This window comes from Alexandromys fortis, unplaced genomic scaffold (genome assembly GCF_014885135.2).
Source record: "Alexandromys fortis isolate MF-2015 unplaced genomic scaffold, M_Fortis_MF-2015_v1.1 scaffold_160, whole genome shotgun sequence".
Taxonomy (NCBI): Eukaryota; Metazoa; Chordata; class Mammalia; order Rodentia; family Cricetidae; genus Alexandromys; species Alexandromys fortis.
This window is the reverse complement of record NW_026068035.1, coordinates 1426567-1498276: the sequence shown is the minus strand read 5'-3', so window position 1 is coordinate 1498276 and position 71710 is coordinate 1426567. Positions and strand designations below refer to the sequence as shown.

The following is a 71710-nucleotide window of genomic DNA, read 5'->3' as shown; positions in this document are numbered from 1 at the left end:
AGATGCACCACTCACAGGCTCCATTCGGGTGTGTCTTTTTGGCGGCTTTGTTGTCCCCTTTAACTCCGATCAGTGACCTATTCACAGCGGCACAGGTTAAGAATCTCGCAGAGTGTGGTGACTCACCTTTAATCCCAACAGTTGGAAGGCTAAGACAGCAAGATGGAAAAGTGTAAAGTTGAAGCCTACCCGGGCTATCTGGTAAGTTCCAGGCTTAAGTGAGACCTTCTGTCAAAATATAAATAAATAAATAATAAAGAAAGAATGATCAGAGAAAGGAATGACCATTTTGTGTTATATGATCTCAGAATTGATCTTCAGGCAAGCTTTATTCGTTAAAACACAAAACAAAATATCAATACATGCCATGTTTACTGAGACATACCAAAAGTCTACAAGCTGAGTGATTGGCGCCTAGGTGATGGAACAATAAAGACACAAGATCTGGCGATGGTGGTGAACACCTTTAATCCCATCAGTCGGAAGGTAGAGGCAGGCGGATCTCTGTGAGTTCGAGGTCAGCCTGATCTACACAGCTAGTTCCAGGACAGAATCCAAAGCTATAGAGAAATCCTATCTCAAAAAACAAAACAAAAAAGATACAAAACTAGAATAAATGTTTAAAAAGTCAAACGATTTGTAAGATCTGAAGAAAGCTAGATAACTAATCAAATGTTAAAATAGGAGTTCAAAAATCTTAGACTAAGGAGACGGCTTCCGGGGGGGACAGAATTCCTCAGGAAAGCCTAGCAACCAAGTTCCCAAACCCCAGGTGAAACTGACTTTCAGAGCTGCCCTCTCACCGCACCCACGCCCCACACAACAATATATTCTTTTAAAACAATGTACCAGAGTAATTTTTGAAAACAAGATTGGTTACGACTAGTAAAGTTGGAAAGAGTCTTTTGAAGTGCACGCCTTTAATCCCAGCACTCTGGAGGCAGAGGCAGGCAGATCTCTGTGAGTTTGAGACTAGCCTGATCTACACAGCTAGTTCCAGAATAGCCAGAGTTACACAGAAAAACCCTGTCGCAAAATAAATAAATAGATAGATAGATAAAACACCTAACAAGTTTTTAAGTAAATCAGTAGTCCTTCACAGAAAATGCCTCTAGTCTTTCCAGTTCTTACAGGGGACCAAATTCAGTTCCCAGCACACATTCTTACTTGGGTTACAACCACCTATAACTTCAGCTCCAAGGAATCTAACAGCCTCTATTGGCTTCTGAAGGCAGTGCACTCATGTACAAATCCACATAGACATAAATATAAGTTAATTTTTTATTTTAAGATTTTTTTTGGCATTTATGAATTGTACATATATATGAATGTATATCCTGTTTGATTGTAAGAAAGCTTTGAAACAATTTTGTAAGAAATTTATGTAAGGTGAAGAAATAAATGAATTATGATAAAGGGGGGAAGGAAGGAGTCAGAGACAGTAAGTATGATACTAACCCAATAAGTCATACAGTAATACAAGTGAATTAAAAGTTGGGCTCCAGGCTCCTTAGTCCAAGCAGAAAAGATGCGCTCACAGTCACAATCACACCAACCTGTGGTTTGGATGATACGTCGTCTCTCTAATGGAGCTGAACTGGGCTTTTCCAGTTACTCCTCTGTGTAGTTACTACAGTTCACATAGTAAAGTTGCCGTGCTGGGTGCGTTATCAGGCAGCAGGATCCCTACCATTGTTCTCTACAGCTGATTCTTCATTGCATCTCTCCTAGAAAACGGTTACCTCGTGTCAGGAAAACTTAGGGGAAGCAAGGGTCTCAACAACACATAGTGGACGACTTTCTCATGGTCTTACCATGACATGTAGAACCCACAGTGACTTAACAGTCACTTAAAGATGGGATGGTCCTTCAGGATTCCTGCTTCATGGAAGAGTCTTCCAGACATTCTGTGAGGCCAGATATCTCTGCCGTTTCTAGATTTTTGGAAGTTGCTTACAGTGCATTTCCTGTTTACTTAGGTTATATTATATACCTCTAGGGTCTTTGATGGAGTTGAAGTCTAGATAGTTATAATTATAGTTTTCCTCAGTTATGATAAAAGGTAAATTATATATGAAACATTTAGATTGTCAAAGATAGGTGATAAAGTATTTTCTTTAACTTTGCCAAATATAAATAGGCTAAATATTGTAATTATAATTCTTGCTTATTACCTGCTTTGTTATATGTAATTTTTTTTTTCGAGACAGGGTTTCTCTGTAGCTTTGGTTCCTGTCCCGGAACTAGCTCTTGTAGACCAGGCTGGCCTTGAACTCCCAGAGATCCGCCTGCCTCTGCCTCCCTAGTGCTGGGATTAAAGGCATGCGCCACCACCACCTGGCTGTTATATGTAATTTACAATGTTAAAGTTAAAACTTTCCCTTTTAATTAGACAGAAAAGGGGAGATGATGTAGGATATCTTTCTGTATGCTGTGAATATGTGTCTCATTGGTTGGTGAATAAAGCTGTTTGAGAAAGGTGGGAAATCCAAGCAAAGATACAGATAGTAAAAAATCGGAGTTAGGAAGATGCCATGTAGCTGCTGAATGAGTAACATCCTGGAGCATCACAGTAAACCATAACCTCTGGACAATGTACAGATTAATAGAAATGGATTAATTTAATTGTGAGAGCTAGTCAGTAATATTCCTGAGTCATTGCCCAAACAGTTATAACTGATATTGAGGCTCTGAGTGGTTATTTTATAAGTGGCTACGGGGACCCACGAGCAGGAAAGAAAAACATTCAACTACACCCCTCCCCTGAAATATTTTGTCTTTGCTCTTTATTAATTGTAATGGATACAGTGTTCTGTTTGCTTATATGTCTGCAGACCAGAAGAGGGCACCAGATCTCATTATAGGTGGTTGTGAGCCACCACGTGGTTGCTGGAAATTGAGCTCAAGAGGTCTGAAAGAGCAGTCAGTGCCCTTCACCTCTGAGCCATCACTCCAGGGTTTCAACAACCAATGCTGTTCCACTCTTCTGGCTGGGTATCCAACAGGCTCAGTAGGAGCAGCTGCCCCCTGCTTGTACCTGCCTCTGGAAAGACATGGATGACCACCTCCAAATGCCCTAGTTCCCTGAATGTCTCTCCTCCTCTCTGACTGCTGTGTGTGGTGTCTCGCAGACACATGATGGGGTCCCTGTGTGTGTATCTCTCTGCTTACATTCCCAGAAATTCTTTAGTCTCAGGAATTGATTTTAGAAATTGTTTTAATAATATGATTTCAGCCTCTTTTTAGGAATTATCCATTTTTGACAGCCTTTCTAAAATTATTTCATACCTTGTCTCTTTCACATTCCCTGTCTCTCCACTCTAGCTAAGTTCTTAATTTTTCTGCAACTAATTTTATCCTTGTAGCCAACTAGCCTACCCACTCAAACTGGTGGCTCAATTATCTTTTGTATTTTGATTATTTTTAAAACGTGCTTCTTCTGCTCCTGATTTGGACCTTGAGATTTCTGTCCGGTGCTCCAATGTGGGTCTCTGTCTCTGTCTCCTTTCATCGCCTGATGAAGGTTAATATTCAGGAGGATGCCTATATGTTTTTCTTTGGGTTCACCTTCTTATTTAGCTTCTCTAGGATCACTAATTATCGGCTCAATGTCCTTTATTTATGGTTAGAAACCAAATATGAGTGAGTATATCCCATGTTCCTTTTTTTGGGTCTGGCTTACCTCACTCAGGATAGTGTTTTCTATTTCCATCCATTTGTTTGCAAATTTCAAGAAGTCCTTGTTTTTTACTGCTGAGTAGTACTCTAATGTGTATATATTCCATACTTTCTTCATCCATTCTTCCATTGAAGGGCATCTAGGTTGTTTCCATGTTCTGGCTATTACAAACAATGCTGAGTGACTGGGCTCTCACCAGGCAGCCCAAGCTTTAAATCTACAGTAATCTTTTTGTCTCGGCCTCCCAAGTGCTGCAATAAGAGGAATAATTTCAATTTTTCCAACTTGTAATTATAAAGTTACCAAGCATACAAAAAGTTTGGAAATCAAAATAAATACCCTGATCCAACTGTTCTTGATATTTTTTCCTTATCATTTTTTCTACAGATTTTGTTGAACTGTTTGAAATAAATTGCATGCAGCATCTTAGCCATAAATAATTCCGTAGAAATTTTCTTCAGCAGTCACAGAGCCATGGTTAATTTTTTATATATTTGAAAGCAGTTAACTCCTAACATTATCTAGCCCACATTCATATTTTTCCATTTGTCCTGATAATGTCTTATTTTCTTACTTTTTAATTAGGATTGAGTGAGAGTTTGTCTAATTTAAATTTTGTTTGCTTGTTTGTTTTTTGGAAAAGGGTTTCACTATGTAGACCAACCTGAACTTAGAGATCTACCTGCCTCTGGCCTCCTGAGTACTGAAATTAAAGGCATGTACCACAACACCTAACCTCATGCTTAAAATTTTAGAATATCCTGTGAACCACCCAGTGGTTGCTGGAAATTGAAGCCAAGTCCTCCAGAAGAGCTGACAATGCTCTCTAGCCCCTCTCTAGCCACCTCTCTATCCCCCAAGTTATGATTTTTTAAAAAATAGATAAAATGGCAGCCACATCCAAATTAGAATTTGCTATGATATTTCATTCCGACTCAAGTCTTCAAGCACATGGAGGGTGAGAAAGAGGCAGGAAATGAGAATAAACCTTGTCCCCTGTGAGGGGGCCTTCAGGTATCACAGGAATGGCTGCCAGTCAACGTGAGACTCCCCTGTGCACCAAGCACCTGGTGAGACTTCAAAGGCAGAATCCCATGCTTGCAGGCCGTCACTGTTAGCCAAGGCCATGTGCCATTCTGTAAAGTTCCTCCATTAGTGTGCTTTTGTAGAACCTGCTCTCCCCGCCTTCAAAGGTTATTTTACTGTTGTAGTTTAAAAAGAAAATGGCTCCCAAAGGGAGTGGTACTATCAGGAGGTGTGGCCTTATTGGAGGAATAGTCACAGTGTCACAGTGTCGGTGAGCTTTGAGTTCTGTGCGGAAGCTACTCCCAGTGTCAGAGATAAGCTGTTGCCTACAAGATGGAGGACTGTCAGCTGCTACTCCAGTACAGTCGGCCTGCTCCCCACCATGATGATAGTGGACTGAACCTCTGAAACCGTAAGCAAGCCACCCCAATAAAATGTTTTTAAGAGTTGCCGTGCTCATGATGTCTTGTCTCTTCACAACAATAGAAACCCTAACTAAGACACATACATGCAGGCCCCAGGCTAACAGGTCCCTCCCTCTCCCTACCAGCCAGGAATCAGGGGCAGCTTGACTGCAATCATACTGTGGACTACTTATTAATCACATGACTTAGAACCTCTCCCTCTGAAACGTGAGAAGGGACCCTGCATTCTTCCTAATGTTCTGAAGCCTCCTCAGGGCCCCTATCATGCTGCTGTCCACCTGCTCATGAAGTTAATAACGATTGGATCATTTATTCAAAAACATTCTATTACAGTGTTCCCCTGGAACCCCAAACCCAAACCTTTCTGTTAGGACCAGAGAGAAGCAAGCACTCTGACGACCGCCTCTAATAGGATGTTGGGACAGAATGTGTGTCAAGCTTTGTTGGGGACTGTGGGCCCCCAGACCCTGAATTTCTTGAAACAAACAAACAAACTTGTTTTCCTCTACTCTGAGCAGCCTTCAGCTGCTCTGAGCAGGAGACCCTGATGGCAGGGGGTTGGTTCTGATGGGTCCACAGCTGAAAGCTCCAGAGAGCTGGGGCGTGGCCAGAGCCTATATAAGCTGCACCTGAGCACAATAAAGTGGGCATTCTTGGCATTCTTGCCTCAAGGATGACCCTGTGGCCCTGTCTGTCTGTCTGTCTCTGTGTTGTATGTTTTTCAATTTTCAGCCTAGTTCCTGTAGCGAGTAGAGCACTGAACAGAACCGGTGTAGTTTTACAAAGCTTCTTGTGTGAAAACTTGCAGAAATACAGTAGTAGCTTCCTTAAGATTCAAATGACAGCAGCTGCTGAAGAGATGGATCCACAGTCAAGAGCACTGGCTGCTCTTCCAGAGCACTTGGCTTCAAGCCCCAACACCCAGGGACAGGGCAGCTCGCAACTGTCTGGAACTGAACTCCAGGTCCAGGGGCTCTGATACCCTCTTCTGGCCTCATGCATCAGGCATGTATATGGTACTCAGACATACATGCAGGCAAAACATGTAAATTTTTTTTCTTCTAATTTTAAGTAAAAACAGATTTGGTCCTGGAAACAGCTAAAGAAGGGACAGGCAAAGCATTGGAATTCTGAATAAAATCATTTTGGTTTGTCCTCTTGTGTTTTTATGTAACTGTCTGTGGTGATTTAAATGAGAATGTCCCCCATAGGTTCAGAACATTTGGCTCCCATTGGTGGCACTGTTTGAGTATGTTTAGGAGATAAGGCCTTGCTGGAAGAAGTATGTGCCAGTGCTGGAGCGCAGACCCCACACCCTGCTAACACACTGCTCTGCCCCCTAAATGCTGGAGCACAGACCCCACACCCTGCTAACACACTGCTCTGCCCCCTAAATGCTGGAGCGCGGACCCCATACCCTGCTAACACACTGCTCTGCCTCCTAAAGGCTGGAGTTCAGACCCCATACCCTGCTGGCCCGGTGCTAGGAATCGAACTAAGGACTTCCTGTGTGCTAGGCAAGCACTCCACTGACTGAGCTATATCCTCAAGCCCATCTATGTTATCTTACTAACAAAAGGATACAGTGACCTGAGATTCAATTCGGAGGCATTTTGCCACGTACCCGTTGATCCTTGTGAGTCACTCGGCTTTATCCACGAGAATGCTGAGACCTACAAGTATCAAGTAACATCCTTTGTCTAGCTCATGGAAAATGTGTGGCAGAGCCATTCTTCAGATTTCCTGGCCAGTGCTTTCTCCATGTGATATGTGATATTTTCTGCTCAATCTTAATTTTCATGTTTATCTTTACCTCCAACCTGGAGCTCTCTTTAGTTCTTGACAATTTGGCTTTTTTTTTTTTTTTTTTTCTGTACCAACCTAGCCTTTAGACAAAAGTAACGAACTCTTTCCTCTCCACCCACACTGGGGATGCATAGACAATGTGCACACATTCATCACAGGTCAGCGGTCCAGTCATGCTCCCGTTTTTATCACTAAGGACTTCTCTGTGGTGGGATGCAGTACTGGGCTATAACAGAAGCACAGGGCATGTGTGTTCCCTGACCCTGCACACTTCTCAACGACTCCTGGGCAGAGGACACAAACCTTCCTCGGAAGGGACGATTACACTTGTCCCTCTGATAGGAAGACACGGCTTTCCCAGACCCCACGACTAGCCTCCCGCCTCAGGGAAATCAAATGTAGGCTTACGCGGTGTGATTGTGACATAAATCTTAGTGTTTCCATTTCTGTAAGCCGTTCTGGGCAGTGCGCATTATGAAGCTTGGCGACAGCTATCATTTTGAAAGCAGGATGGATGCGTGTGTTCCACGAGCAAACACGTGGCATGCTGGAGCATTGCATGGACCAGCCTCTGCCGCAGGTTCCTGGCTGCTCGCCCTTGCCTGGCCATGTCAGTTTGGAAAGCTACTTTGCTTTCCGGCTGTGACGGTTTGGTGATTTTTCTCCTGAACAGACATGGACATACTTTCCTGTTTGGAGGAGGCTACTCTCCTATGTGAAATTCCTCTCTCAGCCTCTCTACCATCAAGTTCGGCTCACCTGCCCAGGTAGGACAGAAAGGATGCTCCAGACCTCCATTCCCTCAAATCTCAGGAAAAAAAAAGTCAGCAGTCGGGAGTGAAGGCTGTGAAGCTGAAAAACAACATAGTTTCATGACATAAAACAGGTGTTGAGCAGGATCATCCCAGGAGATCACTTCACTTTTCCGCGTGTCAGACTACTAAGAAACCACCATCCTGTCACTCCTCAAGGACTCCACGCGCGCGCTAATGTGAGACATCCATCACTCCCTTTCTCCCAGAAGTGGGCTGGATGAGGGGGTTGAGAGTCAGCAGGCACCCTACAGGGCCGGGCCCTGCCCGCCCACCTGGCAATCACAGACAGGAGTTACTCTTCATTATAATGAAGTTTATCATCACCAGGCATCTTTGCTGCCACACCAGCTTCCTGATAGACCCTCACAGGTGAAGTGGGGCACACTAGGGCACCTTCCCACTCTCCTCTCTAAACCCTGGGTACTCAAGCCCAGCAGTGCCTTCTGCTTAGCCTGGAGCCAGGAAGGGAGGAAGCAGGAAAGATGCCCAGTGACAGACACAGGCGTACTCACCCTCTTTTGAGACAATGTAGCCCAGGCTGGCCACAAACTTGCTAAATGGCTAAGAATGACTGAGAACATGACTTGCACATGTATTTAGTGGGGTGGGGGTTAGTGATGGGTGTGTGTATGTGGGACCCAGCCATGGACAAGCTCAATAGAGGCCTGAGCCTCAGTAGCTCACCCTAAAGCAATACCTGATTCTAAGAAAGGCCACAAACAGAGACCACCCAGGACCACCCAGAAACTGACCATCCAAAGGAAATTCCTAACATTCCAACCGTCGTAGATAGAAGCATCTGCCAGCACACACCCATCGTGTTTCACTAGGACACCCCTAGATAAATGTCAGCCAACCAGGGGTTCTGAACCCTGGGAAATCCCTCACCCCAACTCCTGCTATTATAAAAACCCCACCCCAACTGAGCTCAGGGCTCTCCAGTTGCGCCAATACGTTGGACTCACAGTCTGAATTTGAGCTTGAACAAGAATAAAGGCTCTTTGCTTTTACATACAGAACTCGGTCTCCTAGCTGGTTTTTGGGATCTGTGATCTGTGCATAGCACGCCCTAGCTGATGGGAGCCCCGTGTGTACAAAGTAAGTGTAACCTCAAGATGCTGCTGCCCAGTTCTGGGCAGATACAAAGGGCCCACAGTGGGGAGAGGAGCTGAGAGTTTCACCTTCCCGGTGACCTCCCCCGCAAGAAGGATTCTCAGAGTCAAAGCTCCAGGCTTTGACTCGCCTGGGAGAGATGTCTCTGAGAATTGACTTGTTTGTGTTCATTGATGTGGGAAGATCATCTGAAAATTGTAGGTGGAACCTGATGGTGACACTGGGGACAAACCCGCATCCATTGCTCTCTTCCGACTGTGGACCCTGTAATGTAACCAGCTGCTTCAAGTTCTCCCTGGCTTCCTTCCCCAACATGAGCGGCTGTGGCTCGAACTGTGAGCCCAAATAAACCCTCTTGCCCAGAAAGAGTTGTTTACTTATTTTCTCCCGGTTGCTCTTGTCGGAGTATTTTATGGTAACAACAGGGAAAGAGACTAGATCACCTTCATCCGCTGTGTTCGAATCTCAAAGCCCTGCGGAACATCATGCGGCCCACCTCCGGTGAGCACCCAGCTGCGTACATTCGACACTTTTTTACTGTTGTGTAAATTGCATTTCACTCACATTCAGCTGCACAAGTTCAGTTTTAGATCTAGAATGTTCTCTACGGGTTTCCATTCGGAGCACTTGGTCTCCAGCTGCCGGCACCATCTTGGGTGACTGGAACCTTTCTGAGGCAGAGCCTGGCTGGAGGAAGTAGGTCACCACTAGAGGGAGGCACGCTCTGAAGTCTGTAGCCCAGCTCGGGCTCTGGTCAGACCAGCTTTCCGGGCTGCAGCCACAGGAACATCCACTGTCGCAGGTCCCTGCCGCCACAGACAGAGCTGCTCAGTCTCCCTTCCTTCCCTGTGGTGGACTTGAAATGTTGCTCCTAAAACTAGAACGAAAGAAATCTTTCTCCTTCCTTGAGTTGTTTCTATGACCAGCTGTTTTGGTCATAGTAACACAGAAGTAAGTATTCCAATAACTATAATTTTTTTCTCTTGCAAAAAAAAAAAGGCTCTTTCTAATTATCATTTTTGCTGTTTTGTTGTTCGGGCTGTTGTAAATGACGCCACCCAGCGCCCCCCCCCCCACTGTAAAAGCACGTTGCTGTGATTTCTTACCATCTCCAATGTGCTTGTTACACACAATTTTCCTGTCTCTCTGTGACATCCACGCTTTCATCACAATTCTCACCGGCGGACCTCTTAATTAGCGATAGCCTGGGAGGTTTTCCTTTCCCACTGATGTCCCTGTTTTTAATTTTGCCCCTTTAAAATTAGGTTGACGAATAATTTTTTTTTTCAAGATAGGTAGCCCAGACTGGTCTTGAACTCTCAGTATAGCAGGGGATGACTTGAACTTCTGACCCTCCTGCCTCCACACCCTGAGTCCTGGGGTTACAGGTGTGCATCTGCACAGCACACACACACACACACACACACACACACACACACACACACACAGTTGCACAGTTTCTCACCTCTACCTGGGTGCAAATGTGGAGGTCAGAGGAGAACCCTGTGGAGTCATTTTCTTTTCCCTGCAGGTGGGCTCCAAGGATGGCCCTGAGGTCACCAAGCTTTTGTGGCTAGCGTCTTACCCACCGAGCCCTCTGACTGACCCTGTCAGTGTGTTTGATGTGAGCCAATCAGAAACCGTGACTTCTACACGTGTAGGCTAGGCCGAGAATAACAGGGCTGAATCAGGCACAGTTAAGGGAAAGGATGGAAAAGGGACAGAGTGGGGGTGGGGATCAGGATAGTGCTACCTAGTGGTAACACATCACAGCCCGGAAATCTCAGAGCTGCCATTTCCTACCCAGGCCTGACCTCCAGTGGTGGGTGGATGGCAAGGCGGGAGCTTTGAATAACTCAGTCCTGATTGAGGCTTTAAAAAGGGAATAGACTTTGGTGTTTATAGTCTACCCTGCTCTCTACCACGTGCGCAAACACTGGTGGCTCTCTCCAGCCCGGAGGGTCTAGGATCAGTTCTACAGCGACACCAGAAAAGTCAGTCAGGCAGCAGGGTCCCTGTGGCGCTAAACCACTTCACTTCCCGGACACCCATTTCCTGATCTCTTCAGAGCAGGCACTGGCCATCTCTGTAGTTGTGATGGTCCTGCAATTCTAGACTTATTGAGGCTTTGCTTTGATTCACAGAAAACTGTTTCTCAGAAAACTACAAAAGCAGCAGGATTCCTCCGACGTCAGCGGCCCAGAAAGAAAGCATTTGCTCTGTCTCCATGGAGACCTGAGACAGACAAATAGTAGGTAGACCCAGAGCTGGCCCTTCAGATCACCATGACAACAAGCTGAGTACAAGTGTACTCTCATGACCAGTTGAACACACTTGTCATTGGTAACAAGTGCACACATGGTACACACAAACACACCCACAACTTACGCACATACACATGAAGAAGAGGCAAAAAAAAAAATCTGTATTTGCCTAAGCTACACAAGGCCCTGGGTTCAATCCTCACTACCACAGAGACTGGTCATGGTGGCATATACCTATAATCCCAGAACTCTGAAGGTGGAGACAGAAAGATCAAGGATTCTAGATCATTTTCAGCTACATGGTGAGTTTGAGACCAACCAGGGCAATTTGAAATCCTATCTCAAAAGGCAAGCAAACAAGCAAGTTACCTGGGAATCTCTTCTAAAGAGCATGATAGATAGTTAGTGTGTAGCTTCTACTTTTGGAGCCTTAATATGTTATAATTACATAGTCAGCCAATAGGAATTCGGAGGTTTCTTACTTAAAATGAAACACACTAATTAGCCCAGACACAATTTTTTTTTTCCTGAAAATACATGGTAGCTGTCTTAGTTTGGGTTTCTATTGCTACCTTCAATGAGAGTGGGGTGGGGTAAGGGGTAGGAGACAGGGAGGAGGCATGCCTCAAGCACACATTTATAGCTGTGACTGCTGAGGTACTGAGTCAATACTGAGCTACACACACACACACACACACATGCACGTGCACACACACACACACACACACACACACACGCAAGCACACCCTCAGTCCTCCCTCCCCTCTCCAGTGCTGGGCATTCCCTATCCCCTTTGCTTTCTTCCCAAGCCTCCACTCTAACCAGTTACCCAGGGCTAGATAACCTTCCTTGAGGTCTAGGAGAAGACTAAAAAAGAAGAGGGGACACTTCATGTTTTGTAGACTTTCAAATGGATAAGAGTCGAGCCGAACACGGTAGTATATGCCTTTAGTCCCAGTACTCGAAAGACAGGGTTCTCAGTGAGTCTCACAGTTGGAGGCCACCCAGGACTATGTAGTGAGACTCTGTCACAGAAACCTACCCTGGACGAGGATGTGCTTTCCTCTGGAGCACAACACAGAAGGATTTTCAACATCCCTCTCCCTGTTTCTTCCCAAGGTGTCTTGGGAAGACAGAGGTCAAAATGGAGGGAAGCTGAACTCTACATCCAGCAGTGTTCTTGGTCAGAAGCTTCTAGATGTGACTTGTGCTCTGGAAGAAGGAAATACTAGAGATTGCTACAGTGGCCTTGTTAGAGGCCCGGGATGCTGTAAGGAAAGAAATAGGCTAGTTCTATCCACAGAAGACTTGATGCCAAGGACAATTTTATGTTATCAGAATAATACTTGGCTGTGCATTAACAGGGAGTGAGCTCAGCTTGGGGCCTGTGGATCAAGGTCATGTGAGACTAGACCTCAGCCTGACATAACCTGCTAATAAGAGGAGGAGTCTCTGACCATCACTGCCAACGCTCAAGTGGTGCAGAGACCCAGGGGCTGTCTCTCCCAGGCCATACAAGCAGGAAGTCACAGAAGGATGGGAGCAGCCATTGGTGCTCACAGTAGAGAGCCGCAACAGGCTAGGGAAGCTGCGCCTCTGCCCTCCGCAGGGACTGGGGCTGTTGGAACAGTAATGGCCTCACAGAGCAACACAAGAGCTGCCAGGGACTGCATCCTCACCATAGGTCTAGTTTGTAATCTGTGCACCGTTCAACCACTCAGCAACTCTGTGGACTCAGGCAAAATGGCAGCTGTGTGAAAACATCTCTTGCCTTTAGAGACTGAACCTTTTTTAATTTTATTTTATTTATTATGTATATAATGTTCTGAGCACCAGATCTTATTATAGATGGGTGTGAGTCATCATGTGGTTGCTGGGAATTGAACTCGGGACCTCAGGAACAGCAGTCAGTTCTCTTAACCTCTGAGCCTGAGACTCTCCAGCCTGAGACTGAACCTTTTTAAAGGAAGATCTTTCTGTATTTTTGTTGTTGTTTGTTTGTTTGTTTGTTTTTCAAGACAGGATTTCTCTGTGTAACAGACCTGGCTGTCCTGGAATTTGATATGTAGACCAAGCTGGCCTCTAACACAGAGATTCAACTGCCTCTGCCTCCTGAGTGCCCGAATTAAAGGCATATGCCACATGCCCAGCTATTTTTTTTTATGTCTTTGAATTTTTTTTTAAAATGTGTATGAATATTTGCCTGTATATATGTCTGTGTATTATGTGTGTGTCTGGGGCCCATAGAGGTCAGAAGAGGTTGTCAGATCCCCTGGAATTAGAATTACAGATGTTTGTGAGCCTCCATGTAGGTGCTTGGATTTAGTAGGCAGACTTTTTATTACCTCTTGCCAGTTCCCAAACAACAGACATGAAAACTCAATACTAGTTATAAATGCTTGACCAATAGCTGAGGCTTATTACTAACTAGCTCTTACAAGTTAAATTAACCCATTTCTATTCATCTACATTCTGCCACATGGTGTTACCTCTCTTTCATCTTGTATCTCCTATTTCCTCTCTGTGTCTCACTGGCAACTTTTTTGATCCACCCTTCTTTTTTTCAGAGTCCTTAGTCTTGTTCTCCCACCTAACCTTATTCTGTGTAGCAATTGTCCAGTCAACTCTAGTAAACCAATCACAGCAACATATATTCACACAGTGTAATGGAATATTCTACATTTCCCCCTTTTTGTCTAATTAGAAAAAAAATTTTAATTTTAACATAGTAAAATTATATACTGAAAAAACAGTTATTACATAAGAATTACAGTTACAATAGCCAGTCCATTTGTATTTGGAAAATTTAGAGAAAATACTCTATTATTTATCTTATTTTTTTGTGATTCTAAATATTTATACTTAATTTACCTTTTATAATAACTAAAGAAAACTTTATAATTATCTAGACTTCAACTCCTTCAAAGACCCCAGGGTGAAAATATTCTCTAAGGACAGGGACATCTGACTGTCTGGACAGTTACCCAAAGTTCTTCTGTAATTTTGGGGCACCCACCTTTGTATATCTGACAGACTTTTTTGAGAGGCAGGGAATTTTGAAGAACTGCCCTTCCTAACCTAGAGTGAATCCACAGCTTCTCATATCCTGTGAAAATAAAAACATAGCCTCTCTCCCAAAGCAACACACCTTTTGACTTCCAATTTGAAGCCAAGATATTTTTAAAATACGTAGGTTGGTTTAATCTAGAAATTTCCACAATCCAATGTTTCTTAGCAGCTGTCATTTCTTTATTAGCAATCAGAAAACCTAAAGACAATAAACACAATCACATACAGAATCCAGACTCACTGTGTATTCCATCTTTATGTGACTTTTTCTTTTATATTATTTTACTCCCTTTTTAAGGACTTTATTATTTTAAAACCACACACACACACACACACACACCTAGAACTCAGAAGGATCCCCCTGCCTCTGCCTCTAGAGGGCTAGGAACATGTGTGTCGCTGTACTTTGTTTTAATCCACCCCATCTCACCCTACTGTACACCAAACAAATTATCTATGACTGAATACGACTGTACTGTTTCATATCACGTTTTCTTCCTCAGTCTTCTGCTGATGGGCACATAGGCGATTCTACAACTTAGCTACTGTGAACAGTAATAACGCAAGGATGTAATAAACATGCTGAGCTGACGTCTCTGTCTATGTTGTCACTGCTTTCCATTGGCAAAAATAATAATATGTCTCATCTCTGAATTTTGTGGACATTATATATATCTCTATAGACGCTGTCTGGTCTTTGGGGAACTGACGGAGTTCTCATCTGGATTGGCTGCAGTCCTTTTACATAGCTGAATCTGAGATAGCACCAAGCCTCATCACACCATTAATCCAGACACACAAGGAAGAGACTCACAGTGGGTTAGAAGAGCGTGCACTGCGTCCCAAGGACAATTTTCATCCCTGAGCTCATCAACCACCACTTTACAAAGCACTCCCTGTGGAGGCCAAAGGAGTGCTTATCTGTGCGTTTGTGTTTACTGACTTGTTACTTAGTAATTATGGGAAGTAATTCTTCCCCAAAGATATAAACAAGGAGGTAAATAAATGTGTCTTTTCTTTTCTAAAGGCTATCCGAAGTAAGAGGGGGGTTGTTTGGTTGGTTGGTTTGTTGTTGTTGTTGTTGTTTCCCTGACCCTAGAATGGCAGAGAGCTGTGTGGACTCAGGGAGGGAATACAGAAAAGCAAAGACAGGACTATGAGTCTATTTAATTTGCAGCCTCGTGCTTTTTGCTGAGTTTCCAGCAAAAAGTATCTTATTTTTATAACCAGAAAAACCTCAGCTGAGTGGTGGCACAGACCTATAATTCTCAGGATTTAGAAGGTGAAGGCAGGAGCATCAGGAGTTCAAGGCCGTATTTCACTAGGCAGTGATTCAAGGCCAGTTTGGATTACTTGAGATCTGGCATTTTAGAAAAGAGAAAGAAAACGTGGATCTGGGGACAAGTGCTTGCCTAGCATGCATGACGCCCTCAGCTCGATCTCCAACATCAGCTGGGCTCGATGGCGCTCACCTGAAATCCCGAGACATAGGCAGGAGGGTCCAAAGTTCAAGATCATCCTTGACTACAGAATTGAGGCTAATCCGAGCTACAGTGAGACCGTGTTCCAAAAAATAAAAAAGGAAGGGAGAAAGGGAGGGAGGGAGGGAGGGAGGGAGGGAGGGAGGGAGGGAGGGAAGTTTTCCATTACTAATGGCTGTGAGGTTGGCGAGGTGATCCTCTGCACCAGGAGAAGCATGGACTCTTATGATGCTCCATGGTACACAGACAGTGGTGTGCAGGACACACTTTCTGTTCTCCATGGTGCACAGACAATTGTGTGCAGGACAGGACACACCATTTTTTTGGTTTTGTTTTGTTTTTTTTGAAACAGGGTTTCTCTGTTGCTTTGGAGCCTATCCTGGAACTAGCTCTTGTCCATCAGGTTGGCCACAAACTCAGAGATCAGTCTGCCTCTGCCACTCAAATGCTGGGATTAAAGGCGTGCGCCACCACCACCCAGCTAAACACACCTTTTAGTTTACTTCCTAGTCGGCTTCTGTTATTGTGGGAAAATGCTGACCAAAACCAACTTGAAGAGGAAAGGGTTTCTTTCAGCTTACAGGTCAGCAAGGGAAGCCAGGACAAGAAATCAAGGCAGGACTTCCAGAGGCTGGAGCTGAAGCGGAAACCAAGGAGGAAAGCTGCTTACTGGCTTGCTTTCCAGACCCGTGGGCAGCTTCCTTTCTTAAACAGTCCATGCCCGTGTAGGCACCTCCAACAGAAAGGAAACGGTATCTGTATTCCAAGATTAAGGGGGCCTCTGACCTCGTCAATGAAGCAATGCATAGATGGGTCTGTAACTGAATCGACTTTTGGGAGGTGATGGCTCCTAAAGGAGGTGGAGTTGAAAGGAGTAGGACATAGGCATTCCTTTTCAGGGTGCAGTCTATGCATTCTCTGTCTGCCCATCTATCCATCCACCTATCTATCATCTGTCTATCTATTGATCTTTCATCTATGTCATTTATCTACATCTACCATTCATCCATCTATCTATCTATCTATCTATCTATCTATCATCTATCTATCTACCTACATACCTGTCTACCCGTCTGCTGTCTGTCTGTCTGTCTGTCTGTTTCTTGCCACCATGAGTCAGCAGCTTCACTGTTGTCCCATCACACATTTCCCACCGTCAGGTCCTGCCTTCTTTGCCACAGGGCGAGTAATGAGCCAAGAGACCATTAGCTGCAGCCACAAACCAAATTTCCTCTTTTAAATTGCTTTTCTGCTCGTTTCCTCTGTGGCGAACACCATCTATTCACACCAATAGCACATAAATTTACACATCTCCAGAGTCTTTGCAAAAACTAAGTGTTCTCACTGTGGCTGGGGTTTATCATGTTGTATGGACAAGGAAAGTTTATTTTACTACTTTGTATTTTTGTTGTTGTTTTGTGGTTCCTTGAGACAGGGTTTCTCTGTGTAGAAACTAGCTCTATAGACCAGGCTGCCCTCGAACTCAGAGATCTGCCTGCCTCTGGAGCTCCAATGCTGGGATTAAAGGCGTGCGCACCACCACACCCAGCTCTTTTGTGTTTCATTAGCCATTTGGGACATTGGGATCTCTCCTTAGTTCACTGGCCTTTTAAGCTTTCTCTTTGGAGAATACTTGATGGTTTTTTTTTTTTTTTTCATTTTTCCCCCCTTGGTACAGAATGATGGGATTGCCTCTTAAAAATTGATCCATGAGCAGTTTCATTACCAATATGATTAATCAGGAACTCATTCTAAATATGTCACTGTCTCTGACCTTGCTCCTTCGTTAGTCCCCCATTGCCCCTGAAATTCACTAGTGAATTGATCGTGTGCCTTCCTTGAACTCTGCTGCTCAGGCAGCAGTGTGGGCAGGACCTCTAGGAGAGGATAAGTTTCTGGGCAAGTGTTCTCTTCTCAGCATCCCTCTGTTCCAACTCCATCTGCCCCCTCACACAGAGAGCATTAGGACTCTCTCCGGGACTAACAGGCTGCGTGTTATGCAAATTACTTGACATTTCAGCTGCCCTCAAGTGTGAAAGGGTTCTACTGTGTTCGGATTCAAATTCATCCCGGGCATTCATAACGCCCTGCTTAGGAGCCCATGTTTCGTTTTCATCTATATATCGCGAGCGATTTCCGTTTGCAGTTTGAAGACAGCGTGTTTCAGTTGTACACCCCGGAATGAATAGTTTGTGCCTGGCAATCACATCAACCAATGATCACTCTGCCTTAAATCATGCTTAGTGCCTCCATAGAGAATCTTTAAAGATTTCTGCCCCCGAGGATTACGGAACTGGAGTCTGCATGTGTTAATAATCTCACCGGGGCTGAACACAGAGAGAGCGGTGGACGGAGCCCACTAGGACAGGAAAGAGAAGAGCACTTACGGGATTAAGTGAAGCACCTCGCCCTCCTCAGAGGTCAGCAGCGCGAGAGCCCTCTTAAAGAGAAGCCATCAATTTTCATTTCCACTCAAATTGCTTTTATAACATGCATTAGAAAGATAGTCGGTTAAAATGTTCGTTACCTCCAAAGCATATTTATCAAAAGATGATTTGCATAGCTAACGAATACCAGGAAGAAGGGACCCTCATGCTCACAACGGGAGGGAAAGCAGCAGAGGGTGTGTTTGTCTGCTTTGAGGGGTGCCTGAGTCTGCTTTGTCCGCCAGTACCAAGATAGCAAACTGTACGTCCGACTTTGATTATTTACATCTTGTAGATACGCTCACGCTATGCAGCTTTGGCTGACCTGTATGTAGCCTGAGACTCCTGCTCCTGCTGCTGTAACCTCCCAAGTGCTGGCTTTATAAGCAGGCACCACCGGCTGACTCTTCTTTTTGTAAACTTATTTTACACTATACCTAAGTGTGTTTTCCTGCATGTAAGTCTGTGCGCCACACGTATGTCTGGTTCCTAGGAAAGCCAGAAGATGAAAGGCCTCGTATGCCCTAGAACTGTTATTATAGACAGTTGTGCGACAACCTGTGGGTACTGGAAGGTGAATCCGGGTCTCCTGGAAGAGCAGTCAATATTCTTAACCACTGAGCTATCTCTCCAACCTTCTACAAGAAGAAATTCTTGTATGGACCGATTTGCCAGGAGAAAAGAAAGAAAATGTGTTTCATGTCATGCTTCATGTGTGCTAGGCAAGCACCCCCGCCCAGTATTGCATTTTCAAAAGTCCCCATGGGACCACCGGGGTCTGCTCCTGGCAAAGACGTGGGTTGGCTATTCTCAGGTCCTTTAAACATTGCCACACCAACAGCCCTCAGATGTAACTAGCTGCCTGCTAGCTCTAAACATAACATTGATTTTTTTTTTTTTTTTTTTAGTTTTTTGAGACAGCGTTTCTCTGTAGCTTTGGAGGCTGTCCTGGAACTAGCTCTTGTAGAGCAGGCTGGCCTAGAACTCACAGAGATCTTCCTACCTCTGCCTCCCAAGTGCTGGGATTAAAGGTGTGCGCCACCAGCCAGGCAAGTCAAAATCTTTTTAAAGCGCTTCCCACACTCTCTTTCGGTGCTGGGAATTGAACCCAGAGCCTGCGCAAGCAAAGCAAGTGCTCTATCACTGAACTACAGTCTCATCTCTAGAAAGATTTTCTGTTCTAATTATAATTTAGAAATGAAATGAATTTTGAAACACTTAGGGCAGGAAGGATTTGTTTTGGCTTACACTTTGAAGGTACAGTTTCTTATGTTGAGCCGGGCGGTGGTGGCGCACGCCTTTAATCCCAGCACTTGGGAGGCAGAGGCAGGCGGATCTCTGTGAGTTCGAGACCAGCCTGGTCTACAAGAGCTAGTTCCAGGACAGGCTCCAAAACTACAGAGAAACCCTGTCTCGAAAAACCAAAAAAAAAAAAAAAAAAAAAAAAAAAAAAAAAAAAAAAAAAAAAAAACAGTTTCTTATGTTGGCCTGACATAGGAGCTTGCTCACATCTGAGATGATCAGGAAGCCAAGAAAGGGGAATGCCCGTATTGGTGACTTTTGCAGTGGGTGAATGAGAGGGGTCCTCTATAGCCTCGGGCATTTGAATGCTTGGTCTAATTGGTGGTGCTGTTTAGGAAGGTGGAGGAACTCAAGAAATTGGTCATCAAAAGAACAAATAATCCAATTAAAAAAAAATGGAGTACAGACCTAAACAGAGAACTCTCAACAGAGGAATCTAAAATGGCTGAAAGACACTTAAGGAAATGATGCAACAGTGTTGGTTCCATCTTCAGTGAGGCCAGGACACCATGCCTGTAAGTATGTCCCTGGGAATGGCAGGAAGACAAGATAGTAATGCCAGGCCAACATAATCAGGAAGTAACTCCTGTTCCACGGAGCAACACATTCTTGCCTCAGCAAGGTCACCTTTGAACCTCCTACCTGTGGGATAGCTGGCATACTCCATCAGCCTCCTAACGTTCTGGAAGAAGTATTCCCTTCCCCATCTACATGGTGGGACCTACCAGTTCACCACAGAACGAGAAACTGGAAAGGCCGATTGTGTCCTGAGGCCTACAGGTGCAGCTGGGTTTGAAATCCAGGCATGAAGAAATGTCATCTCCTAACACTCCCTCCTAACTGACCCCAGACCTACAGTCCCCTCCCGGAAATTTTCACAAAGCCATCTAAGGAAAGAGCCCAGATGGCTTTAACAGCCCAGCCTCCTCCCCTGCACTGTGACTTCTGAGAGTAAAGTAACAGTAGGCACAGCCTTCACTGGCGTGCATCCAGGACCCACAACTTCTGAGTCATCGGGATCCCCCACCCTTTCCCTGGTTCTTCCCACTGCCTTCTTCTGTATGGAAGGCATTGCACTGTCAGGGAGGAAGCCAGCTCAGAGGCTAGGGTGGTGCTGGCCACCTACTCAGGCTTGAGTTGCTTGTCTTTGCTGCCTGGAATGCTGACCACACTGGACCACAGAGTGTTCCTCTCCTAGGGGTATTGCATGCCTTGGGCAGGGACTCCATGGTCTCCTGGCTATGCCCTCCTTACCGTCCCAAAATGCCTGCAATGCCTGAACAGAAATGCCAAGCCAACCAACCTCCCAGCCACCCTGTAATGTTCACGGTACCCACACAGTCTTTCCCTACAAGCTGTCCCTTGTTTCATGGCCAGTATGAAGGAGGATTGAAGGGGTTTCTGGTTTCTACCGCTGTGCACTGTACACTGTACACTGTGCACTGTGCGCTATGTACTGCTGCAGTGCTGGCTGGCAATGGTCCATTCTGTGGCCTTAAATCCAGGCCAGGACACCACTTATTGGAAGCATTATGACCCCAGGACGTGCACCACCCTCGCAGGCTAAGCTTCGGAGAAGGCCAATTCCTTTCTAGTGTTCTTACTTCCTCTCCAAATGACCCTAAGTGTCCCTTTGCTCTTTTTGATTCTGATGTCTGCCTCTTTGACATCCGCCCTTTCTTTTCAAATGTCCCAGCAATTGTGTTTTCGCTCCCATCTCCCCGGGAAAGCTTGGTTCATCTTGTCAGGGCTGCCCAGCCCTTTCATCTTCTTGTCTTCCTTTCCACTGGAGGGAGGTCTTTTTAAATAATTAATGTTTGCAGAATCTGATACATGCACGCAGCATGGTTTCATTATATTCACATCATGCTAAGCCTCTTGACTCACCTAAGATCCCGCCTCATCCTCAACACTCTTTTTTCCTTCTTTATAGCCCGCTGAATTCGCTGGGTGTGGGGCCCTTCACTGAGAGCAGTCAACTTAGAATGGGACACACCCTTAAAGAAAACCCTCTCACTTCCTCAGAGGACTTCAGCTGGCTCTAGCTGCCAGGAAAGAACTCTTAAGGCTGTTCTCCCTAGCTCGCTCTACATGAGCTCTGTTTTAGTTTTTGTCTGGATGAGCCTTCTGTTGGGGAGAGTGGGCTACTGGAGTCACACGGTCACTGTGTGAGGGTCGGCGTGTGATTTTAGCAGCAGTAGTGTTCTCTTTTATGAACGTGAGGGCCCCCGTGTTTGGTGCACAGATGTTTTGAATTGGTAGATTTTTTTTTTCCTTTGATGAGCAAGTAATTTTCTATTCTGATTAGGTTTGTTTTGAAGACTATTTTGTTGGGTTTTAAAATGGCTGCACCTGCTAGCTTCTTGAATCCATTTGCTTGAAACATCTTTCTCTACCCTTTCCCCTGAGGTGATGGCTATCCTTGATGTTAATGCGTGTGTGTTGGATGCAGTAGAGGGATGGATCCTGTCTTCTAAACCAATCTGTTAGTCGTCTTTTTCTTGGGGAACTGAGACCATTAGTGAGCGGTGCCCACTGGTTCCTGTTGCTTTGCTGTCGTGGGGTGGGTTTTCTCCCCTCCTTTGATTTACTGGGATTGCTTACTCCTGTGTCTTCTCAGATGTGGTTAATATCTTCAGACTGGGGTTTTCTTTCTAGTGCCTTCTGTGGCGCTGGATTTGTAGATCGATGCTGCTTAAATTTGGTTTTGTTGTGGAATTTTTTTTTAATATTTATTTATTTATTTATTATTTATACAATATTCTGTCTGCGTGTATTCCTGCAGGCCAGAAGAGGGCACCAGACCTCACTACAGATGGTTGTGAGCCACCATGTGGTTGCCGGGAATTGAACTCAGGACCTTTGGAAGAGCAGGCAATGCTCTTAACTGCTGAGCCATCTCTCCAGCCCTGTTGTGGAATATTTTTCTTTTTCTATTTATTGTGTTTGATAATTTTGCTTGGTACGGTGGTCTGGGCTGGCATTTGTGGTCTCCTAGAGTTTGTGGAACATCAATCTAGGTCCTTCTGAATTTTATAGTCTTCACTGAGAAGTCAGGGGTTATTCTAATGGGTCTGCCTCTATCTGTTTCAGCACATCTACCTCTGGTGGCTCCGTGACATCCAAAGGGGCTGTACCAGTTTGCATTCCCACCAGCAATGCAGAAGTGTTCCCTTTACCCCACAACCTCTCCAGCATAAGTTGTCATCAGTGTTTTTGATTTTGGCCATTCTTACAGGTATAAGATGGAATCTCAGAGTTGTTTTGATTTGCATTTCTCTGATGACTAAGGATGTTGAACATTTCCTTAAGTGTCTTTCAGCCATTTTAGATTCCTCTGTTGAGAGTTCTCTATTTAGGTCTGTACTCCATTTTTTTAAAATTGGATTATGTGATCTTTTGGTGTCCAATTTCTTGAGTTCTTTGTATATTTTGAAGGTCAGACCTCTGTCTGATGTGGGGTTAGTGAAGATCTTTTCCCATTCTGTAGGGTATCATTTTGTCTTGTTGACTGTGTCCTTTGCTTTACAGAAGCTTTTCAGTTTCAGGAGGTCCCATTTATTAATTGTTTCTCTCAGTGTCTGTGCTGCTGGGGTTCTATTTAGGAAGTGGTTCCCTGTGCCAATGTGTTCAAGTGTACTTTCCACTTTCTCTTCTATAAGGTTCAGTGTGGTTGTCTTTATGTTAAGGTCTTTGATCCATTTGGACTTGAGTTTTGGGCATGGTGATAGATATGGGTCTATTTTCATTTTTCTACATGTTGATATCCAGTTATGCCAGCACCATTTGTTAAATACGCTTTCTTTTTTCTATTTGATATTTTTTGCTTCTTTATCAAAGATCAGGTGTTCGAAGGTGTGTGGATTGATATCTGGGTCTTCTATCCATTGGTCTTCCTGTCTGTTCTTATGCCAGTACCAGGCTGTTTTCAGTACTGTAGCCCTGTAGAAGAGATTGAAGTCAGGGATTGTGATACCTCCAGAAGTTTTTGTATTGTACAGGATTGTTTTGGCTATCCTGGGTTTTTTGCTTTTCCAAATGAAGTTGAGTATCATTCTTTCGAGGTCTTTGAAGATAAACTGGATAGCCAAGAGGATAGGACCTCTCCTGGACCAGAAACCTTTCCTCCCTGGGACCCTACTCAAAAGGAAGAAAGGAACAAGGGTGTGTGCGTGGCCCACTCCACAGACCATCTGAAAACTTGATCCTCCACTCTGAATGCTAAGTATACTCACAGGCCACTTCATGCTTTCTTTGTTCTTGTAAATCTTAGTTTTTGTTTTTTTGTTTGTTGTTTGTTTGTCTTTCCAGTTTCCGCTGCATGTTCAGATCTTGGATATCACTTCAAGTTCAGGAATTTCCTTGGAGTTCATTTTCTAAGCTTCAGGTTCTGGTCTTGGTCAATCTGATGCCTTCCTCCCAGGATCTGACCCCATGATAGACTCCTAAATGAAGGGTACACAACACACAAGGCCCATGCCTCTGAGCTTACCTGGGAGCATCCTAATCCCATCCACAGGACACACAGCCTCAAGCACTCGTGAAGGGAGTAACTGGTTCAACCGTCCAGAAAATCACCCTCTCTAGAGTCGGTGTGTAATGGTGATTCAAATGCCTTCTTCTGCCTTGCTGCTCCCCTGGCATCAGGGCAAACACTTTCAGGTCATAAGAAAACATCTGAGCTCTGAGCACACTTAGTCCAGACTTCGGACTTGAGCTCAGTCAATGCTTGTGACTAGAGTCACCCTGAGGGTCCCCATCAATGCCATTGTGACTCTGGACACTTGGGAGATTGCGGGGGCATAGAAGAGTCACCTAGTAACCTTGATAAGGGACTTTCTGACCTGGGACCCTGAGGCAGGAGGAACAGGCGACCCAATTCCCCAGTGGGTCAGAGTGGAGTGGTTGGTGGCAAGGCAAGAAGCTATGCTTCCCACCCCAGGGTGCTTCTCAGGTGGACACTGTGATGTTCAGTTAGGGTCCCAGGCACCCTCTCAGGCCCCAGTGAGAACTTCACACAGCCACGAAGCCCCTGGGCTGTGAGTAATAGGGGCTGTTCAGCCAGTTTCTGCATCTCCTTCATCCTCAGCACAGGGTATGTCTCGAATGGAAAGCCCCTGAATAAGTGCAAGGGAAGTCAGTTAAAGTCAGCATCTATTCGACAGTTTGAGAGAGAAATAGATCCTGTTGGGTCATTTTCATAGTATTATCTATTAAAGGTTGAAGAACACCATTTGGGTATCCAGTATAATTTCCCAAACCTGTGAGTTTGATGGAAGGGTATCTGGCAACCTCCTTTAATCAGGGAACATGGAGGTGAGGGTGCAGAATGCCACATTACACCCATGGGAAGCTCTCTTCCAGAAAGAGCTGGAGTTCCATAGCTGCTGTCTTAGTTAGGGTTTCTGTTGCTGTGAAGAGACCCCATGAGCATAGCAATTCTTATAAGGAAAAGCATTCTGGGCTGGCGTACGTCTTCAGAGGTTTAGTTCATTCTCATCATGGTGCGATGTGGTGGCGTGCAGCAGACATGGTGCTGGAGAGGGAGCTACATCTTGAGCCACAGGCAGCAGGAAGTGAACTGAGACACTGGGCATGGCTTGAGCATATATGAGACCTCAAAGCCCACCAACAAGGCCACACCTCCTAACAGTGCCACTTCCTGTGAGCTTATGGGAGACAATTACATTCATACTGCTACAGCTGGTAAAAGTAGCTTTTGGCCTCAGTATTCATGAAGATAGGTTCATTTCTCCCAGCTGTGGAGAGAGACGGCAATGCTGAAGTAAACCAAGGCCTCATCCTTGTTTGGGGGGATTAAGATTTTTATGACGGTCATTGCAAAAGGAAAACTTAACATAGAGATCTCTAGTCTCCATATTCTTATTCAGAGGGAGACAAAGGCAGACACCTGTGGGGCAAAGGAGTTTAGGGGAGGGTGCAGTTCACCTCTGAGAAGAGGCCTGGGGAAACCAGGCAGAAGCAGGTACTGGGACCCAGCAGAGCCCATGAAACAGCTCCTTACTGGGAGCAGCCTGTCTAGCACTTGGCAGTTTATACTGAGTATCTGCTGTGATCTGTGAATCTCAAAGCCTTAGCATGCCTGTGTTAGCATGCCTGTGTTAGCATGCATGTGTTAGCATGCCTGTCCTGTGTTAGCATGCATGTGTTAGCATGCCTGTCCTGTGTTAGCATGCATGTGTTAGCATGCATGTGTTAGCATGGAGGCTTGGGCTGAGAAAACCTCAGGTTCTCCTTAGAAGCCTGTAAATGCATCATGTAAAAATGGTGTCAAAATCAAAACAAAACACATTAAAATTGCAAACAAAACAAAAGAGAAAGAACCACCTTAGACAACTGACAACCTTAGTCATCTTAGTCTAATGAGGACGCAGTGTGACTGGGAATTTTATTAACGTCTCCCTTTCGGTTGAGCTCAATTTCCTAGAGGAGTGAGCCCACCCCCAATCAGGGCATATCTCACAGATCAAATGTAGATCGTCATACCCTTTTCTTTGAAAAAGATACTTTAGTAAGTTATTAGAGGAGGAGAGGGTACCTATGGCCTAGGCAGGTAACCCAAAATAGCAAAATAAACAGGGAGAAATTTCCTGATCTCACCTCAAGAAAGGTAAGCCCATAGGTAGTTGTTAGAGTAGCTAAACTCACAGGGTGAGGTTGCTTTCAGAGTTGGAGAAGACAAGGGGAGGAGAAAGAGATTAGGGTGCTTCAAAAGCAGCAAACGTTTGTTTGTGTCCAGGTGATAGAAACTTCCAAGTGTCCCCAAGAAGTCTTACCAGCCGGGTTCCAGGAGGCGGGAAAGGTTGGGCTCTGCTCTCCCTCTTCCAGTCAGGAGTCAGGGGGCAGGGCAGGGCTTTGAGGGACATCTCAAAACAAGCATGCTTAATTTTGAAGTGGGAGGACCACATTCCCCCTCCAGAGCACGTTTCTCAGTGGGTGTAGATTTTATTTACGTGTTTTATACGATAAATAAGCCCCTAGGAGGTTGAGGCTACTGTGTAAGCAGAGCTGGAGTTCGAGTCCTAGAAGCCACAGAAAGCCAGGTGTGGTAGTGCATACCTGCCATTCCAGGGTTCCTGTGGCGCCATCAGCTAAAGCAGGAGAACTGGCCAGAAGCCCAGCGAACCTGAAGTCTGCTGCACGGACCAGAGAGTAGAAAGTGAAAAGGGAGCCCTCAAAATTGTCCTCTGACCTCCACCCACAGGCTGCTGCATGCACTCATACACACATACAAGAAAGGAAGAAAGGAAGGAGGGAGAGGGGAGACGAAGGAAGGGTAGGGAAGGGAAGGAAAGGGAAGGGAAGAGAAGGGAAAGAAAGGGGAAAAGAAGGAAGGAAGGAAGGAAGGAAGGAAGGAAGGAAGGAAGGAAGGAAGGAAGGAAGGAAGGAAGGAAGGAAGGAAGGAAGGGTCTATTTGTCCTGAAATTGTAGTTTGGAATTACAACCACCAGGTGGCAGTGGTGTCTAAGTCACAGAATCCCAGCACCCAGGAAGCAAAATGCTTGCTTGTTAAATCCTACCACCTTGCTGATTGCCAGGACCAGACGGCTACGCAAACTACAACTTCCTTACACATTCGCGAGCAAGCTGTGATTCTGAGCCCTACGCCATTTAGTTGGAGTCACATGGCTCAGCCTAGCAACGCAGGATACAGACCAGGGTGGTTGTTCCCCAGGCTGCTAAAGGACATCTCTAAGTAGCCTGGCTTGGTTCCTGACCCCTCCATGAGTTCTAGCCCAGACCTGGGTAAGTGTCAAGCATACCAACTGGTACCTAGAACATCACGTGTGCTCTGGGAAGTAGGAAAATACCTCCTCTTCCCTTGGAGCTGTGTAGATAAAACCCAGTTGAAGGAAGTGTTTTGTCATCAGAACCAATTCTTTTTATAAAAAATAAAATAAAATAAAATAAAAATAAAACTTACAAGGGACTGGAGAGATGGCTCCGAGGTTAAGAGCACTGCTGTTCTTCCCAGAGGATCTGGGTTCAATTCCCAGTACCCACATGGTGACCCACAGCTGTGATTCCAGCTCCAGGGGGTCCAATGACCTCTTCCAGCCTCAGCAAGCACAACACAGACGGTGCAGAGACAAGCATGCAGGCAGGGCACACACATGCATACAGCAAAAGTAAGGCATCTTAAGTGTTTACAATTGACTCTGAGAACTTCATACAGTGTACCCTCTCCCAGCTCCTCCCAGATTCACCTCCTTCTACCTCCCTATCCTCGCAACTTCACGCTGTTCTTCTTCTTCAAAATGGAAGAAATTCTTAACTCCCGCCACTTTTCTCGAAGTTCATGTGACATACATCAAATTCGCGTCGAAATCCTCCCTCCCCACAGGCTCTTCCTTGCATGGTTGGCATAGGGAATTTATCGGGTTTATTTCGATCCAGCTATTTACTTCTCGGGTATTCACTGCCGCGGTTAAATAAAATCAGGGTCGCTGGAGCGCAGGCGCAGAACACAGCTACTAGACTACAGAGGCTGCGGTCTGGTGCGGACTTTGCCGCTGACGGAGGCTGGCTGTCGAGCAGAATGCTTGCACTGCACAAAAGATGATTTGTGTCCCAGCTGGGAGATGTCATCTTGCCACTCAGGGTGGCACGTGATCTGAAGCCTAAGTTTGCTTCTGGAGTTTTCCATGCGATATTTTCCACACCACCGTTGACTGAATGCAGTATAAACAAGAACGAGCCCAAGGTGAGGAGGGGGGCTACTGTATCCTAGAGAGGGTCCACAGGGTGGGAGGGGAAGAAAGTCCGCTGTACCCAAGACTGCAGCCCCTTCCACCTTGTCCAACAGGAAGGAGAGGGAGACAGTTCCCTGATGAAGCTTCCCACTCTGCATGGGTCTTTGCAAACTTATCTTAACAATGTTCCTGTAACCGCCATCGGGACTCTGACACCTTTGTCAGAGCAGCTCCACTTCCAGTCAGCTGGTCTGGGCTGTGTTAAACTGTCACATGATGACTACATGTGACCTTCCCCCCTCTGCACAGCCTGTCCACTCCGTGTGCACCCAGTGGGACCCCCCCCACCCCCCGTCTTTCCTATACACCCGTCCACTCCCACGTGTAACTTCTGCTCTTGTTGAATTGCCACACTCCCCACTTGGCTTCCAGGCACCTATGAGGTACTTAGGACTCCTCCTGCCTCAAGTGGGCTTTTTCTGTTCCAAGGTTTCTCTAGAGAGTCCCTCATAGAAGCAGACAGTGGTTGCCCAACAGGAGCATTGCAACAGGGCTGGGAAGAGTTTTGGTGAGAATCCTTAGAAAGTACTAGGAGCCCCAGGAGGATGGCCGTGCCCTGCAGCAAGTGGGCAGCCGCTGCCAGAGAGGCTGGCCAGACAGCAGGAGTCTGAGGCCTAGTGACAAGGTGACCTATATCTCCAGTCTGTGCCTACAGTGCAGGATGCAGACTCTGTATCCCAGAAGGGCGGTTCCATGGAGGAACAGGCTGCAGCCGTGTGCTGGTGGCTGGTCTCCAGGCTCCAGCCTAGTGATGCAGGCAGCACAGGCTGTCCCCCAGCCTTCTGCTAAGGAAACGGTGGTCTGCTTCTACAGCCACTGCCTGTGACTTATGCCAGTTGTTCTGGCCCAGGAAGGGGCACAGAGAGGCCATGACATGTGAGAAGTAAACTCAGATCTTCTAGCTCCTTCTGCAGCTGACCCCTTCTGACCCTGGCTTCCAGGACCGCTTCACCCCCTCTGTCTGTCCTCCCAGGTTCCTCACTGGGCAGGAGGAGCCTCAGTGTGACCTAGGAAGTCCTGGCTGCACAGGACCCCAGTGATCCATCTTCCTTCTGGCACCAGCCTTGCTATCCTGTGAGCGGCCCTGGAGGAGTGGAAGAGGAAGGTGCCCGGAGGTCAGGCCCTGTGGTGACAGGGACGGGCTCCATCTTCTCTCGGTACAGCATCTCCTGTTCCGGGAAGCAGGAGGCCAGCGTCAACAAGAAAGATAGCATTTTCTAATGGCCTTCCTGGAAATCTCACCTCAGAGCTGTTGGGTGCCTCAGGGCTGTGTTCCCAGCTGCAAGTCTGCAGAAGGGACTCCCTCGGAGCACTGAAGGCCAGCCTCTCCCCAGACCTTGCTGGAGGTTCTAGGTCAGGACAAGCTCCCTCCAGTGGCCTGGGAGGCCTTGACCTTGTGTTCCAAAGTAGCGAACATTTGTAGAAGCTGTGGAAGTTTCTGTTTTGTTTCGCTTGGGTGCAGGCAAGAACTGTGGTGATAAACAGACAGGAGTAGTGTCTGCTTTACTGTTCTCCATCTTATTTTAATTTTTAAATTTCATTTATTGATTGATTGATCTATTTGTTAGGTCTCTCTGAACCGGAAGCTCACCTGCTTGTGAGATTGGCTGACTAATGAGCTCCACAGACTGCCAGTTGCCTGCCCCCTCCCTTCCCACTTCCAATACCACCGGTTTCTTTATTTGCTTAATTTTTATGTAGGTATTGGGGACTTGAACTCAGGTCCTCAGGTCCTCTCACTTGCCCAGCAGGGACTTTCCCCACAGTGCCCTTTCTGCACATCACAGGCTGGAGAAAGAGTAAACCAGCTTTGGGATAAAATAGTCTGAAAGTATTGCTTGGGCTGGCAAAACAGCTCTGCAGGCAGAGGCGCTTGCTGCCAAGCCTGACAACCCAAACTCAGCCCCATAAGTTGCCCTCTGACCTCCACACACAGACCATGCCATGTGCTCTCCATCCACATGCAAGTAAATAATTGCAACGAAACAGCATCACATTTTGTGTGTTTCGTACCCTTCGACGTGTGTGCCTCCGCAGTAAATGCGGCCTAGGCATGCAGGAGCCTTGCTCATAGACAAGCCGGAAAGTCAGCCCATTATTTGAGAGAGTGTCGTCCCTTTAACATCTGATAGAGATGCGTGGCTAAGGTCTGGAGACAAAGCTAAAGCATCATGTTTCGACTCCATGGCCTCATAACAGGAGGGGAGCCAAGCTGGACCGGGTAGCCAGCCCACCCTCTACAGGCACCCTAGATAACAGTAGTCCTCTGTGGAAGGGACCCCGGCCCTAACTTTCTGCGACTGCACAGAGTGTCTTGGCCAGGAGTCACACAGTGACTTGGAGCAGCAGACGGTTCACGCTGTACGGCAAATTCTCCCCGTCTCTTGGTTAACGATGGGCAGTCTTTGCCACAGCAAAGAGAGATCAGAGGAATGGATGCAAAGGAACGAGACAGTTACTGGTCTTGGACTGTGCAGACGGCACTGCTGGGGGACACGGCACCAAATAAAGAACTCATCAGGAGGGCCCCCCAGAGAGACAGTTGTAATTCTGCACTTGAGCGGTAGAGGCAGAAGGACCAGTTCAAGACTAGCCTAAGCTGCATAGTGAATCTGAAGCCAGCCTGCGTTATGTGAGATTCAGCCTGGAAATAAAAACAAAACAAAACACTTGCAAATAAAAAAACTAAACCATGCAAGCAAACAAACACAAGCAAACGAGAACCTGCATTCTGGCAAGGGCGACCCCGTATGCCGGTCATTCCCGGGTTCTTGCTCCCGAGGCAGCAGGCAAAGAACACACATTCTGAGTGGGAGCAGGTCAGAGTACCAGCAAGCCAGGAGGTGCTGAAGTTGGCAGACAGAAAAGATCAAAGGACACAGGGTTAACAACTGTACCACGGATTTAAACTGTTGTTTTGCTTAATTCATATAAACATTGAGGGTTCTTTCTCCTGTCCTTCTAACACACACAGCCCGGTAGCCTACAATCATTTATGTTCTCTGTCACTTCACCAGAGTAGGCAGACATGGTAAGTGACTGGGGGTGGGGCTTTGAGGAACAGCAGCGGCCCCTGCTTGCCCTTTCCGGTTCTGCTCTGACCCACCAGAAGAAATAGCCCTCATTTTTTTTTTTTTTTTAGTGGTTTTCCTTTCCTAGTTACTTATTTGTTTTTGGCTAATCTTAAATATTGTGTTTTCAAATAAGATCCAGAATTCTATTTACCCAAAAAATTTATTTTAAAGTTCTTTTTAATTTGATAAAATTTTTAAAATATCTTTGATAGAGGACAGAGATATAAGACCCTGCACCATGCCCAATGACTTGAGTATGATCCCCAGAACCCATGCATTGGCTAGTTTTTTGTTTTGTTTAATTGTGGTTTTGGGTTGTTTGTTTTTGTTTTGATTTGGTTTTTCAAGACAGAGTTTCGCTGTGTAGTCCTGACTCTCCAGGAACTCACTGTGTAGATCAGACTGGCCTTGAACTCACAGAGATCCCTCTGCCTCTACCTCCCAAGTGCTAGGAGTCAAGGTTTGCGTCACCACTGCCAGGTGCAATGGCTAGTTTTAAGTCAACTTGACACAGCTGGGTCATGTGAGAGGGGTGTGACCCTCCACTGAGAAAAAGCCTCCAGAAGACAGGCTTTAAGCAGCAAGCCTGTGGGGCGTTGTCTTAACTACTCATTGGTGGGGGAAGGCCCAGCCCATTAGGAGCAGGCACCTCCTAGGCTGATGGTCCCAGGGTCTTTAAGAAAGCAGGCTGAGCAAGCCAGTTAGCGGCACCTTCCATGACTTCTGAGTCAGCTCCTGCCTCCAGGTTCCTGCCCTGCCTGAGTTCCTGCCCTGACTCCCTTCAATGATGAACAGTGTTGTGAAATGTAAGCCAAATAAACTTTCTCCACCCCAAGTTGCTTTGATCGAGGTGTTTCGCCACAGCAACCCTAACTGAGACAAGAGAACAAACTCATACGAGTTCACCCCTGCCCTGGCCTCTACACTGAAACCGTAGCATGCATATGCCTAGCACTCCATCCCCTAATCACGCACAAAATATTTTTTTTTCGAGACAGGGTTTCTCTGTAGCTTTGGAGCCTGTTCTGGAACTACCTCTTATAGACCAGGCTGGCCTCGAACTCCCAGGGATCAGCCTGTCTCTGCCTCCCGAGTGCTGGGATTAAAGGCATGCCCCACCATCGCCCGGCACAAAATAAATTTTACACACACACCACTGCCAACATCCAGAACACAATCCCACAAGTAAAACACAGATTACACTTAAACTCACAAACTGATTTGGAATGAGTTTGGAGTTTCTTAATTATATTATTTCAAACAAAACAAAACAAAATCTGATGTGGGAGTGTCATATCAATCTGTTGATTTCATTGGCTGAGCAATAAAAGAAACTGCTTGGCTGGCCCTGATAGGTTAGAACATAGATGGGAGGCGGAAACAGAATAGAATTCTGGGCGGAAGAGGAAGTGAGGTCAGACTCTGCTCTGCTCACAGCGCTGCTCCCGGACAGACCCGACAGCTCTGCTGGAACAGCGACGCCATGCTCAGCTCTCCCAGGCAGCTCCAATCCACGATGGACTTAGGCTAGAATCTTCCCGGTAAGCGCACCTTGGGGTGCTTACACACATTATTAGAAATGGGCTAAATTAATATGCCTGTAAGGGCTAGAGTTCATGGGCCAAGCAGTTCTTAAATGAATACAGTTTGTGTGCTGTTATTTCGGGCATGAGCTAGCCAAGCGGCCGGGGTGTTGGGGACGCAGCCCCGCCGCTCTTATTTCAACAAAAATCAACTTGCTGCGGGTGTGCCAAACTTCATTATTTTGAAGAAACTGGGTCCTCTCTTTTGCAGTCACCAGCCAACTCGGATTGAAGTGATCTAACAGTGTGGGCCCCTGTTTGTCTTGGCTCAGTCACAGTTGCTATGGAAACAAGTCGCTGACCTACTTCCTCCCACCTCCAGGTAAGCGCCAGGTCTCTCCTTTTCTGGTTCCCTGTACCTCCCCCCCCCCCCAGCCCAGGAATTCCTCAGATTGCTCGCTGAAGGATCTTAGCCAGAGTGTCATTCCATGCTAGTTCCGGGGGCTCTCAGGGGCACAACCTGGGAAGGTTCTGCCTGAGAAGTGTCTAATCTCCCAAGGGCTCCTCCTCTGGGGGAGGTGCAGGCTTGACCCAGAAGTCCTGAGTGAGGATTGTCCATCTGGACTGACCGGCTTTGAGTGTTCTCCAAGGTGGTTTTCCACTCTCAGCTCAGGAAGGTTCACGCAGAAAAGTCACAAGCATGTGCCCTCCTTCCTCAGCCACATCTCATCACCCCACATGCCAAATCCTCTCGTTCTTGGCTGAAACCACAAGTTTCTAGTCATCCTGGGCACCACACAAAGCTCTCCACACCTTGCAAGTCTTGGGTACCTGAGTACCAGTAAACCAAAGACCCACACCCCTGAGCTCATTCCCACAGACTGGCTTCTGTGGAGAAACTGAAAGGAAGCACCCTGTGGTTCACTTCTTGACTGGCATTTTCAAGACCTGAGGGCAATGGAAAGCTACAGACTTGCCAACGTGAAGAAGAAAAAAAATCTGATTGATGTCCTCTGTAGGGAGCGGCTGAGCAATGGGAAGGAGATAAATCAGAGACTCTACATAGAGTATTAAAAATAAAAAATTATAATATGGAGAGAAAACTGGCCACAGTGATTAACTGTTTTTTTTTTTTTTTTTTTTTTTTTTTTTTTTTTTTTTTTTTTTTTTTTTTGATAGAAAAAGGTCTAGTTTTAACAACGGAGCAGAAGGGACTGGCTTGGCAGGTAAAGGTGCCACCAGGTCTGAGTCCTCTGGGTCTCACATGGTGGAGAGAAAGAACCCACCGCCCTTACGATGACCTCTGACCTCCACACGTGTGCAACCGTAGACAGAGACTGCACTTTGGTTTCCTGGCCACCCAAACGTGGATAATCACACAGAAACTATACTAATCACAATACTGTTTGGCCAAAAGACTCAGGCATATTCGTAGCTAGCTCTTAATTAACCAATTTCTATTAATCTATGTATTGCCAAGTGGCTGGCAACTTCCTCCTTCAGTGGCTACATGACATCTCCCTGACTCCGCCTACTCTCTCTCTCTATATCTCTGTTCGGATTTCTTGCCTGGCTTTACTCTGCTAAGCCATTGGCCAAAAAGCTTTATTCATCAAGCAATAAGAGCAACAGATATATAGAAGGACATCCCATATCATGTTATGCATACATGTTCCCACAAACACATGCAGGTACACATGATGTTCACACAAAATAAGTAAGAAGGGAAAGCCTTGAAGTGATCAAAATGTGAAGTAGCTGCAAGTCCATTAGCAGAACAAATGCTTTGCTTAACCTAGCAAGGACACTTGACTCTCACCCTGTGTGAATGCACATGGGACAGGCGAACACGTGCAGAACCACCTGGGTGGCAGACCCAGTGCCCTCACATGGCTGCCCTGAGAAGGGTATTTATACCCTAGAATATTGTACAGCTGTTAAGAGAAAACTTACACACACACACACACACACACACACGCACATAAAAGAAGCAGGTTGCAGGATATACTATTTTTGTAAAGAAAAAAAGTTAAAAACTCTTTCTAGTTAGGCAGTGGTAACACTCACCTTTAATGCCAGCACTAGGGAGGGGCAGATCCCTGTGAGGTGCAGGCATGTTCCAGTAATGGAGGCGGGAGGAGCGGGAGAGCAAGGGTAACTCACAAACGCCGTAACATTTTTGAGGAATGGGGTGGTGAGAGCAGAGGAAATGACCAGCTGGGAAAGGTGCCCTGAGCTATTCCTGGTGGCCTGGATAACTGGCCGGTCATCTATAAAGCCTCTGGCTCACCCAGAGTGATGAGAAAGAAGACAGATGTGATGGTGATGGTTAATATTTATAAAGTGCTTTAATATCCTGCAGGAAACACCGTATTATAAGATGCTGCTCCCATGCCTGGCTTGCCCTTACTCCCATCTTCAGTGGGGCTAAGCAGTCTTTCCCAGGGGTTTGGAAAGACCAAGCTGACCTGGAATGGGGTGTGTGAGCTGCTTTCTTAGGGTAAGAAAAACTTGGTTCTATTGTTTTGACTTTGAGCTTTTTTCGAAAGTCTTTTATTACTTTCTTGGTGTGTGTGTGTGTGTGTGTGTTTGCAATCATGCATGCATGAGCATATGTGCACACCTGTGCACTCACACACCACAGCATGCACGCAGAGGCTTGAGGACAACATGCAGGAAGTCAGCTCTTGTCTCTCCTTCCTCCGTGTGGATTCCAAAGGCATGCACGCAGAGGCTTGAGGACAACTTGCAGGAAGTCAGCTCTTGTCTGCCTTCCTCCGTGTGAATTCCAAAGGCCATCAGTGGGTTGTCAGTCTTGGTGGTAAACACCCTTACCAGCTGAGCCATCTCACCGGTCTTTGATTTAGAATCTCACAACTAAAACAAAAAAGGGTTTTGTTTATTTGTTTGTTTTTAAACTTCTCTCGATTTTGATGCCAGCTTTGCATAAACTGTTTCTGCCGGGTCTTACAAACACAGCACAGCAGACTTGTGATCAGGGTTCAAGATGTACCCAAGGTGAGATGGACTCGCACTCAGGGAAAGTGTGCATCGTGGAAGGCAAAGGGAGCTGAGCCGTGAGCTGTGCCCGTTTCTTCTCTCCCAGTTGGGAGTGACAGCCACCAACCCTGTAGAGCCTGAAAGAGTGTGTTGTGTCTGGGCATGGGACTTGCTGAAGCCTTTGCTAAGCTGGTCACCAAGAGAGTCCTAGTGAGGAGGAATTCCCCAGGGTGAAGCATAGCTGGCCTTCCCTTCCCCTTGGGTGTCCACCAAGCCTCTCCTGTCCACCATCCACAAGAATTGATGAGGGGAACCTCACAAGACACTACTGTAATCGTGTGTTTTAACTCTGGGAGGAGGAAGGATTTTCTCCCTCCTTGGGCTTACACAAGTGTTAGCGCACTGCTACTGCAGAAACTCATCACAGCTCCAAAAGCCATTGGATCCGAGCTTGGTCCACGACCGGCTCTGTGGCTTCTCCATGGTGCCCCCTGGTGGACATTTATTTTGCTGTATCCCCAGTTTGTTTCCTCGTTGGCATAAGGTGACTGACTTTTCTGGATATTTCACAGGCCTCACTTTGGTGATTACATCTGGCTGTCCAGTTTTGCTTTGCGTGCGTGTGTGTGTGCGTGTGTGTGTGTGTGTGTGTGTGAAGAGACAGACAGAGTCTGGGCTTACATGTGGACATCAGCGGATAACCCACAGGAGCTGGTTCTACCACGTGGATTTTGTGCATCAGACTCAAGTCAGGCATGTCTGGCAACAAGCGCCTTTACCCACTAAGCCACCTCACTGGACCCTACCTTATTTTTTAAGGCAGGGTCTCCCACTGAACCTGAAGTTCACCGATTGGCCAACGTGGATAGCCAGTCTCCAGGATTTGTCCTTCCCCCCATTTCCACCCTCCCTCCCCCCCCCCCGCGCATGCGCACTTGGACTGCAGCCCTGTGGCAATGCCTATGGAGATCTACTCACTTCTGCACAGTAAACGCTTTGCCCAATGAACCATCTCTCAAACCCTTCATAGTTTGTCATTTTATGACCTCCATTTGTCAGTGTGAGACATAGAACACAGGGCCTATGCTCCCCAGGGGAGAATTCTTACCATGAGAAGAAAGTTCCGGGGGGTGGAGAGATGGTTCAGCAGTTAAGAACACCGACTGTTCTTCCAGAGGTCCTGAGTTCAATTCCCAGCAACCACATGGTGGCTCACAACCATCTGTAATGAGATCTGGTGCCCTCTTCTGGGGTGCAGGTATGCACATAGGCAGAACACTGTATACATAATAAATAAATAAATCTAAAAAAAAAAGAAAGTTCCCAGATAACTACTCAAAAACTGCGCTTTAAGGCTGGATGGACCGCGCAGTGGGTAGAGAGAGGTACTTGCTTGCTAATCTGACAATCTGTCCCTGATCCCCAGAATTCATACAGTAGAAGGACATAGCAGCCCCTGGGCTTCACCGTCTTCTGTGGGAAACACAAGCCCCACCCGTCACCCCCAGCAAAAGTGAGTCCAGGGACTGGCAGCCTCAAAGCGCTTCCTCACACCACAGTTGGTGTAGAAACGGCTTGATTGACAGACTCAGCCATTCACACAATGTGCCCTGTGCTTTGTGCCGATGTCACCAGTGTGTGCAAAGCAGTCTTTTGAAGGAGTCAGACTCTCTGTGTGAATGAGGTAGACCGTGTTGACATGGCTCCTGGGTGACCTCTGTCCCCTGAGCTTTAACCGTCCGGGAAGCAGCTCCTGGGCTCAGACACCTGAAGCCCACAATTGTAGATGGATTTTTCTTTGGGCCATGAGCACACACACACACACACACACACATACACACACACATACACACACACAGAGACTTACTATAAATTATGAAAACTCAACCTATAGCTAGACTTGTCTCACTAGCTCTTATAACTTAAATTAACCCATTTTTATCAATCTACATTTTTGCCTCATGGCTTCTTACCTCTCCTTCATCTTCCACCTCCTGTCTCCTCTCTGTATCCTCTGATCTCTTTCATGCCTACCTTCATCTCCTCTTTCCCCTCTCTCTACCTGGAAGTCCCTCCTAACCTCTTCCTGCCTAGCTATTGGCCATTCAGCTCTTTATTAAACCAATCAGAAGGCACCTTGTCAAAGACACATCTTCACAGTGATTATCCCACAACACAAGATGAGGTTGGAAGCAAGTGTGCAGATCATTTCTCGAGGGTAGGCGGTTGAAGGAACTGGTTGATCAGGCATTTAAGTATGATGTGAGCAGCCCTCTGGACTCTGGAAGCTGGTGACACACCCCTTTGTGAGTTGTTCAGTGGCCCCAGTGCTGCTGTATGGCGTGCATCAAATGAAAGGACAGTTGGCGAAATTCCAGGGTCCTGATGGTTGGCAGCTGGTGAGGAGGTAGTCCACAGTCTTGCTAGAATTTCTTGACAGGCTGTGAAGTGAGACCAAAGGAAACAATGAGAGGCTGTGTCAAGCAGATCCATCCTCCTGCGGCAGGGGCATGCCAATTGCAGGGACAATAAATATCTCATCCCTGATATACATACACCCTTTGGTGCCTCTTCTGCCTGTTCTGCCCATTAGAGGTGACATTGGCTCACTTGGCAGCTGTGAGCACACCCCAGAGTCCACCCTACAGCTTGTATAGCCCAGTGCAGTCCAAGGATGGGGCGGCAGCTCTCATGTTTGCGTTCTTCCTGTGTTACCTGGCCCTGCACGGTGACAGCTGCTCCCAGGGCCCTGTCAATGTTTAGAGGAGGCAACATCCCTGCTCTGCTGGGAGCTCATTCATGGGAGAAACACCTTCTATCGGCCCACTAGGCTGGGAAAGGTTGCCGCCCATGTGGGCTGTGCTCTGCTAAAGTTCTCTCCAAGGGGACACATGTTGGTGCTTAAGGAAACAGAATTCAGAGCATCCACCTTTCATTCTTTAAAGGGGGGGGAGATATCTATCTATCTATCTATCTATCTATCTATCTATCTGTCTGTCTGTCTGTCTGTCTGTCTGTCTGTCTGTCTGTCTGTCTGTCTGTGTATTGTATGTGTGTGTTTATATAGGGCAGTGCATGCACGGAGGTCAGAGGTCAACTTGATGACATTGCTTCTCTCCTTCTACCTGGTTTTGGGAATCAAACTCAGATTTCCATGCTCTGACAGCAGGTGGCGCTGCAGCAAGCGGACAATGTTACCAGGTTTTGCAGACAGGGTCTGGCTCAGGCTTCACCTCAAACTAAGGGCTTCATCACTGCAGTTTAGGAGAAGACAGTGCCCACCCGCCAGCTTTCACTGTGCGAAAAAGACTCGAGATGAACAACAACCCTTCTAAACAAATCCCATTTTACAGGTGGCGTTTTCCGTGTTCTTAAAATGACTTTTGCAAGACTATCGGATGAACGGATGGCCTCTAGCAGAATGTGAAAATGGACATTTGGGCTTAGCTGTTTATGACCAAACAGGATGCCTCCCGTCCTAGCTCCCTGCCTTTTCCAGCACTGTCCAGGGATGCCCGTTCAAGTTTGGTGAAGACTAGCAGAGGCAGTATCACGTGGCTGGACACCCTTGAGGGAGAACACGCTTATCAGCGATATAACAAAGTGAGGCCCAGATCATATCTGTGAAGTGTGTTCTTGGCAGTATACTCTTGGAATGTTCTTCAGCTCTGTTAGGACAATAACAGCAGTAGTCAGTGCTTTGATGGGGTCCCTGTGACCACAGTGGTGAACATGAACACGACATACTCCTGAAAGCCTCTCAGGGTGGACTCTAGCCAGAGGAGGAGGGGACACATCTGAGCCTGGGACATCCTACAGAGCACAGTACGAGACACCTGTCAGCCTGTACCGTGGTGGGGCGAATCTCTATGTGGACAATCTGGAGACAGGAGCTGGGGAGGGCTGAGGATTGGGAGTGATAATTACACATTCTTGCACACAGCCAGGGAAAAGGGCTGCGTGGTTCCACAGCTGTCTCCGTTCTGGTAGCACGGGCCTGGCTGCCAGCTATCCACTTATAGATGCTCAGAGCCCCCAGGAGGCTCGGGGAGGAGGGTGACTCCAGACAAGTTGTTTTTGAGACAGGCTCTCAGTAGGTAGCCCCAGCTGTTCTAGAACTTGCTATGTAGACCAGGCTGGCTGCAAACTCACAGAGATCTACCTGCCTCTGCCTCCTGAATGCTGTGATGAAAGGTCTGTGCCACCATGCCTGGTTTGACTTCAAGACTTATCAAGACTTACCTGATGTTGTACCAAAATTAACTTTGGATCCATTTATCTGCCTGGAGATGGCACCACAGGAAATTAACACGGGGTTGGGGGTTAACAAGACTCTGCAATGTAACAAAGTTCAATTCTCTGCTGCCAGACGAAGATGATAAATCTTGAGGAAGAGATGGAGGAAGAAAAGAGGCTTATTAACAAGCTAAAAAATGGCTGTAGGTGCAAAGAAAAGTCATTCTAAACTGGCGGTCGCTTTGCAATCCAGATACATCAGACCCTCTCAGGATAGACACTCCCAATGGCCAGGCGGCACTCTGGAGCAGAACCAGACTGAGTTTTGTTAGTATTCAGGCACAGCTTGGATCCTGGTCTGTCAGCCTCCCAGATTACGTGGGTCATGCCTGGAAAGGCTGTGAGGTGAACAGGCCTGGGGAAGCTCTTCACTTACCCACAATGCCCGCTGCTCTGCTCCAAGGCAAGAAGCCAAGGACCCATGCCTGGGATCTGAGAATTTCCTTTGAGACATCTCGCTGTCACACACCACCGATAAAGAAAAGGGGGTGACCGTGCCCCAGGGGCAGGGCCAAGGTGTGCCTGGATACTAACAAAAGCCTCTGGGAAAAAGCCGAGTGTTCTAGTTTGCCATTCTGTTGCTGCGACCAGAAACAACTTGGGGAGGACAAGGTTTATTTGGCTTACACTTCTAGATTCCCACCCATCCTTGAGGGACACCAAGGTAGGAACTCACACAGCAGCAGAGGCAGGAACCATAGAGGAATGCCGCTCACTGGCCTGCTTTCCTGGCTTGCTTAGCCAGCTTTCCTATACAACCCAGGGCCACCTGTGTGGGCGTGCCAGCATCCACAGTGGGCTGGGCCCTCCCCGCATCGATCATTAATCAGCCAGCACCTCACAGACTAGCCTTTGGGAAATACCTGACGGAGGCATTTTCTCAGCTGAGGGTCTTCTTCCCCGATGACTGAAGCTTGTATAGGTTACAAAAATAACTAACCAGCATGCAAAGCCCACAGCCATGCCTGTCGGCCACCTTCCCGACATATGTGCACGTACTCCAGCATTACCGCCACCGCTTTAACTCTCTGAACGTGTGCCCCAAGACTTTGAGCTGAGCCTGCCATCTTGCCTTTCTTAAGCTGTGCTTTGGGACTGAGCCTGCTCAGGAACGTCCTCCTGAATGAGCATGCTCAGCAACGCGCCTGCTGCTGACGGTCTGTGCTAGATGAATATTCATCAGGTTCCCTTTGTTCAGGGAAGCATTGCTTTGACATAATTCACCTGTTGCTGATATTACATCCTTTTCTCTCTTGTTTCTTGGCTGTGCTTTTGTGCGGGTGTGCACACGCGTGCACACACATGCTCCCTCTTCTTGGACTTTGCCTTCTGCATCCCCCTTGGATGGTTCTTCATGCCTATGCCTGCCCTGGTACCCGCTAGGCTGTGTTATGATGCTTGCAGAGCCTTCACCATCAGATTGTCTGGTAGTGACCCTGAGCAGCCTGGGGTCTACAGGCAGTTCCAGGGGACCGTCCAGTGACGGCCAGCCAAGAGCCAGCTATATGACACTAATTTAGCGTGAGCAACACAGATAAGTCACAGCAATCATTCACCTCCCTGCATCTCTACACACACCTTATTAGCCTTTTCTGGGGGGCTTCTGAAACTCCTGACCTTGGAGCAGTTACCTCCCTTCAACTGTGAAGAGCGGAAATGACGTCTGTTGCAAGGGCCGTGCAGCTTCTGGGAAAGATGACTCACACCTGTTTAAGAGTCTGCCCAAATCCCTGCGTCCTTCCGGCCTGACAGCCCACCCTGGGATGACACGGCAGGAGGAAGGAGGTGAGGGGTAGGGGAGAGCTGGCATACACAGCTTCAGTTTGGGGCCTCAGGGCCTGACAGGATTGCTCAGTTTTAAGGGACTTGACCTAGAACGAGTTTGTGACGGCCTATATTCTGAAATGCCTGTGTATTCTGGGCATTTGGGACAGCGAAGCCGTAGCTGCCACACCCGCAGCAGAGGCTAATGGGCGACTTTGACCCAGTCCGGAACTGTTGAAATGTGCTTGCCCTGTAACACGGGATTACGCTGACAATGGGCTACTGACGTCAGTCCCAGGCAAGTGGCATTTGCCTGCCAAAAGGCTCAGAGGCTGTGTTAGAGTTTGCCCTGTTGTAGGTAGAGGGAGAGCTGGGTCAAACTGACCTGCTGTGGGTCTGGATACATCACAGAAAGGAAGAAACAAAACGTGCTGCTAAGGGGTTGTCGTTCACAGGGCGCTGGGCCGTTCCCGCGGCTCCAGGGAAGGGGCCTGCTCTTTTTGGACAGAAGTTCCCCAAGCTTTCAATCTCCTCTCCCCAAGGTGCACAGAGTGGCTGCCTGCAAGTCCATTGTGCTTTCCTGAGACAGGCTCAAGGGTGACCCTACTAGGGACAGGGTACATCCTGAGGACATCATCTGTCGACGGGGGTCATAGTGGGTCTGGATGAGAGTGTTCCTAACAGGCAGGGATGGAGCACGGTCTGACCTGAGAACAAGACACTATTTTAAAGCTCTTAAATATGCCTAGGGATGGTCTCATTGCTTTTAGGTGTTGGGGCATTTTCTGACCTCCATGCACCATGTTTAACGCTTGACATCTCTCCAAAGCTAAGCAAAGGCTACCAACCTGAAGGACCAGGCTTTAAAACAGAACTCTAAGAGAGAAAAGGTTACAGTTAGATGGCTCCGCAGGCTAAAGCCAGTCTCCAAGCCTGACCACCTGATTGGTCCCAAGATCACATGGTGGAAGGAGAGAAATAATTCCCACAAGCTGTCGTCTGACCTACACACATACACACATGCGTGCACACACGCACACACACACGTACATACACTCACACAAACACAAGATAAATAATTAAATAAATATAGTTCAGAAATGAAAAGAGAAGAGCTGCGTGCCTAAGCTGTGAGAGTTGGAGGGGCTATGGGTGGGTCAGATGCACTGGGCCTGTTACCCTACCAGATACACAGGGACCATGACATAAGCTGGAGTGTCCGTCATCCCACTGGACCTGCCTGGCCACCCTGTTGTTGCCAGGTTCCCTAGGGCACACAAGGACTTCACAGAGAGTGCGGGTGCCGCTGTGTCTCCCGGAAGGTAATGTGGTAGTGGGGAGGCTCTGCCGAGGCTTAGGTCTGTTCCGCTGCTTTGTTCTCTCAGCCCAAAAATATGGGAGCATTGGCAAAACCAGAGGTTGGCAGCTCTATTTAAATAGGCAAAACTGTCAGGTGTTGGACTGCAAAACTACATTGGGTCGTGTGGCTCTTCCACCCTTGAGCCTGAAAGGTGGTGGGTGGACACCATTTGGAATCTCCTAGGGATGCCCAGGGTCACTCTTCCCTGGGAATGCTGCCCCTGGGAAGCAGTGTTTACTCAGGTAGATCACAGAGGAGGCTCTAGGGAATCTAATAATTCCATTTGAATCTACAAATATGGAAAGTCTTCATTTATTCCAAGTGAATAAGAAAATACTGGCAGAAAACCACGAATTCCTATAGACATCGAAGTTCAAGTGTTCATTTCCCTAACTTGCTCATGTCTCTTTGTCAGGGCCGGGGATCGAACCCAGGTTTTTTTTTTTTTTTTTTTTTTTTTTCCCGAGACAGGGTTTCTCTGTAGTTTTTGGTGCCTGTTCTGGAACTAGCTCTTGTAGACCAGGCTGCTGGCCTCAAACTCACAGAGATCTGCCTGCCTCTGCCTCCCAAGAGCTGGGATTAAAGGCATGCACCACCACCGCCTGGCTCGAACCCAGGTCTTTACACGCGCTAGGCTAATGCTCTATCACTGCAGTAACTCCTCAGCTGTTTTTGTTTTGTTTGAGCGGTAGTCTCACTCTGTGGCCCAAGCTGGCCCAGACACCCAGACCTCTTTTTGCTTCATCCTTTCAAGGAGGTAGGGTTACAGGCTTGTGCTATCAGCCGAGCTACATAAATTATTATTTTAAAAATCTTTTATTATCTTATGTGTAGGTAATTGTGATGGTTTGAAAGAAAATGTTCCCCCAAAGGGGGTGGCACTATTAGGAGTTGTGGCCTTGTTGGAGTAGGTGTGGTCGTGTTGGAGGAAGTGTGTCACTGATGGGGTGGGCTTTGAGGTTTCATATATGCTCAAGGTACTTCCTGTTGCCTATGGGTCAAGGTGTAGGGCTCAAAGTTCCAGCACCATATCTATAGCATGCTGCCGTGACCCATGATGGCAGTGGACTGAACCTCTGAACTGTCTTCATTTGTCAGAGTTGCTGTGGTCATGGTGTCTCTTCACAGCAACAGAAACGTTAACTGAAACAGTAATTTCCCTGCATGTATGTATATCTGTGTGTCACTTGCATGTCTGGTGTCTACGGAGATCAGAAAATATCGTCAGATGCCCTGAAACTGGAGTCACCAACAGCTGTGGTCCGATGTGAGTGCTGGGAATCGAACCTGGGTCTCCTGGAAGAAGAGCCAGTGCTCTTAATCATTAAGCTATTTCTCCAGTTCCTTTTGTAAATTGTTTTAAATGGTGTGTCAGAAGGAACAGCAGATCTTGGCAATCACAACACATTCTTCCTCTTGATTGGCTAGGCACTAAGAATAGACACTAGTTACCAACGGCCAAGCACACTGGTTTCTCAGCTCCTTCCCAGGCCTCCGTGGGATCCCACAGCCCAGTGGCAGGAAGTCACAGGCAGCAGACTATGAAGGGCCCACACATTCAGAGTGCACTCTCCCTGAGCTTTGTTCAGCCATTAGGGAAGGATAGATGTTCTCTGAAGTGCGTCCAACCTGGGAATGTCATGCTCAACCTTGTGCTTGGGGTTGAATGCAGCCGCCCCCCCCCCCCCCAGAGTTCCTGTGCGGAACAAAGTCCAGTACCTCCTATGTCAAGATGACTATTGGGGGCATGAGGTTGGGGCTCCTACACAGACACCATTGGCTGCTGTAGAGGGGTATTCACTGTGCTGGACCCATGCAGAATTTACTCAGAGCCTCTACATTTCCTCTTAGGTGTTCAATTTCTCTTACTTCTTTCTAGTTAGTTTGGTTTTTAAGAACAAAAGGCTTTCACCCTTTATTTTATAGTGTGTTTGTGTGTGTGCGCACACACACGGTAGTACATGTGTGGAGTTCAAAGAACAATTCACAGAAGTTGTTTTTTCTCTTCCCCCCATGTTAACAAGTAGCCTCTGTGTGTTTCTTTGGGACTGAACGGCTGCGGGACGGGTGGGACAGAAACCTCTGTCAACAAATGGTGTCAATGTGGGCAACTATATCTACATAAAACGTGAGAGAGCTTGAGAAGTAATTCCAGACATAAAAGAACAGAGTTAACCACCACTTCCTGACAGCAGTATTTTCTCAGGTGGGCTTTGTTTGCTAAAGGCAAGTGTGTCTCATTTAAGAGAGGCTTCCTGACTCAGCTTTAGCTGCAAAAACCTGGCAGCTCTTTTAAGAGGCCCCACCACCAAACACTTCAATGGTGCTTATGAATAGCTGACAGCATGCTTCTTGGTAGTAGCAGGTACCCTGAAACTCCATAGAGCTGTGGCAATAAACATGGCTCCCGCTGGTACCTCTGCCATGAAGCTAGACTCTCAGAAAGCTAAGGAATGGCTGGATGTAGCCGTAAGTCATGACTTTAATCCTAGCCATACCGTTTAACAAATTAAAGACTCAGGTGGTCATAAAAAGAGAGATATACAGTAAAGATAGATTCAGATGAAAAAACACTCTAAATGGTTTACAGTGTGTTTAAAAATATATGTAGGCATGGGAGAAAAAAGAAAAAAGGATAAAGTCCTTAAAAAAAAGATAGAGAATAGTTGGGTGTGGTGCACACCTTTAATTCCAGCACTTGGGAAGCAGAGGCAGGGGGATCTCTGTGAGTTCAAGAACAGCCTGGTCTATGGAGCGAGTTCCAGGACAGCCAAAGGTACACAGAAAAACCAAAAAATTAAAAATAAAAATAAAAGAAATAGAGTTTTAAAAAAGCCATGTAAAGATGGAAAATACACAGAGAATCTGGATACTGTATGCTATTGTGTTGTCTTTGACTTGTTTGATGGCTGAAGAAAGAGCAACATCTGGTAGATGACATTTGATTATAAATGCTGCTGTATTAATTTAACATATATATTTTGAAAATACCTTGACTTCAACATTTAAGTCAAAAGATATGTTACTTTTGAGAAGAGGTTTTGCTTTTGTTTCCACAGGAAATATGATGCTGTGGATTCATTCTGGGTTAAGAAAAGTAAGTTTTGTTCAAGGAAGACCCCCTGAAAATCTCCAATGGGAACAGATGGCCCAGATGATCCAACATTTCAGAGCACCTCTGTTGCAGTTTCTTCTGAGTTCTACCTCCAGAACAGCCTCAAGACTGTTGACTGAGATGACCAAGCCTCACAGAATATTCCAGTCAGGACTTGACCATAATCCTAAATTTTCTTTAGCTTCCCATATGATTATCAGTGACCCTCATCAGCAGGAAGTAGCCTAGAAAACTACACCCACATTCCCAAAAATTAATTGTGGATGTTTGTCTTTGTTTAGAGTGTTAGTTACAAGTTGTTATGGATAATGGTCAGGAAAAAAGCTTAACAAAGGAGATTTGATTCAGAGTTCTTTTTTTTTTGAAAAGAAAAAAAGGGGAAGTATTGTACAACTTGTGTCCTATAAAGATTTGTCACTTGTATTGGTTTAATAAAATGTTGATTGGCCAGTAGCCAGGCAGGAAGTATAAGCATGGTGATCAGAACAGGAGAATTCTGGGCAGAGGAAAGGCTCAGTCTGCAGTTGTTACCCAGATGCAGAGGAAGTGAGATGAAAATGCCTCACTGATAAGAGTTACCAAGCCATGTGGCTAACATAGATAAGAATTATGGGTTAATGTAAGATGTAAGAGTTAGCTAATAAGAAGCCTGAGTCAATAGGCCAACCATTTTATAATTCATGTAGGTCTCTGTGTGCTTCTTTGAGACTGAACAGCTGTGGGATTGGGTGGGACAGAAACCTCTGTCAACACCATGTGGTTATGGGGATTGAACTCAGGACATTGGGTTTGGTGGCAGTCACCTTTGTCATCTTAGCCATTTTGCAGGCTCGACTTCCTTAGCTCTTGTAAACAGCCAGGACAACAACAGGGAGAGCTGACAGAGCAGGTGAAAATGAGGATCAAGAGAAGGCAGTTCTGAAGTCATCAACGAGGGGGCCCTTTTCTGCCCATCAAGGCTGTGATAATCGCTGTCAACAGAGCACTGCTCTCCTAAGTGCTAGTGTTGGAGCTGCGCCTAGCCTCCACTCGTGCACTGGAGGAGAATGCTGTTTGTCTGTAGTGTTGGAGCTGCGCCTAGCCTCCACTCGGGCACTGGAGGAGAATGCTGTTTGTCTGTAGATAGCATGAATGAGCACTCTCAGATTCTGATAAGGAGAGTCCAGTTATAACGTTGCTCAGAACCAGGGCTGGAGACCTACCATGCCCAGCACGGGTGCCCACTGGGGAGGGGGCCAGCAGTGTGGGTCTTACATAGGGTGTGAGCCAGCACCTGGCATCTCTTCTATGTAGCTGAGCAGGGACAGCTGCAAGAGGGAAAACTAGTAGTTAGTATCCTTGATGTATTGTATTTATAAATACAGAGACAGTTATTGGCTTCCCAGGAAGTTCATGGGAGCAGAAAAAAAAAAGTAGAAAAATAGTTGTATAAGCATCTCACTGCCCAGATTTCCCCATTATTAACATTTTGTCATATTTCATTTGAGTTTTTAATTACTGTTTGTAAAACATAATTGAAACCATACAGTGTAATATCATTTCAGAATTTTTTTTTATAAATCAACTTATCAAAGAAATTCCTTCACAAACTAAATAATTTTGTAAACAAAAAAATGTAAACATAGTTTTTAACATCTTCACAAAAATGAACTCTATGAATGGACCACACTTTAAGTTATTTCCCCTCTTAAATTATGATTGTAATAATATTGGTTTTAGCTACCACACCTTGAGCTACGGCTGTTTCTGGTCATGTGATAGTAACATATGAATATCTGGGTTTCATTCTTCAGTGACTCCATGGATTAGACCAGGCATGGTTAGATCATGAGAGCAGAATGAATGAGGCCCAGTACAAAACTCATGAAGGAAACTGGCTACTTCCCATGATCCAGTGGATAGTCCCGCCATCTCTTCTAGCTAAGAAAGCTTCCTGTGTGTCTCTCTGGGAGAAGAGTGTAGCAGATGAGAAGTGATCACTGGCTTAGTGACTTAGAGACGAACAGGATGATGCTCGTCAACCCCGGAGCAACCCAGAGCCCCAGACCCAGGAAGACTGAGCCCCACATCCCCACCTGTGACCTTGGCCACGTCACGCCCTTGGGTGCCTGCCCTTATCTCTCTGACAGCATCTTTCCTGCCTCCCGGGACTGTTTTAACGTGGAAAAGGCATGAACTATGTGGTTGTCTGTGGGCTGGAAAGGACAGCTCAAATGACCATCGCTTGCCACAGTCAACACAACAGAAGGGCCCAGCGTACGCTGAGAGGCCTCTTTCTTGCCTGCCTTGCAGGGTTCATTTGCAGTGATTCTAAAGGCGTCTCTGTGTTTAAAATGCTCTGGGCACATGGGCACATCGTCCACTGTATATCCACCTGTGCTGGCGATGAATTGAAAATTTCCCCAGGAAACAAGAGCTCCAGATCAAGGCTAGGGACGGATCATCTGATATCTTATATGGTTAATTTTACCCACTGGTAGGAGGGTGATTTTCTTTCAACTTTGATTACTTGGACATATTTTAAAACCCTTGGCAATGTGTGTTGCCCTGATGGATTAAACAGTTTTACATTGTAGTGGAGAGTCTGCAATACAACTGGGGAACTACCCAAGCAAATCTTGCATGGCAAGATTTCCCATCCCTTCCCAGCGTGGATGGAGAGGGAGTGTGGAAAACCAGGACTGGCTCCTTAGCGCTTCTGGAATGGTCTAGGAATCCAGGAGGAGATTAGCAAGGTCGGTGGGAAGCATTCCTCTGGCCCTAGCAGCTCTTTCTCTAGTTTTTTTTTTTCTCCAAGATTAAAAAAAATCTCTCTGTCTTTCTCTCATGTGTGTGTTAGTATGCACATATGCATGTACCCACTGAGATCAGAAGAAAGTATCAGATCCTCGGGAACTGGTGGTGCAGGTGGTTGTGAGCCACCTGAGGTGGGTGCAGGTCTTTGGGAAGAGCAACAAGGGCTTTTAATCACAAATCCACCTTTCCAGTCACGCACCTAGCATCCTTAATCCCAGCACTCAGGAAGCAGAGGCAGGTGGATCTCTGTGAGTTCATAGGCCATCCTGGTCTACAGAGCTAGTTCCAGAACAGCCAGGGCCCCCGATGTGTTTAAATAGTCCTCATGTTACTCTATGTTACACAGTACACACTCCCGATGTGTTTAAATAGTCCTCATGTTACTCTATGTTACACAGTACACACTCCCGATGTGTTTAAATAGTCCTCATGTTACTCTATGTTACTTAGTAATACTCCCAATGTGTTTCAATAGTCCTTATGTTACTATCGCTCTTCCCACAATAAATTGACTCCTCCGTGCAGGAGAGATGGCTCAGTGATTAAGAGCACTGCCTGCTCATCTGAAGGTCCTGAGTTCAATTCCCAGCAACCACATGGTGGCTTACATCCATCTGTAATGAGATCTGGTGCCCTTTTCTGGCCTGCAGGCATGCACGTAGGCAGAATACTGTATGCACAATAAATAAATCTTAAAAAAAAATAAATTGACTCCTCTTTTTCTTTTCAATTGTTTTTTGCTCCCCTTATGAGACCTTTCTCTGACCTTTTATTTTTAAACGTATATTCATAGGAAGTCACAAACACAGAAGTCCTGCACACCATTCATTCAGTCTCTCCCACTGGTGACAGCTTACTGGAACTGTGACCCAATACTACGACCTGCAGGCTGATGCCAGTTCTGTTGTGTAGATTTCCCAACTGGTTTCACGTGGAGTGACTGACCACATCCATGATCATCAGTCAGGACTGACCGTCACCCTCCAGTCCACCTGCCCTGCTAACTCCACCCCAACTCCATCTTTGTCTGAACACCCCAGCACCCTGCTCTCATTTTAGCTGCCCAGCATCCTACCCTCCCCTGAATCCCTCAGTGCCCCACCGTCTCTCAGCAAGGGGACTGCTCCCTGATAGCTATACCTGGGTCACTTGGAGAGTTGTGGTGTGAAGGGAATCACACCTAGTTTTCTGAAATTTTCTTTTCTGTCAGGGTAGTGCCCTTGCATGTGGGCGGGCCATGCTCTTAATGTACTTTCACACTCTGTCCCTTAATTGCTATATTTAGAGCATTTTTATATAATGCAATCATGGTTGTCCTAGGGCTTGAATTCAGCATTTTATCGTATTGCTTCATCTTCCATTTTCGTCCCACTTTTCCATGGGTTCCTTGTCCTTTTTTTAAAAAAAATAAGTCCTTTTGAATTATTTTCATTTTTTATGTGCATGAGTGTTTTGCCTGCATGTGTGAGTGTGCAACACTTGCAGGCCCAGATCCTGCAGATCCCCTAGAATTACAGATGTGTTATTGTGAGCCGTCATCTGGGCACTGGTAGTGGAACCTGGGTCTTCTGGAAGAGTATCCCATGCTCTTAACTGCTGAGCATCTCCTCGTCCCCAGGTTCCTTCTCTTTTGCATAATGTCAATTTGCTTTATCTGTCTGGTTTTTTTTTAGGACATCTCCTTGTTTAAACTGCTTTACACCTGGTATCTTATTATAGGTGTTATATTAACTTATCACCTTTGCTACTTGAGTGAAGAACGGAAATTGCAGCTCCCTTAACTCTATCCTGCCTCCTGAATCATCTTAAGGACTTGTCACGGTTGGTATCTTACGTGTATCAAGTTAGCCATTTTTCCCTGTGCTGACAAACAGTGTCCTGGAGGAACGATTTATTTGGCTCATGGATTCAGTTCATGGTCAGTTGGTTCCAGTGCTCGGGGCCTGTAGTGAGGGCAGCAGAAGCATGTGGCAGAGGAAGTGCTTGCCTTGCGATCACCTGACAGCAGAGAGCGAGAGATGGGAAGGATCCAGGACTAGTATCAATCAAAGACACACAATTGCTGACCCATTTGCTCTGCCCAGACCCCACTTCTCAATCATGCTGTCAAATTAGGGATCTATCAACCCACTAATGAGGTCACAGCCCTCAGGATAAAAATCATTTTTCAATGATTGCTTCCGCTAGCTGGGGACCAAGCCTTCAGCATATGAGCCTTTTGAGGGACACCTCATATCTAAGCCATAATATCCATAATATCTATCTCATCCAAAGCTTTGAGTGTTGAAGGCTTGGTCTCCAGCAGGTATGCAGCTTCCAGAAGCAGTGGAGAAAGCTTAGGAGGTATGGCCTAGCTGGGGAAAGCAGGTCCCTGGAGCCATGCATTTGTAGAGTGTCTTTCCCTGATCCCCCTTTCTTTCATTGCTTCATGGCTGCCACAAGGTTCTCCATTAAAGGTTTCAACTTTACAGTACCTGAGGAACTCACTATGTAGCTAAGGATGACCCTGAACTTCTGATCTTTTCGCCTCGCCCTCTTGAGTGCTAGGATTGCCAGCACCAACCTGATCACACCTGGTGTGCACATTGGTGGAACAGAGATCTGTGCAGGGTGTGTAAGCGCTTCACCGACTGAGCTGCATCTCCAGGCCCAGCTGAAGATGGAAGTCACAAAGTAATCCCACACCAGTTCAGAATTAGGACTAATAAAGGGTTATTTATTTAAGGGAAACTTACAGATCACTTTCCTAGAAAACAGTCCTCTGCACAAACATGAACAGAGTCTAGCCTCCAGAAGCGAGAGCCAGAAGCAAGAGAGGGAGTGCACACTTTACAGCTGCATTTACAGTATAAGAGACCACGCCAAAGTGGACTGGTATCTTAAATGCTATTGGCTGAAAGAGCAGAATGTGCTCCCACAGAAACTGGCCTCTTATTTCAAACTAGAAATGCTTAAGTGAACTAGTATTGAAAGCATCCAGACCTTGATCCAACTATGTACCCAGTTTCTTTGGGCTCCCTTTGCTATCCCCCATCTTTGAAATGAGAGGACCACTTTGATAACTCTTGATTTATTCAGTTTCCCCCATTGTCTTGATTTGTTTTCATGGCAGGTCTTTAAATCAATACTTTTTAAATCCTAAATATTTGTACAAGATAGAGTTAGTTTAGTACCCCCATAAGTGCTCATCTTTAGCTTCAACACCAACTGAGAACTCTGGGGTTATGGTCATACCCTATCTTCCCACTCGAGCACAGTAGAAAGCCTGATACTCTATGAGTGTTCTCTGGGTAGGTGCTGTCCCTGACTGAAGCCTGAAGGTCATCTGTTTCTCAATGGTGTCCTGAAACTCAGTTGACACTCTTCTTCCTAGCTAGTTTTTCTTTTTAAATAATCATATACTAATTATACATAATAATGAGTTTCATGATTCCATTTTCATATATGTGTGACTCTCTCTCACACACACACTCACACATATACACACCTTCATTCACTCTGGCTGATTCCCTTCATCTCCCCCCCCTGCTTCTGCCTCTTGAATGCTGGAGTTAAAGGTGTGCACCACCACTACCAAGCTTCTTTCATGGAGATTATATTTTTTATCTTACTTCAGTTATGGTTTACACAAATCCTAAGAGCTTTTTAGTTATTCTGAATGCATTGCATCCTGTTACTGTTTTACACGTGCAACATTTGCTCATCTGTCTATGGGTCTTAAACTCTGCAACCGTGTGTTCTTTGCTTGTCCTGGGAGTCATTGTCTGTCTGCCCTCTCATCAGGACAACCGAGGCTCTGCCACCCAGACTGACTATGCTGTCTTCCATGCACTAACTGAGGTAGTCCATTAGTCTGTCTTTCTCCCATTCTCCTTATTATTGACAATGATACTTTTAAAACCATCTTCTAGAGGAATTTTGGGGGATGGGGTAAATGTGTTAAGTAGAGCATGTGTTTATCTTTCCAAGGAACTTGGCATTTTTTTTCTCTTTTCCTTCTTTAGTTGTGTGTGCACACACACACACGTGTGCACAGGTGCTCATGAAGGCCGGAGGCATCTTCCTCTATCACTGCCCATCTTGTTTTGAGACAAGTCTCTCACTGACTCTGGAACTCACTACTTCAGCAGGATGAGGTGGCCTGTGAGACCCATGACCCAACTGTCCTCGTCTCCCCAGGGCAGGGATGCAGGGACATGGTGGCAGGCCTAGCCACTCACGTAGGTACTGAGGGTGAGACCTCAGGTCCTCATTCCTGTGACCTTACTGCCTGACCTGTCCACCCATAAGAGGCATATTTCGTGACTTGTCTACCCCTAAGAGATGTATTTTTAAATGTCTTATATGTATTCCCTTAAGGAGCAGGTTGTTTGTCTCCAGCTCTGTTCAGTTGCTCTAACTTGTGAAGATGGAGAGCCTGGTGACCCACGTGCTCTCTAGTGGCCTGGGGTCAGCCTGACTGTCAGACTGTGTGGTCTTCCACATAACACCCAGGCAGCTGCTCCTGGGAGCTGAGGCACATTGACCAAAAAAGGTTTCCTTCACCTCTTCCCGGTGATGTCTATAAATAGACTCCACCGAGATGGTGCCCTCAGCCTTAATCTCCCCCATCTTGCTCTGTCCGGTTAATGGCTCTGCTTTCGGGATGTTTGTTTGATTCAGTGGCGAGGGGTTACTCGCCAGATCTTGGTGTGTCCTGTCATGGCCGTACCAGCCAAGAATGTGTGGGACTTTCTGCCTCTCAAAGGAAGGACCGGACTCTTCTCATTATAGTGAAAATGCCTTTTATGATAGTTGGATTATTCAGGCCTGTTTAGAAAGCTGTTGCAGGGTGGGCAGGAGGAAGGATGGAGTCTCTATAATAAATAGTGTTTTGTTGAGCAAAGCCTTAATGTTTCTTTCCAGGGAACACTGTCTGCTTTACACATCCTTCTAGATGGCTCTGACCTCCCAGCCTCCCTGGGAAAGGACTGAGTGCAGACGGCCCGGTTCCATTTCCTGTACTACTTCAAGGCTCCTAGAGTCCACTGTATACAGTGGTCACTTCCTGCCCCAGCTAGGCTCCTCCTCTGTAGGACCTGGATTAAAGTTGCCCCATTTCCCATGCTCAGAAGTTCACAGCCTGGCTCTCCCAGTGCAATGATGGCTGCGGTGGAGGGAAAGATCCACACTGCTACAGTGTATGGCCTGAATTTAGTGTTCCAACCCCATCACAGTGACAATAACCAGCAGCCAACTTCAAGCAAAGAGCCCCGAGGACACAGGAGAAAGCTCAGAAGGGAGAGGGGGCACCTAATCTTCTGAATCAAAGGGAAGGAGGACTCAATCCTGTTGCTCAAAGCTGACTTGAAAGCAGTTTGAAAGAGCTGATCACACACACTTATACACATACACGCAACTTATTGCTGTCACAAACACACACACGTGTGCATGCACACTTACACACATGTGCGTGCACACTTGCACACACATACACTCATGCATGCTCTCACAAACGTGAATGCAAACTTGTTGCTGTGTGCCATTCCTTGTTAAGTGTGCTCACTCTGGGCTCAGAATCAGCATTGTTAGCATGCCATTTGTGTGATCAACGCAACAAGAACACATTTCTCAGAAGCAGGGGAGAAGCTGGAAGGAGGGGTGTGGCCCATTCCATCCCCATCCCTCGCCAGTGTCCCCAGGAAAACTCCGTCCTTGTAGAAGCAGGAACAGGCTTGAGCCAGTTTCTACCCTCTGACACTTGACAGAGTGCTTGACGCGGCAGTATGTTGAACGGTGTAAGTTCAACATACAACAGACATTCAAAACAGCAGCCCTGAGGATCAGTCCATCTCCCTGATAATAATTGTATCAACAGCAGTGTGCAGTCACATTTTAAAATAAACATCTCACTTTTATGTCCAACATATAATCAGTTACTCGAGAAATAGATTGTAAGTGAGCAGAGAAGGAAGGAAAGCAACCTTTTGTTCCCAGCGGAGGATAAGGAGACCAGGCGGGTGAGGGAGCCTCAGGCAGAGCTGTCTAACCCAGGACAGCCCCTGCTGATCTGTATAGATATCATTGTTTGAATAAAGACAAGACCTTTCTTGTAACCAAAAGTGTTTTAGCTTTCTTTCTGACACGTAGACGTGTACGTCCCCTCGATAAGGGACTATTGAGTGTTTGACTTATTCCCAACTGTCCTTAGCTGGTGTGTTCATTGTATGCCAGGATTTTCCCAGCCAGAGCTGGACTGAACCCAGGTCCTCCCTAGGGCACTGGCTGTGTGACCTGGTGAGCAAGGTCATACTCAAGGTCATACTCGGGACACTTCTAGCTGCCCACCAACATTGACGCCTCACGTTGCTGAACTTCAGCTCGGACCTCCCTCCCCAAGCCACACTGCACTAAAGAAGTCTATCAACATGGTCCTTGCTTCCCAGAGAGGCTGTGTGGTTGAAGTGACTCCGTACGGGTAAAGTCACCCAGAACAGCAGGTGGTTGTCCTTACCTGAGGGAGACACTGATTTGCACAGGTAAAGCTAACAATCGCTTAGATGCCTTCTCACTTGGTACCAACAGCCAGCTCAAACTCCCTTCTACTTCCAGAGTAGATAGGGCTAGGGCATGAAGGGGCTCAGAGGGGTCAGGAACTATGTGTGTCATTTCATGTGGACGACAGTGTCTCTTGAGGAATGTCATCCTGGTATGAGGGAGCGAGGGTCTTAGAAAAGGCATTTACGGAAAGGAGTGGACCGGTCTTCTTGCGTGAAGGCCTCGGTGCCATCGGTAACTGAGCACCATCTCCGCCAGAGCCAAAATTCTTTTCCTTTTACAGAAGTTAGAGGCACCAGATGAGCAGCAGAAAGTTATAAAGTAGATTTAGGGATGAGCGCGTTCCAGCAGCCACCATTAGCTGGGTAGCTGCAAACAGGCAAGAGCCACATCTCCCTGCAGACAACGTCTCAGAGGATGCAGGGGTGAAGATGGGTGCAGGAGGAAGGAGGCCAAGGCACAGCCTTATGGGAAAGCTCTGACGGCCTGGCACTTACTGTCTCCTTCCCTTGGTCAGTTCCAAACCATCAGCTACATGATGTTCGTACACTATCTGTGATGAGACGTTCTGTCCTAATTTGTGAGTGACCGAGAGGAATGTAGAGCTTCTGGGGGCCACATGTGGACTCTATGGGAACAAAACTTAACTGGGCGCTGTCTCTAAGCCAGACACTTGCGATAGCATCTCTCTTTCACTTTGTGCTGTGTGACTACCGCCCTCTGCATCACAGACAGCGACAGCAGAGACAGGCAAGGGACTTGCTCAGTGTGAGGTGTATCAGTTACTTTTCTCATTCTATTATTGGACATCTGACAAAAGAAACTTAAAGGAGGAAGGGCATAATTTTGGTCCACAGTTTGAGGGTATAATGGTCCACAGTTTTAGGGTACAGTGGCTCACAATTTGAGGGTACAGTCCTCCATGGTGAGGAAGGATTCCAGCAGGGGCAGGAGACAGCTGGTCACATTGTAGCCACAATCAGGACAAGAGAGCGAAATGCTGTTGCTCAGTTTTTTTCTTAAAATAAATTTATTTATTTATTGTGTGTGTGTAGGAGAGTCACACAGAGAATATGGAGGTCAGACACCAACCATGTGAGTCGGTTCTCTCTGTCCACTGTGGGTTCTGGGAATTGAACTCAGGTTGTCTGGCTTGGTGACAAGCACCTGACTTTCTTACATGCCTTTATTTTTTTAACTCTTAACGATCATCATCATTATTATTATATGTGCACGATGGGAGGGGCCTATGTGTGGCCAGGGGATTGCTCTTTGGAGTCTGTCTCTCCTTCCATCTTGCACACGAGTCCCTGGAGATGCCTCTCTCGGGCCCCACCATTGGATGGTATTGCCCACCGTTACGGGTCTTCGTACCTCAGCTAACTCAGTCTACACACTCTGACACGTGCCTCGAGGGTCATCTCACATGTGGCCTGATGTCAGTGTCATACGGAGCACATAAGTGATGGCACATGCTCATGGTGAAACATTAGAGCAGGGCACTTAGCTCACAGTGGGAGTGTGTGATCCCTCATAGGGAGGAAGTCACGGCGCTAAGAAGATGAAAGAATTGTTTGCATTATCAGGAAGCAGAGAGAGATGAATGGCAGTCTCAGCTTTTCTGTTCAGTCTAGGACCACAACCCATTGGATGGTACTGCCCATACTCACAGTAGGTCTTCTTTCTTCAATTAAGCTTTCTGGAAACAACCTCATGGGCATTCCCAGAGATGTGTTTCCATGGTGATTCTAAATCCTGCCAACTTGACTGTGTAGTCCCAGGATAGCATCAACCCACAGTGCGGACTCATGGGTAAGCAAGGGCAGAGAAAAAGAGTTTTTTTTTTTCCTGTGGGTTTCATAGGGTACCTCCTTAGCCTGCTGGGAGATGCTCCCTAGACAGCAGACATCTAGCTGGGCCTTTTGTAAAATATCTCTTACTGGCCGGGCGATGGTGGCGCATGCCTTTAATCCCAGCACTCGGGAGGCAGAGGTAGGCGGATCTCTGTAAGTTCAAGACCAGCCTGGTATACAGAGCTTGTTCCAGGACAGGCTCCAAAGCCACAGAGAAACCCTGTCTCGAAAAACCAAAAAAAAATCTCTTACTGACCAAGGGGGTGGACCTTCCTGATAAAAACAGACTCATGGAATAAAGCCTGAGTATACTGCCCAAGGTTCCGTGTTCACCGGGACGCAACGCCATCGCTGGTGCCCATGTGCTGAGACTCTAGGACTCTGACTTGTGACCTGGAGCAGAAGAGTGTCTCATTGAGTGGAACAAATATATCGGTTTACGTTCAGGGCTCTGAACTTTTCGTACCTCAAGTACTATTGCACCAGCATAAATCCACCGAGAGGATTAAATTCCGGCGCATACGTCTAGTATACAGACGTAACTCACGTTGATTTGTACCGTGCCTTTTCGTGGCTTTTGAGATAATGGCGCAGGAATAGCAGCTATCTGTTACTATGTGCACTGAGTGTGCTGCACTAAATCCCTTATCTGCGGCACTCAATCCTTGCTGCAAAGCTGCGGTTACTTCTCTTGCGGATAAGGGACTACAGGTAAAACAGCACGGATATATACACAGCTACTGAGAAGAAGGCTGTGTCCAGGGCTATCAGGGCTAATATTTCATTATAGTATATGAACCCCGGCAGGCTGCCACCAGCCAATGCGCTGGGCTCATAGACAGCGGGGCAAGAGAAAGTTCCTGGGGAAGTATGGCCAGTGCCGACGTCATCGGCCTCCTTTCCTACTGCTGTGACTAAATGCTTGACAAGAAGAGTTTCCCTGGGCTAGCCGTCTAAGAATGAAGGGGTACAGTCCCCACAGTCTAGAAGGCACAGCAGCGGCCGTGTGAGGCAGTCGCTCACATTGTTCCTCCAGTCAGGAAGCAGACAGACAGACAGGAAGTGGGGCTGAGCTACCAAACCTCAAAGCCTCGCTCTACTGACCCCTTTCTGCCACGAGACTTTACCTCTTGAAGGTTCTGTGACCTTCCAAATCCATATCACCATCTGGGCACAAAGCCCATGGGGTCACATTCAAACACAATAGCGACCCTCTTCAGCATGCTAGCCTCTCCCCGGTGTTTCCATTCCTGTGGGCTGTGCTTTGGCAAGTGCTTGTCACTCAGAGTGCACGTGTCCTGTACTGTGTTTCCTGGAAAATACGTCAAAACTCAGACTGCCAACTAGCATACGTGTTCCTCAGGACGCCGTTAAGGGGATCTGCACACGTGGGGCAGCCCGCATGTGTCCCTCCTGACACACTGTGAGTGGGGGAAGCACTGATGTCTTGTCACTATGGAGACAAACTGGGTTGGGTGGGGCTACAAAGCCGCTTTCCAGTACCCAGGTTACTCTCAATGGTGGTGGCGGCAAGGAGAACAGAAGTTCAAATAATACTGTTTGTGGGAGCTACTTCCTTCAAGTCTCTCTGAGTGTCTGCTGGGACAGAGGCCTGGCTAGCTTGGGAGATATGTAATGACATCAGCTGCCAGCTCTGAGAAGCAAGGAACAGAGGGAAGGTCCCCTCCCACTCACTCTGTCTCTTACCAAGCGCAACACCCCATTTGGACGCTTAGTAGGATGGTTTCTGCAGTTTCCCATGGTGTAAGGACATTGGAGCAGGGCGAGGTCACTATACCCCCCCACCCCCCAAGAAAGGGACACCCATCTCTGTAACCCTGACAACTGTCAGGGGTCCCTGGGATTGCTCCTTGGAGTTAGTTACATCTCCAGCTACTGTTGAACGGAACAGGAACAGGTCCCGTGAGCTCTTCGGGCCTATGTGTAACAAAGGGAAGAGGGGTGGGTCCACATCTGCCTGTGAGCGTTTCCAAGAACAACTGGGAAAGAGAACATTCTGCGGTTCACACACATTCCTGACCAGGGAACGGTGGCCGTTTCCAAGAACGGGGTAAGGAGATGGACTTTATCCTCCTTTTTCTCTCCCAGCCTGGCTTCCTCCAGCGCTCCAAGCCATCTGTCCACAGAGGTAAGGATGCTACAGGCACAGCTTCGTGGAGGGAAAAAGCTGTTGTTGAGCAACTTGGTTAGCCTGGCATGGGCTGCGGATAACCATGGTCAAAGCCTATCTGGTAAGCATCTCTGCAAAGACGTCAGGGAAGCAGAGAGCACAGGGGAACACATCTCACCTCCTTCTGGCCCTGCCTGGCTGCACGCCCCTGCTCTTGGAAGCAACCATTCCTGACCTGGGTTAACTAAGACAGGGAGCTACTCAGTTTGCGACTGCCGGAGAGCACAGCTGCGGAAATAGCTGGCCCGTAGCAATTACTGCTCATTTGTTGCTATGGAGTTTCCGCGGCCTGTTGGATCCCTGAATGTCTTGATTATTTTTTCAGTGCCCATTTATAGAACGTTCTGTTCATCACAAAGGGCTTTGGACCCTTCTTCGAGGATTACTCCTCATGCCAGATGTGAGCCAGTCAGAACATTGCTATTCTGCGAGGGAGCACACTACAGAGGGGCACGCTCTTCCAGCTGAAGTTGGGGAAGGCCCAGAGAAAGCCCTTGATGAATGCCGTTCTGGAAAAGGATTCATGTTAAGCGACATTCGCCCTGAATTGATGTTTGCTGTCAAAGGTTCACAGAGACCGTGATACCTAGGTGGGGTTACAGGAGGGAGAAATAACATTTAAAGGGCATTTTCTCACTTCACAGAAGGCTTGGAAGGAGGCTGGGTGGGCAGCTGAGCAGGAAATCTGCCTTTCAAAGTCTCTGATTTCCAAAGAAACTCTAAAACATACTCAATTCATATCTCCTTCATGCAGTGGAGTCTGTACTCAGAGGATGTCTACAGGTTAATGGAAATCATATGTAATGATTATTACATATGTATACAATTACATGTGTAAGCAATATTGAGATAATATTATAGTATGTGGGAAAAAAAGGAGGAAAAAAATCCCTAAATAGGTATCTCAGTTGGGGTTACTATGGCTGTGATGAAATACCATGACCAAAAGCAAGTTGGGGAGGAAAGGGTTTATTTGGCTCACACTTCCACATCACTGTTCATCACTGAAGGAGGTCAGGACAGGGACTCAAACAGGACAGAATTCTGGAGGTACGAATTGTTGCAGAGGGCATGGAGGAGAGCTGTTTACTGGCTTTCTTCCCATGACTTGCTCAGGTCACCATCTTATAGAACCCAGGACCACCAGCCCAGGGATGGCACTACCCACAATGGGCTGGGCCCTCTCCCATCAACCGTTAATTAAGAAAATGCCCTTTAGCCAGAACTTACGAAGGGATTTTCTCAGCTGAGTTTCCCTCTTATCAGACTACTCTAGTTTGTGACAAGATGACATAAAACTAGTGGGGACATGGGTAAATCAATACTGGCATTTATACAAAGGAACTGTCCATCACAGTGACGATGTAGGAACACAGAGCTACACACCAAATATAGCCTTGAACAAAATACTGAGTCCTCAATCTGATGACCCTTACAGGAGTTTCTAAAGTGTTCAAGACTTAGCAAGACACAGTTTGTGGCTTCGTGATCATGGGGGGAACTTACATAGGAAATTAAGTCAGACACGAACCCAGTATTCATACAAGAGGGCTCCAAGACCCAGGAAAGCCAGAGCAAGGTCCTCAGCATCGCTGGTGTGGTGGGGTCAAGTCCGGGGTTGTAACATCTTTGCTCATACCTCGCACACACCTTCTAGAACTTCCTGGCACACCCATCTGCTCTTGACTTCTTACCCAAGAATCCTGGGTTTTGTCCACGCACCATGGACAGGCTGTCCCGCTCAAGCGCTGGCCACTGGAAAAGAATGGTTTGACCGGAATTATCCACAATGTCTACTTTCATGGAAATTAACCAAGGATAAGAGACCATGCGCTCTACAGCTTGCATTATGGGATGAGAATGACCTCAAATCCCAAGGATGACAGCCCAGGATGAGTGTAACCAAGATTGAGCTTTCAAAGGCATCTCCGTCTAAACCAAACAGAACAAACAAACAAACAAACAAAAACATGCAACTGTGAGCCGGACCATTTTTTTCAACAGAGCGTGTTGGGAAAAGAATACAAAGTAAAATGGAATGTAAATTTTCATTTTTCCCCCTTCGCATGACTTCCCTAGGATAAAACGAAATCGTATTAGGAGAGTGTTCTATAATCCTCCCCAGACAGATGGAAAGGAACTAGGACACCCACAAACCACTTCCTGCCTCCCCATCCACACCTAAATCACCTCTACTCCTGCCCCAGTGATCCCGAAGGGGTAGAGGAGCCAGTCAGGCTGTTGGTTCTAACAGAAGAGCTGACTCGGGTGGGGCAGGGCAGGAAAACAACATTCAACTCAAAATATTTAATCCACAACTTAGCCACTTATCACTGAGGAATCTTCATTTGTGGAATGATGTGTCAGACTCATTGGAGAGTAGGTGAGATTCTTAAGCCAGACTTTGGTGTTGAAAGTGGTCTTGGTGGCCTGCACAGCAGGGCTGGAGGCTGTTTGTTCTCTGGGGAGACCCTCCTCCCCAGCATGGCATTCCTTCATCTTTCCTCACACAACTGGGTGTCTATGAATTCCTGATCCTTCATCCGCTTTGAGGGCTTTACCTTCCAGACGTGCAGGCAGGAAGCCAAATCACAAGCCTCAACTTGGTCCCAGAGGAAAGCAGAAGGACAGGTTGAGAGCCCCATCTACGGCCTTTGTAGGAGGCGGTGTTATGGATTCAGGAAGGAACACCCAAGAAGACAGCTCTTTTGTTGTCCTGGGTCCATGGAGAGCATTTCAGCAAGACAGAGAGACCCAAAGGGTCCTGAGTGGAGTAGGGAGGTTCAGCCTGACTGTGGCTAAGTGACCTGACCTGCATGGTGAAGACATGGCACTAAGGTAAAAAAAAAATTCACCAGAAGATTCTGGAATAATGAGGTGGGCATGGAATGGCTGAGGACTCAGAAGACTGCCAGAAATCCCAGTCACAGAAGGTTACAGAAGGAGCTGGGAAGAATAGGATGCAATCAGAGCATCAGAGGAATGGTCGGGCTGTTAGCGTGTGGAAAGCCTGGGCAGGATTCCAGCATTGGTCCACAAACCAGCTAGTATGGGTGGGTTTGAAGCATCACCTTGCTGTGTCAAAGTCCAACATCCAAGTGAAAGCATTTGGTAGACCTAATTTGGGAGATCAGATGCTGCATTCCAAATCTGATGACTTGCTGCAGAATCCACCCCACCAGGCTTTTGTGCTTTTCAAAGTCTGTATAGGGACACTTTTATATTATATGTGGCCATGACTCTGGTGACTAGATAAAACTATAGACCAGCATATGAATCTGTGCAGATCATTTCACGGGCTAAATTTCTCCCAGGCCAAGAAGACAGGGACATGTGCCTATCAAAGTTTGCAATGTAGGAAGGTATAGCCGTGGCAGAGATGTCAGTGACACCGCCACACGTCACACACGCACAGTCTCAGGGTTAACCCTGCTGCGGGACAATGGTCTGTACCCTGTCACTTGTATTTTAAGTAAATGCTGATTGGCCAGTAGCCAGGCAGAAAGTATAGGAGGGGTGACCAGGCAGGGAGTAGAGGCAAGGCAATGAGAATTCAGAGAAGAGGGAAGTTTCAGTCTGCAGTCATCACCCAGACACAGAGGAAGCCAGACACAGAGCAAGCAAGATGTCACTGCCTTGCCGGAAAAGGTACCAAGCCATGTGGCTAACATAGGCAAGAGTTATGGGCTAATATAAATTATAAGAGTTAATAAGAAGCCTGAGCTAATAGACCAATCAGTTTATAATTAATGTAGACCTCTGTGTGATTTCTTTGGGACTTAATGACTGCAGGAACCGGGAAGGACAGAAAACCCGGTCAACATAATCCTGCAGAGAATGTTCTTCTAAATGACGGAAGGGCCCCGGCCAAGTTCAAATGCCCGAGTTGATCAGCTTGCTCTAAATTTCTGGCTCATCTTCCCCAAAGCCAAGAATAATCCAGGAACTTAGAAACGTTCTTACAGACCAAAATCTAGCGAACGGCACAATGCATCTACAGACACATCAAAATGAGCACTCCTGTGCCTGCCAGATGGAAGCCAGCAGCCCCGTCTGCTGCTTCTGCTGCCTGCTGCGGAAACAGTCTCTGTTCAATTTACAGCCACTGTCCAGAGATCACCTGATGGTGATCACAAACCAGAGGCAGAGGTCACCTGACGGAGCCTGGGGTGTTTTTGGCATCCCCAGGAACAATCTGTCCTCCTCCTAACCGAACGAGGTACACATATAGGAAGATGGTATCCACCATGAGTACGGCCTTCACGTTTCTGATGGTGCTGCAGTCCTACAAATCTCCAGGAATGTATACGGCTTTATTGCTGTTATTACTATCTGTGTGTGCACGCCATGTACAGGCATGCATATGCCACAGCACACATGTGGAGGTCAGAGGACAACTTTTAGGAGTTGATTCTATCCACTGTGATGCCTGGGAATTGAACTCAGGTTGTCAGGTTTGAACGGCAAGCATTTTTACCTGCTGAGCCATCTTGTTGTCTCTCAACTTGGAAATGGAAGGTAAGTCACAAAATTGTAGTTGGAACTTTCTTTGAGCCACCAACCAGCCCCCAAATAAAGACACGGAGACTTATTAACTATGAGTGCCCGGCCTTAGCTTGCCCCACTAGCTCTTCTAACTTATTCTGACCCGTGTCTATTCATTTACATTTTCCTCAGCTGTTTTTACCTTTCATTCTGTACGTTCTGCTTTCCCGCTTCCTCTGTGTCTGGCTGGCTGGCCTGCCCCTAGTGTCTCTTCTTTCTTCTTCCTCCACCCGCAGTCTAAATTCTTCCTCCTACTTCTCCCTGCCTGGGAGTCCTTCTTATACCTCCTCCCACGCTCCTGGTCATTCAGCTTTTTATTAGACCAGTCAGGTGCCTTAGGCAGGCAGGATAAATCAGCAGCATATCTTTACATAGTTAAGCAAATACTCCGCAACACAAGCCCTCCATTTCAGCTTCTACAGCCACGTCAGCTGTAGTAAAATTTGTGGGTCAGAGAATGCACGTGTTTCCTGCAAGTTCATTGAACCATTCTGATTTAGGAACAAATAATGTAAAATTCCTTCCTTGTTTTGGCTTTTTAGAGGACCCCTTGGCATTTCCAATTGAAGTTTAAGAGCAGATTTTCAGGAAATAAGCAGCTAGGTTTTGGACAGGCCACATATACAGAGCCTTGTGTTCAGTCCCCAGCACCAACAAGGGATGGGGTTGTATGAGGATTGTGTTGAATCCATATATCTCTTTAACTTTTGTTTGTTTTGGGTTAATTTTGGTTTTGGTCTTTGATTTTTTGAGACAGGGTTGTGTGTGTGTGTGTGTGTGTGTGTGTGTGTGGTGTGTAGCCCTGTCTATCCTGGAACTTGCTCTATAGACCAGGCTGGCCTTGAACTCACGGAGATCCACCTGCTTCTGCCTCCTGAGTGCTGGGATTAAAGGTGTGCACCACCACCACCTGAGCTCCACTCTGCCCTCTATTAAGTCTTCCAGTCCATGAACACGGGTCCCTTTTAATTTACTTAGATTTATCTAGTTTCTTTTGACACTGTTTTATAGGTTCCAGTGTACATACCTAGTATTTGTTAAATCTCTTCCCAAGTATTTTTAAACGTGATTATAAACTAAATAGGGATGGGAGAAGTGTCTCTGCTTTTGCAGAGGACCTGAGTTTGGTTCTCTGCGAGTCCATCAGAGAGCCCACAACTGCCTGTAATTCCAGTTAGTTCCAGGACATCCAGTGCCCTCTGCTGGCCTCCATGGGCTCCTGCACACATGTTGTACATACAGACTCATGGAGGCCCACACATAAAGGGATCTTAAGACAAACAAATGAAGTATCTTTCCTGCTTTGATTTTCAGGTTGCTCGTTGCTGTGCAGAGCAGTGCTGCTGACCCTCGTGCACTGATCTCGTTCTCTCCCAACCACGAAGCACCTCATCGGCTCAAATGCCTTTTGTTGGTGCTGTTTGATTGTTTTTGTGTGCTAGTTTTGTTTGCTCATTTTTAAATGGTTGTTTGGGTTTTCTAGCTATGATATGATTTCATCCGTTAATATAGATATTTTCATTTCCTCTTTTGTAATCTGTATATTTTTAAAATTTCTTCATCTGGTTTAATTGTTGGCTAATCCCTTCAGCACAGTAGCGAAAGATATTATTGTTGACTTTGACCTCAAAAAATTTTAGTCTTTCCCTAATAATAATGGCAGCTGTGGGATTTTTCAGAGAAACCCAGGCAATTGAGAAAGTTGCCCTTTGGCCTAGTTTGGTGAGTGCTTTAATGGTGGAGAGGTATTGGTTTAGTAATTGTTTTTTACATCTGTTGAGATGATCATGGGGTATTTTATCCTCCATTCTCTTAATATGGCCCATTCTATTGTTTGACTTATTTTATTTTGAGACAGTGCTTCTCTGTGTAGCTTTGGCTGTTTTGGTACTTGCTCTGCAGACCAGGCCAACCTTGAACTCACAGAGATCTGCCTGCCTCTTTTTAATTAATTGATCAATTAATCAATTATTACATAAAGATCCCATTTCCCCCGCCTTCCCTCCTCCCACTTTCCCTACCCCACCCCCATCTGCTCCTCAGAGAGGGTAAAACCTCTCCTGGGAAATCAATTGAGTTCTATTATTTGATTTTTTTTTAAAATGTTGATCCGAGCTGGGCGGTGGTGGCACACGCCTTTAATCTCAGCACTTGGGAGGCAGAGGCAGGCGGATCTCTGTGAGTTCGAGACCAGCCTGGTCTACTACAAGAGCTAGTTCCAGGACAGGCTCCAAAACCACAGAGAAACCCTGTCTCTAAAAAGAAAAAATAAAAAAAATGTTGATCCAACATAGAATTTTGGATAGACCTATTTAGTCATGGTGGATAATTCTTTTAATACAATTGCAGATTCACTTTGCTAGTGATATTTTGATGAGGAAGTTTGCATCGGCATCTATAAAGGACATCAATCCGTCGCTTTGCTTTCTTGTACCTTGTCTGGATTTGGTAATGCTAGCCTCATGGAAGGAGTTAAGACACCTGCATCTTCAGCCCGAAGCCTGTTAATCTGCAGTGCTGACTTGTCTGCATGGTATGCTGGTGCAAAAGAGGCACAAAAGTTGTGGGCCTAACCAACCACTCTGATGGGATCCAAGGACCACTCAGAATGATGGACCCATCCCTGCCACTGCTCAGAACGTTAGACTAGATAGGCCACGCACCCGGAGGAAACCCAAATACTATTGTTCTGCTAACGGAACACAGCAATAAGATGACTTTTAACAATATCTTGTTATGCCCATAGATCAGTGCCTCGCTCAGCCACCATCAGAGAAACTCCCTCCTACAGGAGATGGGAACTAATACAGAGACCCCCCAGCTGAACCGTGTGTTAAAAATGAGAGACTTTGGAATACTCTCCTTTCTCTTAAATGGAATGTCTTCATCAAACCTCCCCTCAGGGCTCAGGGAACTCTGTGAAAGAGAAGGTGGAAAGATTGTAAGAGTCAGTGGGGTTCCACAATGCCATTACTGCTCTCTGATCCTGGTATTGGATAATTCTGGGCCAAGGTGTGTGGTATTGGATAATTCTGGGATGGCTCACTTGTCACCAAGCCCGATGACCTTAATTCAATTCCCAGGACCCTCGTAGTGGACGGAGAGAACCGACCCCCGAGAGCTGTCCGTACAGACACTGTGACACGTTCATTTGGAGAGAAAATACAGCTACTCCTGTTCTTGTCTCCTTGTCACAGTGGGAGTGTCCAGACAGCCCACGCCTAGCTCCTGCCTGCTGGCCTTTAAGGGAGAGAGGTTCTCATCCCTTCTAGCTTAGCAGTGGACTCAGAGTTCAGCATCGAAAGCCAGATGCACACTCTTTGATAACACAATGCTCAAACGGGGCAGCCATGCGCAAGTCTGTTCCTTTCCCTAGGCTGTAATTCCTTAAAATCAGGAAGACACCCCATTGACCCCCGCATCTTTCTCTGCATTTCTCAGTAGGAGTCATTTTCTTTCAGCGAAGCAGATTTCCCTTATCTATTTCTAGCCTCAGAGAAAGTCCCCAGACAATAAAAATGCTATAACCTGTGCAGGTGGACAGTAACAGGCCAGTCTCCTGGGTCTTCAGGGGACAAGGCAGGAGTGAAACTCAATTCAGGGCTCAGATGCAAGCTCTGTGCTCCTGGGACCTCCTCGACAAGGACACTCTGGGGTGTGTGGGTGCTCTCAGAGTTTCTGTGAGGCCCCGAAAGTCAAACAGTCGCAGTGATAGCTAACAAACACTGGCGCTACTGGGCTTTCTGAAGCGTTAGCCATCTTTAGCATCCATTGGCTCACAGAAACATCATTCCAGCCTCTGTCCAGTCCTCACAGAGGTTTTCTTATGAGTCTGAGTCTCCTCTAACAAGGACACCAGTCACCGGATGTCAGACCCACCCTAATGGGCATGACCTCATTTTGACCATGTACATCTTGAAGTACTTTGTTTTCAGATATACTGACTTTATGAGGTTCTGGGTGAGTATAGCTTTCGGGGTACACAACAGTATAACCAGACAGACCTGAAGTGAGGTCCTGGTCTCTTCCTAGATGCGTGACCTCATAATCCTTTCTCCTACAGTGGTGATGTTTAATTCTGGTGTCAGTGCAGCCTAACTTGCCCCAGACTATCTCAGACATCACTTAACTATAATGCTCATTGACTTCTAGAAGCAGTTCAGCTTGGGCGACAGGTGACAAAAGATGAATGTGTCATTCATTGCCTCCAGGAAGTCTACACAGATGGCCATATGACAAAGAAGAGCAGCAGCAGTCAGTGCTGGGACCACACATTTGGAGCAAGGGGTGGTACCCTAGAAGGGAAGCTGGAGCATGATGCCAGGGGCATCAAGGTGTGGAGTGTGGGAAGGACATCGAGGAAGAGGCTGATGGGAACATGGCGGTTGCCCAGCTGACTCCTAGATCCTCAGCACGGACAAACACTGAGCGTTGGTGGCTCCCACCTCCCACGCACGCGCTTTCCTGCTCAGCATAGCCTGGCGAGTACTACAGCATCTGAAGGTAATTAAATTCATGGAGGAGTTATTCTTAAGGCGGGTTTCATCTTACTCAAGCCTGGTAACTGCAGCTTTTTCTATGTAAGCCGTCGCCTCTAGCTCCCTTTTCTTTCCTAATTTGTAAAATGACACCTTTTTCGTGAGTCTTTAAGCCAGTCTTTTAGGGCGGTGGCATCAGAATTCGCAGGACCTTCGCCAGGCTTGCAGTTCCCAGGGGGCTGGGTTCAGACCTGCTCCATGGGAAAAATGGAGGCAAACACAGGAACCCGGCTTTTAAATAATTTGCCCTGTAAATCTTTTGCAGTTCCCTGCCTGAGCTTAAGGGAGCATGGACTTTCTGTGACAGGGAGAACCGGATTTCTGCTTGGACATGAAGAACTTCCAGGGCCACCACACTGTTCTCATCTGTCATCAAATGTGATGTAAAAGTATTCTTCAAGACTGTTGAAAACTTACCTCCATAAGCATTTAGTCGTGTGTAGCCATGGTGTTTAGCCTTCAGTTCACAGGTGTGTCCACGCAGTTCATCATCCATGCTCTTGGCTCAAATAACCGCACTGCACAGAAACGCATTTAGGTTTAAACTGCCTAACCCATTCAGTGCCACACGTCACAGGCTCAGAGGTCACCCAGGTGACCCCATATTTGCAGGGTAGATAGCCTCCCCTCACATTGAAGGTTCCACTGGGCCCAGCTCAAGGGCAGTGGGCACAGGAACCACTTGGGACCTGGGAGCTCTCAAAACCACACCTGGTCCAAGTTTCTGGGGTGAACCAGCCTTTCGAAGATGACTGTATCAGTCACGGCTCTCTAGAGAAGCAGAACTCGTCCAGCGTCTGCATGTGGATATATATGGGACCTACTAGAATGGTATACGAGCTTGGTTCAGCTAATCCAACAAAGGCCGCTAGCATTAGAAGGTCCAAGAATCTAGTTGCTGTTCACTCCACAAGGCTGAATGTCTCTGTTGGTCTTCAGTATACCCCAGAATCCTGAAGAAATAAATGCCCGTGAGGGAACAGACTTGCTATAGAGGTGAGGGCAAGCAAGCAAAGACAGAGAACTTCCTTCTTCCACGTCCTTTATATAGGCTACCTGCAGAAGGTGTGGCCCAGATTAAAGGGAGATCTTCCCACCTCAAGAGATCCAAATCTAAGTGAGTCTTCCAGTGTCAGATGGTTTAATTAAGAAAAAAATTCCCTTACAGGTGTACCCAGTCACTTCGGTTTTAGTTAATTCCAGATGTAGTCAAGTTTGCAACCCAACATAGCCACCGTAGCCACTTGGACCAGGCGCTGTGGAGCAGAGCTCACCAACTCCATCTGTGGGGCTTAGAGCCCACTGACGAACCTGGGAATGGGCATTTCTAGTAAGCGCCCAGTGACCCTGAGCCTCTAGAAGGTAAACGTCTGGTGGAAATGAAGATATTCTCAAGAGACACTTGGTCCCCTTGCTTGGGCTGCCAGACTTTTAAGACAACAGTTTCCCCCAAACTAGAGTTTCTTCAGGAAACTGAGAGAAGGCAAGGGCTGCCTTACGTCAGCCAGGGCAGGAGCTCGATTCCCAGACAGAGATTTGCAACTTGACAGACCGCTGTGCAAGCCTGACTGAAACTTAGACCATGACGGTGGGCGGAGCCACAGTTCTGGCAAAGATGGCTGCCACTTAAACCTGAACCTCACGCCAAGCCTGAGGGAGATGAACTCGGGGATTGTTGCTCCTCTTCCCAGCGGGGCCACATTGAATAAATGTCCTTTCCTTGCTTTCCACTATTACCTGCATGTTGGAACGGCCTACTGAAGACAATTGGCCCAGCCTAGCTGGCTAGGGCCGTCAGGGTACAGGCTCCTGCAATCCGCCTCAGAAGGAGGTAGCTCTTGAGACCTGACCCTGTGCCCACAGGGCACCAGATGCCACCCTGACCCTCACTCTCTCTCTCTTTGCTGCACGTACCAGAAACAATCATTGAGTCACATGACGACCCTACCACTAAGTATGGGTCTTAGGAGCTGCTGGTGTCGAGGGAAGCTTCCCGTTTTCACCCACGGCCACGCTCATCCTGAACCTGACACTCCAGGCTCAGTGCCATGTACACAGACACAGACCAAAGCCCGTTACAGATGCCTTCTCCTGGGTCCACAGCTGCAACCCATGTGTTAGTCTTTATCACCTTCCTGGCCTCCCTAAAAGTGGTAAATATGGGCCTCAGCCCTGTGCTACCTGTAGCCTCTGGGAGCCATGGTCTCATAAACGATGCTTTCGGAATATATATATATATATATAGGAATATATATAGGAATATATATATATATTCCTATAAGTGACACGGGTCTCAAAGCGCACTAGCCCGAAGCTGGCCATGTTGTTGCTCTGGTTTGATTTTCTAGTCCTGTAAAAATACCGTGATTAAAATTAAAAAAAAAAAAAAAAAAAAAAAAAAAGGTGAAAGGGGCTTAGTTCATCTTACACTTCAGGGTAACAGGCCAGAGGAAAGCAGGATAAGAACTTGAGGCAGGAACCTGAAGACCGTGGGTAACTAGTTTGTTGATCCCCTGGTTTGCCCTCTGCTAAGTTTCTGTATTCAGCCTAGGAATGGCGCTGCCCACAGTGGGCTGTACCCTCCTGGTTCTACTATCTATCAAAACAGTGCCCACAAACACTATGGCAGCCCAGTCTGATCAGCTGAGGTTTTGTCTTCCCAGGTAACTCTAGGTTGTGTCAAGTTGACTATAAAAACTGATCAGGGCCTCTTTTTATATAAACATTTCTGTGTGTTTAAAGAAATGGGGTCTAGCCTTTCGCCGCCTGACGCCGCCGAGGTCGCACGCGTGAGGCCGGTCCGCAGCAGCCGACATGCGCTACGTCGCCTCTTACTTGCTTGCCGCCCTTGGGGGCAACTCCTCTCCCAGCGCCAAAGACATTAAGAAGATATTAGACAGCGTGGGCATCGAGGCGGACGATGACCGGCTCAACAAGG

At 46.8% G+C, this 71710-nt stretch overlaps 2 protein-coding genes and 1 long non-coding RNA gene across 8 annotated transcripts in view; 2 read left to right on the top strand and 1 right to left on the bottom strand.

Moving 5' to 3' along the window:
• Positions 1-5617, bottom strand: part of Znf236 (zinc finger protein 236) — a 93368-nt gene extending 87751 nt beyond the window's left edge. For 2 of the 6 annotated variants that reach the window (XM_050165002.1, XM_050165004.1), the window contains exon 1: positions 1-5166. This exon is cut by the window's left edge. The gene's annotated coding sequence lies outside the window, so the exon portion shown is untranslated. The other 4 variants (XM_050165007.1, XM_050165005.1, XM_050165003.1 and 1 more) reach the window with 4 other exon arrangements.
• A 27100-nt stretch (positions 5618-32717) lies between these two features.
• LOC126515407 (uncharacterized) lies at positions 32718-46465 on the top strand. The gene is made up of 4 exons (XR_007595842.1): positions 32718-32795; positions 33049-33159; positions 35140-35277; positions 39131-46465. It is a non-coding gene; the product is annotated as an uncharacterized lncRNA (long non-coding RNA).
• A 25044-nt stretch (positions 46466-71509) lies between these two features.
• The window catches only part of LOC126515395 (60S acidic ribosomal protein P2), a 473-nt gene continuing 272 nt past the window's right edge, over positions 71510-71710 (top strand). The window contains exon 1 of the mRNA XM_050165019.1: positions 71510-71710. This exon is cut by the window's right edge and continues 272 nt beyond it. Coding sequence (XP_050020976.1) covers positions 71587-71710 — 124 coding nt within the window. The 5' untranslated portion in view covers positions 71510-71586.